Here is a 72,089-nt window from a genome sequence, read left to right as displayed (position 1 = left end):
GCCAATTTGGAACAGAGTCCATGCAGCAGCATCTCTTGTGGACCGTGATAATAATGCTGTTGTGAGGATCACTTGGAGGAGGGCAAACTATACACTTTATTAAATTATCTACATCTAAATCAAATCTGAGCTACCTACAATATATGTTTTTTAACTAAGTGTAATGAATTGCCTCTTAGATCAGCCTTTAAATGTCCCATAAATTTGGATATGTTGTGTATTCATTTTCATTCAATACTAGAAAGTCTTTAATTTCTTTCTTAATTTCTGTCTTGACTCATTTTTTCATTCAGTAGAGGGTTGTTCACGTTCCATGAATTTTTAAACTTTCTGTTGTTTCTGCTGTTTTTGATATCCAGCTTTAATCTGTAGTGGTCAGATAGGGTATATGGTGCTATTTCGTTTTTCTTGTATATGTTGAAACTTGCCTTGTGTCCAAGTATGTGAAAAAGTTAGGAGAAAGTTCGGTGAGGTACAGAGAAAAAAATATATTCTTTAATGTTTTTGTGAAATGTTCAGTAAATATGTTATGTCCATTTGGTTTATAACATCTGTTGGCTCCAGCATTTCTCTGTTCAGTTCTTGTTTGTATGACCTGTCTACTGGTAAGAGTGGAGTATTGAAGTCTTCCATATCCATGTGTGAAGGTCACTTTGTGATTTAAGCTGTGGTAGTTTATTTATGAGTGTGGGTGCCCTTGTGTTTGGTACAAAGATGTTAAGAATTGCAATGTCCTCTTGTTGGATCTTTCCCTTGATGAACATGTAGTATCTTTTCCCATCTTTTCAGATTAGTTTTGGCTTGAAGTCCATTTTATCAGATATTAACTAGGCTATACCAGCTGGCTTCTTAGGTCCATTTGCCTGGATTATCTTTTCCATCATTTTATGCTGAAGTGATGTCTAACCTTGATGTTGAGGTGTATTTATTAAATACAGCAGAAGAATGGACCCTATTTTTGTATCTATTCTGTTAGTCTGTATCTTTTTATTGGGGAATTGAGACTACTGTTGTTGACAGGTATCAATGAGCAGTTATTATTGATTGCTGTTATTTTGCTGTTGTGTGTCTGTGTGTGTCTGTGCATGTGTGCGTGCGTGCGTGCGTGCGTGCGTGCGTGCGTGCGTGTGTGTGTTTCCCCCTTTTTTTTAAATTTGCTGATTGGGGTTATTTATTCCTTGTGTTTTCTTCAGTGGTCCAGACAGTGTGGAAAGACTGGAGCAGGTAATCTGCTACAAAGCTGGAGAAGAAAGAGACTGGGGGATTAGATTTGGAAGAGAGGAGCGAGAGGTGAAAAATTCTGTAGTTAAAGTACCTGCTTCCATTGTTGGAGGTGCCTTCAGCTTCCCAGAGTGGAGAACTGGAGTTGGGGGGCTGGGATAATGGAATGAGAGGAGGTAAGAAAATTTGGAAGAGAAGATCTATGTGATCCACTAGAGGTCAGACCATTTGTCATAATTTTTAAATAGTCTAAACAAAACTTCTTGGGTTTAAGTATTTCTTTGTTGTTGTTTTGGATTAGGTTTTGTTCCGTTTTGTTTCGTGTTTGTTTCTTTGTTTGATTGTTTGTTTGTTTTGAGACAAAGTCTCACTACATATCTTTGGCAGGAGTAGAATTTGCTATACAGAACAAACTGGCCTCTGCCTAGAGTCCTGGGATTCAAGGCATGAGCCACCACAGCATTTTTTTTTCCAATCTTAGCTTTATTTTTACTTTCTTAACTGTATCAGCTTTTGGGAAAATGTCCCAGACACGTCCAGGATTTAGAACCATCACAGGCTGCCATATGTGAAAGTCCCCTTCCTCACCCTTTCTCTGGCTCCTTTAGATAAGTTGTCATTTTGTCACAAATGTTTGTCGATTTGATAAGTTCATTATTGTGTTGAAATTGGAACGTTGTTTGGCCAGTTTGCCTTAAAGTTGTTATCAATTGAACAGTTTTTTTTTATTGTTTTGTTTTTTGTATGGCAATGGTGGTCATACTGTGTGCGTCTGTTTATGTGTGTGTTTGTATGTGTGTGTACACAGGCATCTACATGCCTTTGTGGATGTGTGTCTTAATTAGTTGGTTGGTTAGCTTGATATGGGATCTTAATATGACATCCTGGTTGGCCTGGGACTCACTATGTAGAAGAAGCTGGTTTCAGACTCACAGAGATCTATCTACTTGTTTCTGTCTCCCAGTTGCTGGAATTAAAGGAATGCATCATTAGGCTCAGAGGCCAGATAGAGTGTTAACTTGTGTAGAATATGCAATATTCTTGGCACTGTGCTAAATTATATTCTATCTGGATATAAAATTCAGATAGTTGATTTTAACAAATTCCTTCTGATACAACATTCCCCCAAATCTATAGTCAAACTTTCCCCTTAAGTTGATCTCATGTTGAGCCACCAAGTAGTAGATAACACAACAAACACACATCCCACTGGAACTATCTTCCAGGTATATCACTATAGAGAGAGGTAGTTACTTTAAAATATCTCATTCTGTCACAAAATACAATTTCATAGTTGAAATTCCAGAGGGAACGGAGATTTTAGGTAATTTCTCTCTCTCTCTCTCTCTCTCTCTCTCTCTCTCTCTCTCTCTCTCTCTCTCTCTCTCTCTTCCTCTCTTTCTCCTTTTTTCTTTCTTAACATATTGGCATAATAGTATGTTAAGTTAAATAAAACCATCAGTTTCAAAAAATCAAGTCAAACTAAATTTAACAGAAGTTAATATTTGTGTCTCTGCTCATACAGAACGCACTATAACTTTCTTTGGCACACCCAGGCCACCCTCAGTTCCTCTTCCTCAATTCCTTTCTGCTATGTCACCAAGCCGTCAATGTTCAAGTCACTTCAAATCACTAATCTATGCCCATACTAATTTCATTCTTTCTCCCTAGTTTTGTCCCTGGGGTTCTATTTATCTGATACAGCTTTCATTTTTCCCCCTTCATCTTGTATTTTCCTTCTTGCAAAACTATCAAACTTGTCATTCTCAGGATCAGCCGGTCTTGCATTCATCCTCTGAGCCATTGCCAGAATCACCTTCCACAAACAAAACAAAGCATGGTCAATTTATCCCTTCCAATGGCTTTCAAAGTCTTGCTCATGTTCCAAAAGACCAAAAACACCTCAGCAAGGTAACAAAGCCCTACCCCAAAGGAACACTTTAAGGTTTCCAGCACCAACTTCTCACTTCCCCTCAGTGTTTTCCCACAAATTGAGACAGCTTTTCAAGATCTCCATCCTCTTTCATGCCTTCTGATGAGCTTCCCTCTCTCCAGGTGCAACACAAACATTGCCTCATTGTCGAAGAATTCTGCACTTTTTCTTGCCAGGTGCCATTAGCAAAAAGACAATGGGTAGAAATATTAAGCAGACTAGTTTCTATTTTAGAGGTCACCAGGAGACAGGGAAAATACAACATTAATTGAGTTGGAAGATAATGGCTAAAAATGTTTGGAGGGAGGCTGACAAGATGTCTCAACGTAAAGGTGATTAATGCCAAGCCTCACAACCTGATTTTGATCCCCAGAAGCCAAGTGATGGAAGGTGAACTCTGACTCCTGCAAGCTGTCCCCTGAGCTCAGTACATGCACGGCACTATAGCATGGTTACCACATACAGATAAGTAAATAAATAATATAAATATTACTTTAAATTTTATAAGTGTTTGGATGAGTAACAGAGTTTAAGAAACAATTTCTTGCTTAGAAGTATGCCCATTTGTTAGAGAGAGTAGAATGTTGGGAATGAGGCTAGAACTATCTAGAAAATCAGATGGCATTGAGCAATCAAGATTGTTATATACGTAGCCTCCAATCCTGCACTGTTTTACTCATTTATAAAATAAGATTGTATCCACCACAGAGAGGGGTTTTGAGGGCTTCATATGCCCATAGCAGTAACACTCAACAGACAGCTCTTGTCATGCTCATTGTTAGTGATGTGTTCAACTGTCCTGTATGCAAAGGAAGAAACTTACCCAAAAACTGGCCATGCAGGAAGTCAGGGAAATATAAAAGGTACCTAGTCTCCTCTCGGAAGAGACTTGTAGACATTCTCAGTAGGTTGTCTTTTCCTCCACAAACTCCCAAATTTAAAAAATCTTGCAAAAATAAGCCTTCACTTTGTCAGTCCTTCCTGGCCATTGCCATTTAAGACAGGTATCAAGATTGAATGCAATATAGGTGGCTTTAACCAAATGCCACCTGGAGTTTTGTATGCTAACTACTCCAACAAGATGCTACCTGGATTTCTGTGTGGCACCTCGGGTGCTATTGTATACTACATGTTCTCATATTCTCACCTGAACTTCTGGATAAAATTGTTTAAGACCATTTAAGCTGGAACTGTTTTGATTGGTGCTCAGTGAAGACAGATGCATTGCTTTCTAACCTGTACTCAGCTCTTCCTCCTTCACTGGCAGCGTGAACATGAAAACAGCCCAGTGGTCTATGAAAAGCTGCCTCACCTTCCAGCTAAACAATGCTTCCCTTTAAGAAGCATCAGAGCACCAAAATTACCTTAGGAGACCTGACCCAACTTGTTCCTCCATTGTAGAGTAAGATTAAAGTGGTTTGGGGCTTGTATTATTTTTTTACCTACTCCACCTTCCAACCCCCCCCCCTTAATCCTCTATCCGGCTGATTCACGACAGCTGTTAAATAACTAGACATTTAGGTAAAGGCAGACTGAACCTATAAATCAGTGCATGTGATATAATAACCAGCTCTCTGAGGAACAGCCTGCTCATGCCGTCTTGATTTGCTTTTTTTATGCTGACTTCAGCTCCAGCATTTGTATGAAGGGATTTAAAGCAATTGTAAATACTTATCTCTGGGATGGCATTGTCAACATGGAAATACATACAAATCAGTAAGCTTCCAGTACATTCATAGAGTTGGGGATTGGGCTTTCTGAGAACATATGTATCCTCCAAGCCTGTTAAAAAAAAAACCCTACTACTCCCCAAGGAAATAATTATTAGGACTATCTTGGCTGTGAATGACAGAAACCATTATCAGCTGGTTTCAGAATCAGAAGATACGAAATATTGCAGGGAACCCATTTGCAGAGATTCTGTGGTACTTATGGCACTGGAGTCTGGAAAGACATCGAGAATCTCTGCCCTTCATCTCTTTCTCAGTCTACCCATTCCTTCTTCCTGCTTTCTATTAATTGGTTCCCTTCATGTAGCAGACATTTCTGGTTTAGCACATCCATTTTCCTTTTATCTAAGGACACCTCGGGATCACATCTTCTATTAATATAAATATATAGCCAGGATGATGAAGCCCACGAGACCTTGAAGGAAGTTGGCTGGAAACGAAAACTCAGTTCCAAACAGTGCAATCTCTACCAGGAAGTTACTCCTCCTTCAGCATCTACTAGGAAGCTCCTCCCCCTTCAGCACCTACCACGAAGCTCCTCCTCTTTCAACATCAGGAAGGTCCTTCAGCATTTACCACGAAGCTCCTCCCCCTTCAGCACCTACCATGAAGCTCCTCCTCTTTCAACATCAGGAAGCTCCTCCCCCTTCAGCATCTACCATGAAGCTCCTCCTCTTTCAACATCAGAAAGCTCCTCCCCCTTCAGCATGCACTTGATGCGAATGCGAAGTCAAATGCTATCCTAATTTTTTTTGGGGGGGTGCAGTGAACTTTATTGATGGTATTCAAGAGAGTAGGGAGGGCTCCCGAGGCCCCTCCTGTTATTATGGGGGTCTGGGATGGAAATTGTGAGGGAGATACTCAGTGTTGGGGGCCTCAGAGTTGGGATAGGGCCTCTCTCTTGCTCTCAGTGTCCTTGCTGGGGTGGGTGGTCCAGGGTTTCTTACTCCTTGGAGGCCATGTAGGCCATGAGGTCCACCACCCTGTTGCTGTAGCCATATTCATTGTCATACCAGGAAATGAGCTTGACAAAGTTGTCATTGAGAGCAATGCCAGCCCCAGCATCGAAGGTGGAAGAGTGGGAGTTGCTGTTGAAGTCGCAGGAGACAACCTGGTCCTCAGTGTAGCCCAAGATGCCCTTCAGTGGGCCCTCAGATGCCTGCTTCACCACCTTCTTGATGTCATCATACTTGGCAGGTTTCTCCAGGCGGCACGTCAGATCCACGACGGACACATTGGGGGTAGGAACGCGGAAGGCCATGCCAGTGAGCTTCCCGTTCAGCTCTGGGATGACCTTGCCCACAGCCTTGGCAGCACCAGTGGATGCAGGGATGATGTTCTGGGCAGCCCCACGACCATCACGCCACAGCTTTCCAGAGGGGCCATCCACAGTCTTCTGGGTGGCAGTGATGGCATGGACTGTGGTCATGAGCCCTTCCACAATGCCAAAGTTGTCATGGATGACCTTGGCCAGGGGGGCTAAGCAGTTGGTGGTGCAGGATGCATTGCTGACAATCTTGAGTGAGTTGTCATATTTCTCATGGTTCACACCCATCACAAACATGGGGGCATCGGCAGAAGGGGTGGAGATGATGACCCTTTTGGCTCCACCCTTCAAGTGGGCCCCGGCCTTCTCCATGGTGGTGAAGACACCAGTAGACTCCACGACATACTCAGCACCGGCCTCACCCCATTTGATGTTAGCGGGGTCTCGCTCCTGGAAGATGGTGATGGGCTTCCCATTGATGACAAGCTTCCCATTCTCGGCCTTGACTGTGCCGTTGAATTTGCCGTGGGTGGAGTCATACTGGAACATGTAGACCATGTAGTTGAGGTCAATGAAGGGGTCGTTGATGGCAACAATCTCCACTTTGCCTTGTGGAGAGCAGATGGCAGCCCTGGTGACCAGGCGCCCAATACGGCCAAATCCGTTCACACCGACCTTCACCATTTTGTCTACGGGACGAGGCTGGCACTGCACAAGAAGATGCGGCTGTCTCTGAAAACAGGGAGGAGCAGAGAGACGCTATCCTAATTCATATCCCCTTAAAGCTATTAAAAATTAATGTTTCTCTTTAGAGTGATTGTGGTTAGTTAGCACTGTAAAGTATCTATTTTATTACATTAATTGATCTCTTTTCTTAATGTTATGAAATCAGATGGACTCTTGACCCTATCGTTGAAAGGAGCAGTTGTGATGAGGAAGGCAGGTCGTAATGATCAAAACGTCCACTAAAGGGTTTACCATGTGAACATGCAGTTGTTAGAACATAATTAAGTTTGAGGTTGTTTCAACTACTGCTAACTCAGTGAGCATCTTCACCCACAAACGCTCTCATTCAGCGTGAGCCCCTTCTCTTGGAGAGAGAGCTTTAGATGAACTTATTTCCAAAGTCTTTGCAAGTGTAGTATGCTCTCCTTAATGTGTCCTACTCTAGCTACAAAACAACTATTACACAATGAAAAGGGATTTTCCTGAATCATTTCTGCAAGTTAATATCCTAATGCCAAAAATGTCAACAGCTATTTTGGGATTCTGAGTTACCCTGCTTAGTATACTAACATCCTGGGGGGGGGGGGGGGAGAAGGATACTGCTTTAAAGTTAATTCTATGTTTTGTTTTGTTTTGTTTGCAGGAACATACCAATGGCTTTCTCTTCCAATCTTTTTAAATGTTCCACAATTTCTGGGATTACTGTAATCCAAGATTATACTATACATTAGGTATTTAAGGCTGTAGATGTCAAAGTCAGATCATATAAATTCAGGCCTTTATTCTACCAGTTTTTATCTGAAAGCTAATATTTAGAATAAATATAATTATAATAAAGGGTTTTCAAACACTACACATGATTCAAGCACCTACAACTTCAATAAATAAATGTGATATTTTAAAAGTATATGTCTTTAAGCCCTTAAAATCTACAAACCAAATTTTATTAAAACTACTGTCATTCAGATCCCAGTCTAAAACCTGGAACATAATATTTACCTAATAAATATTTTTAGATGAGAAAATAAATGACAATACAGTCCTACATGGGACACTGATGTGTTTTACAAAGAGCCAAGTCGTATATTTCTCATTTAAAATTCGTTCAATAGATTGCTGTGTATTAAGATTATCTGTTGTTTTAAATCCTCTTTGTATAGCCCTAAGGGATGCCTATTGTTTTATCCAACAATTATGAGCATATGGCTGTAGATAGCATTACTTGGGAGCTGGTAAGCTCTTTAAACATTGTTTGTAGATGCCTGGGTCGGACTCAAACTTGCTAAGCTAGAATCTTGGATACTTTTAATAAGCCACAAGGAATCAGCCAGGGTAGCAGCCTCTACTGTGACCTAGCTGTTCAATGTGACCTAGTGTTTTCAGTGATGTCTCAAGCACATGTTTGCTTCAGTGTGTATGAAGCAAAATGAGTTATGTGCAGTACTAGTCAGGCTTCTCCAGAGAAACAGAACCAACAAGATTTGTTATTTTAAGGACTTGGCTCACACAACTGGGGAGGCTTGAGGAATTCAAAACTCTGCAGGACAGGCTAGACACCTGGGAAGAGGTATCTGCTGGCGGAATCTTTTTGTCTTCTGGAGAGATCAATCTTTTCTACTATGGCTTCCAACTGACTGAGTGATGTCTACTCCCAACAGGAAGGGTAAATTTACTCAAAGTCTACCAATGTAAATATTAGACTCATCTTTCAAAAAATCACCCCCCCCCAAAATCCACTGTAATATTTGTCCAAAAGTTTGAGTAACTGACCTAGCCAAACTGAAACATAGAATTAACTCTCACAGACACACGGGGCCCCATTTTTGTCAGTAGGATCCACTCACGCCCCAGCAGGCATTCCTTTCTGATAGTCTCCTTTCAGAATGCAAAGCTGAGGTGAGAGAGTTAAAAGTCCCGCAGCCCAGCTCTCACAAGAGCCCCGGGTGGATTCTGCATGGCTGCCTCTATCTGCAGGGTTCTCTTATTTCACATTTACTTGCCTGTGAATGTCTCTTAGAAAACCTTAGAGACCCTGTCAAATGAATGTACACACTCATCCATTCTTATGGGAATTACATCCAGGAAATCTAGATTAATCCCAAGTCAAAACTGCCAATGTAACCAACAGATTCTCTCCTGGTTGTAGACACAATAACCATGTCAACACCACACAACTGCACTTTTCAAAGACCCTGCCTCTGAAATTTCCAATTTGTCAGAGTTCTCAGGGAGAAGTTTGCAGAACATTTTCATGGATACATGAATTGCTATGTTAGATTTTGGTTTGTTTTTTTTTTTAATCCTTGTACAAGGCTGATTATAGTGGCTCTTACTTGTAACCCCACCACTTAGAAGGGTGGGCTGGGAGTTCAAGACCTTCCTCAGTTATATCTTGAGTTCCAGGACACTGTTTCAACCCCTGTCCACCCTGGCACAAGTGTGCCTGTGGGCACACACACCTGTACAACCTTGCCTATGATTCCAAAACCAAAATTATTTTCAGGAAATATTACTGTAACAGCATTAGCTTCTAGTTTGTCTGGATTGCATGTCGAGGTGGCCAGCCTCAGAGTTATTGGAAAAGCACTAAATTCACTGAGCTCCAAGCATTGTTAAATACATTTTGTTTAAGACACCTGTAAAAACAGGTCAGTGGCCAACATGACTTTCACAATAAAAGCTCTAACTTACATATTCCTTAGAATGAAGTGAAGTTTAAAGCAGAGATTTATGGTTAATCTCAAATGTCAAATGTTACTGAACATTTTTATATTTAATACACAGATATTCTCTCTTTCTCTCTCTCTCTCTCTCTCTCTCTCTCTCTCTCTCTCTCTCTCTCTCTCTCTCTCTCTCTCTCTCTACCTATCTCTCCCTTCCTCCCTCCCTCCCTCCCTGTCTCCCTCTCTCTGAATGAATTTTAGTTTGGCTTCATCTTGTAAAGTTTTAAATGTATCTTTGTATAATAGCTTCTAGCTCACACATTCATATGCTGAACCATACAGCACCATTGTAATTGGGCTAAATTACCAATAGCATACTATTAATAATACCACTTCTTAAAAGGATAATTACTGACTCCTGAATTAATAATACTGTGCACTCCCAACTGCTGCTCAGGCTGAAGATGCACATAAACACCTGTTCCAGATTCCATGCGTCACTCTTTCTGTTAATTCAGTGACAATGAAACTCTGCTTTAAAGAATCTAGCTACATCTCTTTTCACCAGCAAAATTGTTGGGCTATATCTTTCAATCAAAACGAATTCAATTTGGGTGTATTTTCAAAGCTGGCATTAAACTTTTTGTTGCACGAGGAGCAATTTTGATAGATTAGGAAACTTGATTCCCCAAAGATCACTGGAAACCGTCTGACTATAAATATAAAACTCCCCCATTCCCACACTGTCTGGGAGCCAGTTCAGCCCACAGACCCACGAAACTAAAGCTTTCAAGCCGTGTGTTGAGATTACCTACAAGGTACACGGTGAGATATTTATTTCCTGCCAAGAATGAAGCCAGCATCTCTGGTTTGGGAGAGAATGGCTTCTTGCTCCCTGAATTGGTTTTAGAATTGCATCCTTGGCTGCACAAACTTTAGCCAAAGGGCCTTCAACAATCTGCCAGGTAAGCTAAAGAATTAAGCCAGAAAGCAGTGGAGAGTGAAATAAATCTCAACCAGATAGACTACATTTGCCAGAGTTGTGGAAAGCAATAGAAAAGAAAAGATCTTTGGAGTATTTTTGCAAGGAAAAAACAGTAATAGTTAATATTTACTTTGCACTTTCCAGTGAACTGAAGAACTAGATTGCTTCTCAATTGTTCTGAATGTTTCTCCAGATCTAGACATGAGTCCCTGCAGAGATCGCCTTGGGGAGGCTCAGTTTTATTTAGACAATATTATTTAACCAAAGCAATGCACATATTTTTAATAAATTGAAGTGACGTTACTTTCCTTCCGTTGCAGTCTGGTGTCCCTAAGTGGAGAGAAGACATCACATTAAATTTCTTGTGAGAAACGACTAAGCCCTTGATAACCTAAATGTGGAGCATATGGTAGTTATTAGAAAGCCAGCAGAGGGAATAGAAATAAAGGGGACTTGTTTGCTTCATGTTATGAGAACTCATCAAGATATTACATGGCATTCATCAGTTTTCAGTTACTATGGCAAAGCACCTAAGACAATCAACTTAGAAAAAGAAACCGTTTATTTGTCTAATTCTTTCAGAAGTTATACTGTTCGGTTACTTCTTCTTGTTGCTCTCTGCGTGTTGTGACACAGTATATTTTGATGTGGTTTTATAATACAGAGGCCTGTTCTTTTCAGGGTGGCAGGGATCAAAAATAAAAAACCAGACCAGGGTCAAATATTCTTTCCAAAGACAATCCCAAAATAACCAAACTTTGCAATTAGGCCCTACACAGACATTTCACCACTTCCTAATGGTGCTGTAGACTGGGAACCAGACATTGACTACATGAATATTTTGGGGACATTCAAGGGCCAAGCTGGGTCTTCCACTGACACCCATTAATATACAATCCATGCATATTCCAAATTTTAAAAGAGAATTTCAGAATCTAGGACTTGGCTCAAGTTGTTATAAAATCACATCCACGTGGCAACCCATTAAGTATACATGACATGATCTCCAATGGTCATCATTTGTAGGGCTTGCCTCCCTCACTAGGCTTGTTCCACTGACATTTGTGCCTCATCCTTCCTGGGCCAATCCATGCACAAATGTATGCACTGCACTCAGGAAATCTCTGGCCAGTCCCACTGGGATTTTATGGGTTTTTTCCACACCGTTGTGCCACTATAGGAGAAAAAGAGAGTTGAACACTGATTTAAAACAAACAGACAACAAAATGTGCTCACACTGTCTTTGACATCTTGAGGATAAAAGTTCTTTCTGTAAAGAACCTCTGAGGGGAAATACTGTATCTGCTTTCTTGGGTTCCCTTTCCAGAGAAAACCAGGGGCTTTGTTACTTCTGAGGACTCAAAATTCATACCAAGGCTAAAGGCTTCCAGCCCACAAAGAAAGCAGTAATGCTAGAAAAGCTGCTAGTTTTTCTTCTGGTGCCTTCTTACCTACCTGTCAGCCGCTGGCCTCAGGCAGATTGTGCAACCTTCCTGGACCTTCCTGCCTCATCTGGAAATAAGGATAATGATGTTGCCTGAAGCCTGGGCCCTGTTCCAGGCTGTCCCTTAAGATTCCTTCCAACTCTGAGATGCGCGATTTCATAATCCCGTCCGAATTAGCAGTTACCACTTTGCATTATTCATCGCTGACTTTTCTCCGGTCCTCTCCAGTCTGCAGTCTACTTGAAACTATACACGCACACCTCCCCTTTATGACATTTCCAGTAAAATTTTAAGAGAGAAATGTGCTTTCCGCATACGTTCCACATAGTTGTTTTTAAGGTAATTAACCTGTCACTGTCAAAACACCCTGTATGTATTAATTATCCAGTTAAGTGGGTGCAGTTGAGAAGAACGGGTATGTCTAGAGAGCCGTACTTAGGAAATGTAATAGTAGCCACTTAATCTAACTACCCACTGACCTCATCTAGAATGCATGGGAATGAAATGGAGTAGTAGAATTGAGCCTGGAAGGTTTCTCTCTCCTGCTGTGGGAACAGCTCAGCAGATATCATTAGTAACATCCTCTGCAGAATTCAGGAGCTATTGTGCCAACTGGGTGGATAACACTCTGCCTGGGCCTGAGATCCCATGCTTATAATCCCAACACTTTCGAGGCAGAAACAGGAGGAGCAGGAGCTCAAGGCCAGCCTCAGCCACATAGTAAGTAAAGCCAACTTGGCCTATGAGCAATCCAAGTAAGTACATATCAAAATTGGCCTGTTTTCGCCCACACTGGCTATTAATTAGACCTAAAACACTGCACACTGTTCTTATGGCCTCTAACATTTTCCAAACTAGGACCAGGTTTGGGTTTTTTTGTTTTTCATTTTTGTTTGTTTGTTTGTTTGTTTGTTTGTTTAGACAAGAATGAGACTAGTTTAAGTAACCTCTCATACTCTAGAGAATTCTTGTTAACCTCTGAAAGATATATGCAAGCAGTTCCCTGTTTCTAGGCTTGTAAAAGACTTTGTTATGTTTGCATCTTGCCATACAGATGATTGGCCAAATGACATATTCGAATCACAAGCATTAGAAGCACACATCCTCACATGACTCCTGCCTTACCAGGTATCAAACACTAGGCACATATCTTAAGTTTCCTTGTCTACAATGATGTTAAAATATCCTACATGGAAGAATGCTAAGGATCAAAGGAAATGAGGCATATAAGTCATATGTCTGTGAATTCTTTTAATAAAAAAGTATTACTCTGTGTTTCCTATATGACTGACATAAGTGCTTAAAATATCAGAGGACCACCTAGTCAAGCTCTTAGCTTCACTGAGATGACCTTCCAGTGGCCAGTCACAGCCTCTGTCTCACAGGAGTTGCCCATTGGTTGATAATTACGTATTGTCATTATTAAATTCATTTTATTTTATGTTTGATTTTCTGCTTCTTTGCTGAGTTGGGGATTGAACCAACAGTCATGTGCATGTCAGCCAAGAGTTGTATCACTGAGCTACATTCCTAGGCCTTTAAACGTATAGTATTTTAATCCAAAAGTAAATGTTAACTCTTAAACACCACTAAAGCAGTTGAATGGCCCAGTAACAGAAATACTGTCTGTGGTGACATTTCTCACACCTACATACAGCTTTTCTGAACTTAGTTCTTAGACCAAAGTGAAAATCCTGAAATGCAGACAACAGAATGTATGTTCCATCAGAAAGAAGAATTTAAAAATGAGGCTTAAAATATAAGTGCTTTGAAACTGTCGAGAAGAGTAGAACAGGGCGATGTTTAAGAAGATGGATCCTCTAGTCATTTGAGTAAGCTTGAAACCAGACTCTACACTTACCAGTGCAATAACATTGGAACTTCCTTGTCTTTGATAACATGCCTCTCTCTGCTTCCTAGTCTGCCCAGGTGAGAGCAAAGAGCCTCACACCCTCGTCCCCACAGCCACAAGCCTTCCCGTTACACCTTCTCTTCCATAATGGACCTTACCCTCAAACTGTGAACTAAACAAAGTCCTTTCTTCCTTCCATTCTCCATCCTTCTGTCCTTCCTTCCTTCCTTCCTTCCTTTCATCCTCCCTCCCTTCCCTAAGTGGCTCTTGTCAGAGCTTTTGTCTCAGCAGGCAGAAACGTAACTGCTATAAATATTTTCTACCTCAAAGACCTCTGTGTATATTAAGTGAATTATTTCAGGCCTGGAGAGATGGTTCCGTATTTATTAGCACTGGCTGTTCTTCCAGAGGACCTAGGTTCACTTTCCAACACCCACATGGATGCTTACAACTGTCTACAACTCCAGTTCCAAAGGATCCAATGTACATACATACATGCTGGTAAAACACCAATGCACATAAAATAAAAACAAATAAAAAAATTTTTAAATTTAGTGAATTAATCCACATAATCTCTCATAACACTTCCTAGTAAATAAGTAAGTGTTAAATTATATCATTACTCTTGTTATTGTTGATATTAAAGAGAGGTCATGATTCTCATCACTAACATGTGGAGAGATATGTGACACTAATTAGTCATAACAAAACACCCACCTCCAGGGGATACAGAAGTAACGATTCAGATCCCTGTGTGTGTTACACTTGGTTGCTAGCTATATTCTCAAAATTGTGTTCCATAGGATGTTAAAACGATCCACAAAAAAGAGAGTTTTCCAACCCATAAATCTTGGAAGTTATTCTTTTTGTATTTAATATATATATACTCACAAGCCAGGTCAGCTTCAAACAATGGAATTCTCAGACTTATCTTACTAGTCTCAAAAATTTAGTCCTAATGGAAATTTGCAAAACAGTTGTACCATTCTCGGTTTGCTCTCCTGAAGCAGAGAGGTCTAGGGTGTAGTGGGTCATCACATCCCTTCCATAGTCTCCTCAAAGGCCTCAGACTTGGTAACAACATCACTCATGGAGAGAGCCTCTTTAACAGAACTTCTCAACCTGTGGGTCACGGCCCCTTCAGCAAACCTCTATCTCCAAACTATTTACATTATGATTCATAGCAGTAGCAAAATTGTAGTTATGGAGTAGCAACAAAAATAATTTTATGGTTGGGGGTCACCAGAACATGAGGAATGGTATGAAAGGGTCACGGCGTTAGGAAGGTGGAGAGCCACTACTCTAGACAGTGGAAACTGACATGTTGCAGATCAGGACAATGTATTATTTTTGTAAGTTCTGTTCCTAGATTGTAGTGAGGGAAAACGCTAGGGCAAAAAAAAAAAATCCGAAAGTCCGTCATCAGTGTGGGTGTTGTCGGGACAACAGCACAACACATAAAGGAACCACTCTTTCAAATCCAAAATGCTGTTATGTGAGTTACCAAAGAAGTCACATAAATTATTGACCAATGAGGTGAGTCTTTGATTTTACATCTTTATCATTTCACTTTTATGTTGCTGATTAGACAAAAATATCATCTGCTTACACGTCAAAACTAGCTGTAGGACTTGTAGGTTAGATGACGCACAGAGACTGTGGATAATGGAAGTGTCATTGGTTCTGGGAGTTTGGAGTCTTAGTTATAATTCTCCCCAAATTATCTCATCCAGAATGGATTTGAGAAATATGTTTTGAAAATATGTCACTGTATCACCAATGTCTAGAAATGTATCAATCATCCTCTTACACTGTGGCACACACCTCGCATCTAACAAGAATAGCACAGCCTGCCATTCCAGGGACCACTCCTAACTTCTGCATTGTAACTCTTTCTAGAAAAAAATGTTTAACAGTAATTTTCCTAACATAAACTTTCAACTTTTATTGTTTTATTAATATAACATAAAAATAGCTATATTCTCTCAATACATCCTAGACACAAGTTTCATATCTACAGAAAATTAAATTCATGACATACATTACCTGATCAGGTGGTTTCAAAAGTGTGTTGTGTAGGCTTGTAAAGGCATTTTAGTGAAGGAAGTGGGAGCTGACTGCAAAACTTCATAAAAACCTGCAACAGGTTAGCCAAATGGTGATTACCAAGAGCATTGAGGAACATAACACTTTCCTAACGCATGTGTTCAAGGAAATGATTCTATAAAATATCCTTTGGGGTCAGTGCTCCGGGAAACATGCTTAGGTCACTAATACCATCCATGGTGCACAAGGTAAAGATCTTACAAAACAGCACTAACTTTCTGAGAACCCTTCAGTCACACAGACATGGGCGAGCACAGGCAGGCAGGACATACATGAGAGATGAGATCCCAGAAGGTATTTTACTCACACCAGGGTTTTGTAGTACCATTACATGGACCAACATTCTGCAAGTCAGTAAGTGTAAGTAGTGCTGTGGTCTGTAACTTGGTCACTGGGGCTTTGCACCGTGATCCTTGCACTTTTATTAAGACAGGAGATAAAAGTGAGGCAACAACACATCCCAGAATGATCCGAGGTCATAGTTTCCAAGAGTTTGTTGTTCTTCCCTGATAGCACTTTCTTTTTCTTTCAGATCAGATTTATTTATTTTTATTTAGGAAAATAAAATCACTGTTGACAGAAGGTTCAAGAAATTTAGCATTAAAAAAAAAAAAAACAAGAAGACATCCAATAAAAAGCAAAGCAATCCTAAGCTACAGGGGTATGTTCAAAGGTCTTGAGATTGCTAACATGCCAGAGGAAAGAAAGTATGAAGCTAAAAGCGACCAAGCTGCTAGTGAACCACAGGATCCAGTGATTTAGGGAGGATGGGATGCGGAGATACTGGGGTGAGGCGAGGAACTCGGTGTTTCAAGGCCCACTGAGGTCCTGAGTAGAGAAGAGATAAGAACAGAGGAAACATCAGTTGGAAGGAAGGCTGCGGTAGGCATGCCCAGAAAGAGATAATTATGTCAGAGGCTAAGGAAATGGGCAGGGCTATGTGGAGCTTATGAGGTAAACTATAACAGGATTCTGTTGATGTAAAGACAGAGGTGACCATTCACCAAACAGAGATAACAATGAAGAAAGCACTAGAGTTGTCTATGAACCAATACCATGCATAAATCTGCAGATGTGGTCATTGTGGATATATTTCTTAAGTTAGCATTCTGCATGTCACAAATGCAAAACGTGTGTTTTATGTGTCTGTACGTCTCCTGTTCTATTATTAATGTTACCACTAAACACCAACAGAAAATATAATTACAGAGATTCAATTAGTTGAATAGAAGACAATCTTTATTGCTTCAACATATCAGAAATTTCTGATCTTTAGCTCATGTGTATTATATGCCTTTCCTAGATTTATGTATATTTTAATACATTAAAGAAAAACTAAGAGTTTAAAGTTGTCTGAAAGAAACAAACACAAATTGTGACCCAGAGATAGATTAATTTTTCTGTCTTTTTAAACGCATTCTGTGGTTTTGTTTCATGCTTCCAGATTGCTTTGAGCTTCTTTTAAAATCTTTTTCTTAACAGTTGGTTTTTTTTAAAAAAAATAACGCTCTGTGTGCTAATACCTACAATTATAACAGCTGGTGTTTGTATGAAGTGACAGGGCTGAGCTAAACATTGATTATCGCTGTTCCTCTGGGGTTTGTGAAGACAAATCTTTCAGGAAAGCACTGAGCCTCAGAAGGTACCCACTTGAACTGAGGCCTTTGTCTCATGGAGCTGAAGTACTTGTCTTGGGACCAAAACCACCAACCTGGGAGAGTGCACCCAACAGCAAAGCATTGCAAGACATAAACCACAGACAAGCTCTAGGTGCTGGCTAAGCTGGAAAAAATCTCAGGAGCTTACATATCAGAACTCTGATACATTGTTAGTATTGAAAAATATCAAAAGTAAATTCCTACTTCTTGTATTCAAGAAAGGATATCAAAGAGATATTAGTTTGTTTTTAAATGACATCTCACATTGAAGAGCTATATTTTTATTTGACCAAATTATGTTTTATCCCTATTTTGTTTTGTATGGGATTTATTACTTTATTTATATAAAATGATAAAGAAAAACTAACGAAATTTTACTTGCTCCTCTCTGTGTTTATGGAAACCCACTCCACATGTGGGGAAACGTTATTGACTGATGAAAACAATGGCTCCTTACACAGAATGACTCTGAACTTAAAAGTTCAGCCTCTTGAACCTGTGGCTCCATAGGCCATAGGGCCATAAGAAGAGTGTTACATTATCCCGCTACATGGACTATTTATTAATCCACCTTCTAATGACTTCTTTTTTCTCCTTTTCTAAAATTGGTTATTTTATTTATTTACATTTCAAATGTTGTTTCCCTTCCGGGTTTCCCTTCCAAAGCCCTCCCATCCCACCCTCCCCACCTTTGCCTCTATGCGGGAGCTCCTCTACCCACTCACCCACTCCCACCTTACCACTCTAGCATCCCCCTACGCTGGAGCATCAAGTCTCCACAGGAGACCACTGATGCCAGATAAGGCCATCCTCTGCTACATATGCAGCTGGAGTCATGGACCCACCCATGTATATTCTTTGGTTGGTGGTTTAGTCCCTGAGAGCTCTGGGAGGTCTGATTTGTTGATCTTCCTAAGTATGATCAAAATTTAATGTACAAATTTCTCAAAAAAAATATTTATGAACCACCCGAAATAATAGTTTTCAAGAAAAATAAAACACTTAAAATTATAAGTATAATTCTCTCGCTTTTATGAAGTGCTGGAGTGCATGAAGGGATGGGTCCTGCAGGAGATGCAGGATCCCATGACACAGACAAGAACAAGATATGGAAAGGATTCTCAGTGAGGATGCAGTATTGATGGTGTAGCAAAAGCCAGAGGTCTCAAAGTAGACCAATGACTCATTGCAAGTTAAGTTGTTTGGACGAAAAGCTATACTATGACACACCATGATACACCACAACTTCCACTGTGAGATGGTTTACTTTGTTTTGGAGGAGGGTTGCAAGGGTGCATATGGAGGAGTGGGGAGATGAGTGGGATTGGGTATATGATGTGAAATTCACAAAGAGTCAATAAAAAGGTGTTTTTTAATTAAAATTCAAGAAGTCATTTAAATACCATAAACAAGAGAGTACTGGAGTTACTGCCTTGATTATATAGTTCAACAGAAAGTATTCAGACTAGAGTCCTACAAAACAGAAGAAAAAAACACAAAGAACAAACAAAAGGGGATTCAGGGGAAAGGTCTCACAATGTGTGCCTAAGTTTCCTTTAGACGAGAACATCGACCCAAACATTTCCAGACGAATGAAAGACGCTGATGAAAGCTCTTTACATAGATGTAAAGAACTCTTTGTACTCCAAGCAGGATAACTACAGAGCAATCTCGCCATGCTTATACACGTTACAATAAAACTACTAAAAGCCAGAAACAAAGAGAACATCCCAGGAGCACTTAGAGGAAGAAGACACATTATCTTCAAAAGGATCAACAGCTGTTTTCTCACAGTTTTCAACGGAAATGTTAGAAACCAGAAGAGAATGGACTGAAATCTTAGAATGCTAAACCAGAATCGCTGCCAACTTAGAATTCTTCGTCTGGGGAAAACAGACTTCTAAAACAAGAATGAAATTACTATGTTCAAAGAAATAAAAAGAATTTTGTCATGGTGAGTGAAATAATTCATGGACTTATTGAAGCAGAAGGGAAATTGTCCCAGAAAGGCAGTTAGTTATTCCAGGAGATATTATTGACACGTATACACACACACACACACACACACACACACACACATATGGTCATATTCCCTGTGTTTGGTTTTGATGGATATGAACTCAAGATTTTGGAAGGACAGCACAGGCACAGAATACTTCCTAAGAAGTCTGTAACTCTATCATCAGCTTTCTCATCCTCAAGGGTTCTTGGTCCAGACAATCACACCACACATAGTTTCTTCCACCTTCTTCCTTCTATACTCAAAATATTTGTTGATCGTTTTCTCTGATTTTCAAGGCAAACAACCCTCTCTCCCTCACCTACCAAACTCCATGTAGCCAATGATTTTGGGTCCAAGTTCCAATACATTTTCCATTTGAAACCTTTCCTATATATAGGCTACCACCATATCTGACACTTTGCCAGATGAAACTGCAGGACCTTTTCTTTAAAAAATGATTATTATCCTCCTAGGAAATTTGGGGTTCCTCTAAACTTTTCTCTTATTCAACACTACTTACCTTTCCATAGCCTCTGAACTGATGGGCCAGAGAGAATGGGGGTGGGTCATGGAGACAGAAGGATGAGGAGGGAGCTTTTATGGCTATGGTTAAAAATAGATATTGCTGGTTTTTCATCTATTTAATTCCTAACCCAGTCTGACCAGGCCCATCTCTCTCATCTCTACTTTTTTCTCATTTTGTTTACAAATGTGGCACCATCAAATAATTCAAGAGAGACATATTCAACCAAGTAAAATCTCTCAATGGCTATTTTGTCCTAAGTTAGGAAGGTACAATTAAGGGGGGGGGGAAATAGTTGATGGAATTGGGATTTTATGAGAAGAGATAGGAAATGGAAAGTGCTCTTTAAGAAAGTTAGCTGGCTTATAATTTTCTGAGAAAAGAGTCAGGAAGTGCATGCAAATTCATGAAATCAGTGTTGCTCTGCGTGGATATTTTTGTGGCTCAAGGGAGAGGTCTGAAAGTATATAGTATAATGAAGACAGTTGTTCTTTTGTATAATGAACTGGTTCACACTCAAAAAATGAACTGTATTAAAAAATAATTTATGTTCAGTCATGTATAGGTAAAAGCTGGCAGGAACACCAGCAGCTTAGAAACGGACCACTGTCTGAGCCACCATACATGAAACAACCTCAACCAAGCACATATGTTCCTGACATGTTTTATAACTAAATATTCAAGCAGATATCTAGGCATGCAAAAATTGACCACTGGTGATTTTTTATTTGTGAATTGGTGGCATTTAGAAAGCCCTAATGATGTATGTACATTAAGTGAGTTTTTCATAACACTTCGAAGCAAAATTTGACTCTACAATATACGCAATTACATTCTTTGAAAAGACACACTTACACACCTACCTAATACCCGTTATCCATTTTTCCTAGTATTCCTGATTTTATTGGGAATATCAGCGTCTCAACTGAAAATAAGACAAAGCACAAATTTGTTCTCAGTTTTAGGATGAGATTTTGACTGTTTCATTTTAGACTCTCCAACACGCTCAGAAGCTTGACACATCCATCCACTCACTTGCCTCTTCCAGCACACAACCTTTACGTTGTAGAGAAGCCCTGAACGCAGGGCCTCAGGGAAGCCAAAGGAGCTGGCTTTAGGGCAGATTCGTGCTTTTCCTTGTGTTACTGTCATTTTCAGACATTCTCAAGAAACTAAATTATAGTGAGGTTAAGAGACTGGAACTGTCTCTTCCGGCCGGACCAGCACCGGGGTAGCTAGAGCACAGGGTCTGCTGACACCCGCCAGCTACCCACGACACCCGCCACAGGATTTTGAGACTTCTGGTGAGTGGAACACAGCTTCTGCTCCAGTCCAATCACGCGGGACCTGAGACTGCTTTGGTTGGGGAGGCAGAAATCCGGCCTGAGTAGGGCCACAAGCCTCTTCAAGTCAGAACAGCACCAGGGTAGCTAGGGCGCGCAGGGTCGGCTGACACTCGCCAGCTACCCACGACCCCCGCCACAGGATCTTAAGACTTCTGGTGAGTGGAACACAGCTTCTGCTCCAATCCAATTGCGCGTGGGACCTGAGACTGCATTAGTTAGGGAAGCAGAAAACCGGCCTGAGTAGGGCCACAGGCCTCTTCCGGCCGGACCAGCACCTGGGTAGCTAGAGCGCAGGGTCGGCTGACACCCGCCAGCTACCCACGACACCCGCCACAGGATTTTGAGACTTCGGGTGAGTGGAACACAGAGTCTGCTCCAATCTTTAAACAGTGACAACGATAACACCTAACCCCAGAGATTACCAGATGGCGAAAGGTAAACATAATAATCCTACTAACAGAAACAAAGACCACTCACCATCATCAGAACCCAGCACTCCCACTTCGCCCAGTTCAGGGCACCCCAACACACCGGAAAAGCTAGACACGGATCTAAAATCATATCTCATGATGATGGTAGAGGACATCAAGAAGGACTTAAATAATTCACTTAAAGAAATACAGGAGAACACTGCTAAACAAGTAGAAGACATTAAAGAGGAAACACAAAAATCCCTTGAAGAATTGCAGGAAAACACAACCAAACAGGTGATGGAATTGAATAAAACCATCCAAGACCTAAAAAGGGAAGTAGACACAATAAAGAAAACCCAAAGTGAGGCAACGCTGGAGATAGAAACCCTAGGAAAGAAATCTGGAACCAGAGATGCGAGCATCAGCAACAGAATACAAGAGATGGAAGAGAGAATCTCAGGTGCAGAAGATTCCATAGAGAACGTCAGCACAACAATCAAAGAAAATGGAAAATGCAAAAAAATCCTAATTCAAAACATCCAAGAAATACAGGACACAATGAGAAGACCAAACCTACGGATAATAGGAGTGGATGAGAATGAAGATTTTCAACTCAAAGGACCAGCAAACATCTTCAACAAAATTATAGAAGAAAACTTCCCAAATCTAAAGAAAGAGATGCCCATGAACATACAAGAAGCCTACAGAACTCCAAATAGACTGGACCAGAAAAGAAATACCTCCCAACACATAATAATCAGAACAACAAATGCACTAAATAAAGATAGAATACTAAAAGCAGTAAGAGAAAAAGGCCAAGTAACATATAAAGGCAAGCCTATCAGAATTACACCAGATTTTTCACCAGAGACTGTGAAAGCCAGAAGATCCTGGACAGATGTTATACAGACACTAAAAGAACACAAATTCCAGCCCAGGCTACTATACCCAGCTAAACTCTCAATTAACATAGATGGAGAAACCAAAGTATTCCACGACAAAACCAAATTCACACATTATTTCTCCACGAATCCAGCCCTTCAAAGGATAATAACAGGAAAAAAACAATACAAGGACAGGAACCACGCCCTAGAAACAACAAGAAGGTAATCCCTCAACAAACCTAAAAGCAGACAGCCACAAGAACAAAATGCCAACTTTAACAACAAAAATAACAGGAAACAACAATTACTTTTCCTTAATATCTCTTAATATCAATGGACTCATATCCCAGATAAAAAGACATAGACTAACAAACTGGCTACACAAACAAGACCCAACATTTTGCTGCTTACAGGAAACTCATCTCAGAGAAAAAGATAGACACTACCTCAGAATGAAAGGCTGGAAAACAATTTTCCAAGCAAATGGTATGAAGAAACAAGCTGGAGTAGCCATTCTAATATCTGATAAGATTGACTTCCAACCCAAAGTCATCAAAAAAGACAGGGAGGGACACTTCATACTCATCAAAGGTAAAATCCTCCAAGAGGAACTATCAATCCTGAATATCTATGCTCCAAATACAAAGGCAGCCACATTCATTAAAGAAACTTTAGTAAATCTCAAAGCACACATTGCACCTCACACAATAATAGTGGGAGACTTCAACACACTACTTTCACCAATGGACAGATCATGGAAACAGAAACTAAACAGGGACACAGTGAAACTAACAGAAGTTATGAATCAAATGGATCTGGCAGATATCTACAGAACATTCTATCCTAAAACAAAAGGATATACCTTCTTCTCAGCACCTCATGGTACTTTCTCCAAAATTGACCACATAATTGGTCACAAAACAGGCCTCAACAGATACAATAATATTGAAATTGTCCCATGCATCCTATCAGATCACCATGGACTAAGGCTGATCTTCAATAACAAAATAAATAATAGAAAGCCAACATTCACGTGGAAACCGAATAACACTCTTCTCAATGCAACCTTGCTCAAGGAAGGAATAAAGAAAGAAATTAAGGACTTTTTAGAGTTCAATGAAAATGAAGCCACAACATACCCAAACTTATGGGATGCAATGAAAACATTTCTAAGAGGAAAACTCATAGCTCTGAGTGCCTCCAAAAAGAAACTAGAGAGAGCACACATTAGCAGCTTGACAACACACCTAAAAGCACTAGAACAAAAGGAAGCAAATTCACCCAAGAGGAGTAGAAGGCAGGAAATAATCAAACTCAGGGGCGAAATCAACCAAGTGGAAACAAGAAGAACTATTCAAAGAATCAACCAATCAAGGAGCTGGTTCTTTGAGAAAATCAATAAGATAGATAAACCCTTAGCCAGACTCACTAGAGGGCACAGGGAAAGCATCCTAATTAACAAAATCAGAAATGAAAAAGGAGACATAACAACAGATCCTGAAGACATCCAAAACACCATCAGATCCTTCTACCAAAGGCTATACTCAACAAAACTGGAGAACCTGGATGAAATGGAGAAGTTCCTAGACAGATACCAGGTACCAAAGTTGAATCAAGATCAGGTTAATGATCTAAACAGCCCTATATCCCCCAAAGAAATAGAAGCAGTCATTAATAGTCTCCCAACCAAAAAAAGCCCAGGACCAGATGGGTTTAGTGCAGAGTTCTATCAGATCTTCAAAGAAGATCTAATCCCAGTTCTTCACAAACTATTCCACAAAATAGAAACAGAAGGTACTCTACCCAACTCATTCTATGAAGCCACAATTACTCTGATACCTAAACCACAAAAAGACCCAACAAAGATAGAAAACTTCAGACCAATATCCCTTATGAATATTGATGCAAAAATCCTCAATAAAGTTCTTGCTAACCGAATCCAAGAACACATCAAAACAATCATCCAACCTGACCAAGTAGGTTTCATCCCAGGGATGCAGGGATGGATCAATATACGGAAATCCATCAACATAATCCAGTATATAAACAAACTCAGACAAAAACCACATGGTCATCTCATTAGATGCGGAAAAAGCATTTGACAAGATCCAACACCCATTCATGATAAAAGTCTTGGAAAGATCAGGAATTCAAGGCCCATACCTAAACATGATAAAAGCAATCTACAACAAACCAGTAGCCAACATCAAAGTAAATGGTGAGAAGCTTAAAGCAATCCCTCTAAAATCAGGGACTAGACAAGGCTGTCCACTTTCTCCATACCTATTCAACATTGTACTGGAAGTCCTAGCCAGAGCAATTCGACAACAAAAGGAGATCAAAGGGATACAAATTGGAAAAGATGAAGTCAAAATATCACTTTTTGCAGATGATATGATAGTATATATAAGTGACCCTAAAAATTCCACCAGAGAACTCCTAAACCTGATAAACAGCTTCGGTGAAGTAGCTGGATATAAAATTAACTCAAACAAATCAATGGCCTTTCTCTACACAAAGAATAAACAGGCTGAGAAAGAAATTAGGGAAACAACACCCTTCTCAATAGTCACAAATAATATAAAATATCTTGGTGTGACTCTAACTAAGGAAGTGAAAGATCTGTATAATAAAAACTTCAAGTCTCTGAAGAAAGAAATTATAGAAGATCTCAGAAGATGGAAAGATCTCCCATGCTCATGGATTGGCAGGATCAACATTGTAAAAATGGCTATCTTGCCAAAAGCAATCTACAGATTCAATGCAATCCCCATCAAAATTCCAACTCAATTCTTCAACGAATTAGAAAGTGCAATCTGCAAATTCATCTGGAATAACAAAAAACCTAGGATAGCAAAAACTCTTCTCAAGGATAAAAGAACCTCTGTTGGAATCACCATGCCGGACCTAAAGCTTTACTACAGAGCAATTGTGATTAAAACTGCGTGGTACTGGTATAGTGACAGACAAATAGACCAATGGAATAGAATTGAAGACCCAGAAATCAACCCACACACCTACGGTCACTTGATCTTCGACAAGGGAGCTAAAAACATCCAGTGGAAGAAAGACAGCATTTTCAACAAATGGTGCTGGCACAACTGGTTGTTAACATGTAGAAGAATGCAAATCGATCCATTCCTATCTCCTTGTACTAAGGTCAAGTCTAAGTGGATCAAGGAACTTCACATAAAACCAGAGACACTGAAACTTATAGAGGAGAAAGTGGGGAAAAGCCTTGAAGATATGGACACAGGGGAAAAATTCTTGAATAGAACAGCAATGGCTTGTGCTGTAAGATTGAGAATTGACAAGTGGGACCTCATGAAACTGCAAAGCTTCTGCAAGGCAAAAGACACCATCAATAAGACAAAAAAAACACCAACAGATTGGGAAAGGATCTTTACCTATCCTAAATCAGATAAGGGACTAATATCCAATATATATAAAGAACTCAAGAAGTTGGACTCCAGAAAGTCAAATAACCCCATTAAAAAATGGGGCTCAGAACTGAACAAAGAATTCTCACCTGAAGAATACCGAATGGCAGAGAAGCACCTGAAAAAATGTTCAACATCCTTAATCATCAGGGAAATGCAAATCAAAACAACCCTGAGATTCCACCTCACACCAGTCAGAATGGCTAAGATCAAAAATTCAGGTGACAGCAGATGCTGGCGAGGATATGGAGAAAGAGGAACACTCCTCCATTGTTGGTGGGATTGCAAGCTTGTACAACCACTCTGGAAATCAGTCTGGCGGTTCCTCAGAAAATTGGACATAGTACTACTGGAGGATCCAGCAATACCTCTCATGGGCATATATCCAGAAGATGTCCCAACCGGTAAAAAGGACACATGCTCCACTATGTTCATAGCAGCCCTATTTATAATAGCCAGAAGCTGGAAAGAACCCAGATGTCCCTCAACAGAGGAATGGATACAGAAATTATGGTACATTTACACAATGGAGTACTACTCAGCTACTAAAAAGAATGAATTTATGAAATTCCTAGCCAAATGGATGGACCTGGAGGGCATCATCTTGAGTGAGGTAACACAATCACAAAGGAACTCACACAATATGTATTCACTGATAAGTGGATATTAGCCCAAAACTTAGGATACCCAAGATATAAGATACAATTTGCTAAACGCATGAAACTCAAGAAGAATGAAGACCAAAATGTGGACAGTGTGCCCCTTCTTAGAATTGGGAACAAAACACCCATGGAAGGAGTTACAGAGACAAAGTTTGGAGCTATGATGAAAGGATGGACCATTTAGAGACTGCCGTATCCAGGGATCCATCCCATAATCAGCTTCTAAAAGCGGACACCATTGCATACACTAGCAAGATTTTGCTGAAAGGACCCAAATATAACTGTCTCTTGTGAGACTATGCAGGGGCCTAGCAAACACAGGAGTGGATGCTCACAGTCAGCTATTGGATGTATCACAGGGCTCCCAATGGAGAAGCTAGAGAAAGTACCCAAGGAGCTAAAGGGATCTGCAACCCTATAGTTGGAACAACATGATGAACTAACCAGAACCCCGGAGCTCTTGTCTCTAGCTGCATATGTATCGAAAGATGGCCTAGTCGGCCATCAATGGAAAGAGAGGCCCATTGGACATACAAACTTTGTATGCCCCAATATAGGGGAATGCCAGGGCCAAAAGAATGGGAATGGGTGGGTAGGGAAGTGGGGGGCACTATGGGGGACTTTTGGGATAGCATTGGAAATGTAATTGAGGAAAATATGTAATAAAAAATATTAAAAATTATTTAAAAAAAAGAGAGACTGGAACTGTTCCTGATGGCCATGCCTGTTCCAGAGATGACACAGCTGTGAGTAATATTATTGTTATACATTTCTCCAAAGAAACACGCCAGGGCACCACAAGCTAATTCCTCACGTGCACAGATATGCATATTTCTTGGAAGTACTTGTTGCAGTTTCAAACATCACAGAGCAGATATTCAAATAAGACAGGTTTTTTTCTTTTCTCTCTTTTTTTTTTACTTTGAGATGGGGTGTCACCATATAGCCCTGAGTGGCCTAAAGTTCACTATGTAGATCAGGCTGGCCTTATACTCAGAGATTTTCCTGCCTCTGCTTCCTAAGTAGGGATTAAGTTAGCCCTGCTAACGTGCTTAAAATCTTTCTGTTTAATTTTACTTACTGACCAAGGGATAGAAGTATTTCTTGACTCTTTCACTTTGGACCTACATCAGGGACAAATGCAATGGCAGAGAGAGTATTGCGAAATAAAACTGCTCACTTTCTGGTGGCCAAGAAGCAAGCAGAGAGACAAAAGGTGTCCAGGAACCAGATATATCTTACAGGGAAAATTCCTGTGGTTTATATCTTCCAACTAGATTCAGTCTCTTCATGGACCATTCCCTATGGAAACCTCCATCAATTACACTACTGTTGCCCTGACTCAACCATCATTCTTGAGCACCATGGCTGGAAACCAAGCCTTTTGTGAGGACACTTCATATCCACACCATCACAGAGCGTGCCTGATTTTACCTCATCTGTTTCTTCTATCTGTTCTAACTGTTCCTTCCCCTCAATTTCATAACAACCAGATTTAATGCTTTAACCCTCTAGAGTGACCAGTACAGATGTCTCCGGTGTTAACACCCATGGCCATACGCAACATGTAATCAGCAGCTATTTGTTCAAGGACAAGTTCTACACGGACACTTCGTCTTCCAGTTTCCTTCCTAGTGTTTCCACCGTGCTTGGCTCAACATGATGAGACATGACATAATGGGTGTCAGAAGTCAGGAGAAATCTCAGGGAAATTTGTGAAGGGAAACAAAACACAAAAGCCTCCTGCCAGATACTTCGTTGCAGATTTGCTGGAAATTCTGAGCTACCATCATGGGCTTTGGTAGTCAAAGCAAACTTTGAATAGTGCTAAGAAACTTTGACATGTGCAAATTGGCAGCCTGTGTTGCTTTCTGATTCAGCGCAGTTTCTTAAGCTGCCTGGCATGTTGATGAGGGGTTAGTAGGCACAGCATCTCGTGTCTCTTTTTTTAAAAAGCAAAGATCCTCTTTTGTGATTGTGACAATTTACAATGGGATCAAAAAAGCGCTTACCACAGCTGGGATCACAAGGATGGGGCAAGACTAGAGATGACATAATAGTGCAGGTGTTTGCATGAGTCTAACACACGCACTCCCCCCACCCACCCACCCCTTGGAAAACCACTGTCCTGCTTTATTCCCACTCCGTTGCATTTCTTGTTGACATCCGTGGATCTGAATTAGGAGCTCGGTGTTTAATGTGACCTCTGTGACATCAGTGACCAGTTATTTGTTTACTGAAACACTATTTCTCCTAGGAGGAATTTAACTCAAGCCACCAATGTTTTAAACTTGCAATCTTTCATGGTCCTCACTGAAGCCAAACATCAGCTCTCAGGACTGCTGCAGAGAGGGCAGAAGGGTTCTGGGAGACTAGCACAGTGCCTGAGGAGCAGTGTTTCTTAACCTTTGGGTCATGGCCCCACTGTGACACTCTACTTCCAAAAATATTTAAACTATGATTCATAGCAACAGCAAAAGTATGAAGTAGCAATGAAACAGATTTTATGGCTGAGAGTTACCACAACATGAGGAGCTGCATTAAAGGGTCACAGCATTAGGAAGGTTCAAAACCACAGCTCTGTAGTATGTTCTCAGTATCTTCTCTCCTGTTCTGGAACACCATGATGAATATTTCCATATTGTGTTTGGCCAACCTTCTTGGCTAGCCTGGGGGGGGGTGGAGGAGAAGGATGCAGAGACAGTGGTTCTAATCTCTGGTTTTAGTCCAAATTAAAATTATATTCACTTGAGGAGTCTCAAGGACAATCATAAGTAACTCTTTTCTGGAAAACATGAACTTCACATTTGTTGAAAGGTACAATATAAACCAGCACTATTCTAGGCTCGGTAAATGCAGCAATGAACATATTTTTAAAAATCACTATGTCTTGAAATCAGGAGAAATACCTGAAATATATGAATTATACCATAAGAACAATAAAGAAGTAGGATGATGGACATCAGCAAGGGAGGCAGGGGTCAGTTTTAAATAGCATCTCTATAAAAAAGAAGTCAACATTTTAGCAAGAACCCGAGGAAGGCAAAGTCGAGGGTCCTATGGAGAAGACGGATAGCCAATGTGTAGAGAGCACAAGGTGAGTTCACAGAGAGTGGGGATCCTTGGAAGAGAACATTGTGAGCCATTATTCGCTATCTTTTATTCTGCATAATGATGGAAACCCACTGAAGGATGTTTAGCAGATACAGGACCAGTTTTCAATCTTGTGTTTTATGACAGACATGCTGTTGGAATCACTGTAGTTATGTTTTGTTTTTGACTGCAGAGCAACAACCCAGAAGTAGAACCTCTATACAAGAGGTCATTGCAGTGGTCTAAATGAGTGGCTTGGAATCTTGAGAATCAGCAAGAAATGGTTAGCTTCCTAGTAGATGCTTGAGCTAATGCTGCCAGCATTTGCTGGTGGGAAAAACAAGACAATCAAGTGTGGTCCCAGAGTTTTGAGATGGAGGAACTGGAAGGCTGGAATGTGATGTGTACAAGGAAATACACAGCAAAGAGCCCAAAGCTGGCACCAGGTGGATTTATGCTTATGCAGCACGCAAAACAAAACTGTAATGTGACCATTTTCTTCTATCGTTCATAAGTCAGCAGAACTTGGCCTTTGGGTGTGTGTGTCATTAAAAGAACATGGTCTGCACACATTCAAGTTTCATAACAGTACCTAACTATCCTTGGCTCACGAGCTGAGAGTTGACATCACCCTGTCTGTGATTCAGTTTGCAAGGAAAATGCTCCTGAGTCGGCTGCACCTCAGGACAATGTGGGGGGCTTTATCTAATCTAAAATCAACAGCCCCTGGTGGGGAGATGCACACTCGGGTGTGAGAGCAGAGATGAAAGAACACGGCAGGAAGTTTTGAAATTGAGGACAAATGTCAAAAGAAGTTTGATCTGTTGTAAAATTTTAGTCACAAGGTCTTTTCTTTGCGAATCTATCATTTCTCTTCGTTCCTTATTTGGGAATCTCTTATTTCTTTTATTCCTTCCTTATTTTTCTTAACATTGTTTTGCTCCCAACACATAGGCAAGGAAGTAAAAGTTAGTTCTATAAACAGAGCAAATATGATAAAATATATGTTATCCATTCCACCATAATAATTAGACTATACTAACCACTAAAAGGCCCTCAAGGCATAATTCTAATTTTAAGAAATAACAAATCTATAATAAAATCTATGGTAAAGCAAGAAGTTGCTGTTTTCCTCTGCTGTTTGCAGGCCCTAAATTAACCTCATGCCTGAGATCTGACATGGCAGCTTTAAAATTGTATGAAAGAAGGTTAAAAATGGGAGAAAACCCAGGCTTCCGGAGCAAGTCACATTCAAAAAGGTGTCTGAGGCAAAATGATGAAGATACTATAAGCTGTTCTATCTGCAGAGGGTCATGTTACTCAATGGTAATGGACAGTAAATCCTATAGGCTTGTTATAAAACTCAGACTCATGAAAATAGATAAAGCAGCAATTTAAAGACTAAAGACTTGATGGGAAGAATTATTCCATCAGTATGTTCAGTATATATATATATATATATATATATATATATATATATATATATATATATATATATAATAGTTGATATTGGCACCTTTCTTGGATGATTTTGTTTTCCATGTTTTCTACTTGCTTTTCAGATAGAGTCTCAGACTGGCCTAAAACTCACCATCTTCCTGTTTCAGCTTTCCTGGTGTTCCTATTACAGTTACCCATACTCCCACCCAACACTGCCAGCCACATTTTAAAGGAAATAGTACTTCAAAATTGGCTCATGTTAAAATAAATAAATAAATAAATGTTTTATTCTGTAATACATAAGGCCTGCCTTGTAAGAACAAACAGATGAACACTCTTCCACTTCTCCTGTGAGCTTTCCATCTACTTTCACGGCCCATACTGTACTATGTGTTTCATAAACATGATCTGTCTGCAGTTCCTTTGCTAGCTCTAATTCGGATCAGAAAAGTGTAATGACTGCATTTTTCCCAGCCCTAGGGTTTTTAACAACATCACAAAATGACATCTTAAAGAAAATAATCCAATAATAATAATAATGCCATAATATTCCATGCAAGAGAAACTACTGAAATCAAAACATCACTCTCCCTTAACCAAAGAAAAAGTGCAGTGGGTATTGTGTTCTCAGTGAACCTGCCTCTGTCCTTCCACAAACAGAATTGCCTACTTGCCTCATTGACTAAAATGGTTAAAGCCTTCCTTTCAAACTGATCAGAATTCCTCCCCAGTAACTTCCTAGGAAGGGAAACCTCAGACACAGACATATTCAGATAGCTATGAGGGCTATAGGAGGGAATATGAGAATTTTGACAAAAGGTGGTCATCTACAAGGTCAGGTTAGGGACCTGAAACAGATCCCTCCCTCACACCCCTCAGAAGGAATCAACTCTACCAGCACTTTGATCCCAGAGTCCCAGCCTCCAGAAATAAATAAATAAATAAATAAATAAATAAATAAATAAATAAATAAATACAAAATAGAAAATTGGGTTGTTTAACCTACTCAGTTTGTGATGCTTTGGAATGAAAACCTTAGCAGATTATTACAGTTTGGCTACTTACTGCATCCAGCTCAGTGGATATGTAGCAGTTACCACAGTCCATCTTTAAGAAATTTCATCTTAGAAGCCCTGTATCCTTTAGCTCTTTAAGCCCTGTATCCTTTAGTCCATCTTTAAGAAATTTCATCTTAGAAGCCCTGTATCCTTTAGCTCTCAACATTGAATCAGAACCTTCTCCAGTGTACTCCTCTACTGTATTGTCTTCATAGATTGGCCCTTCATGGACATTTCATATCAACGGAATCATATAATGCGTAGTAGTCTGTAGTTATCTCCTTCACTTATCTTGTGTTCAAGATTCATCACTGTTGTGAAATATTTGAAGAAAGTATTCCTTATTATGTCGATTATCTTGTCCATTTATCAACTGATAGATATTATTTCCATCTTTAGATAGTTGTGAATTATGTCACCAAATGAGGTCATGCAGATAAGCTTCTTTTGAAGTGAAGACCATGTTTTATTGATCAGAGTAATGAAAATGCCACACAGTTTCTGTGAGATGATTTCTGGAAGGTTTCTACCTCTTTTACTTTCCCAGGGGCCCCTCCATCATTCTAATCTTAAAGAAGTTATACTCTATTTGACAGTCTGACTCACGGTCTATTTGTTCAATAACAGCATATCACCAAGATGACTGAAGAATGCACGGAGACATTTGTGGGAGAAGAAACGTGTCGCTAAGATCCACTGTGAAGTAAGATGAAGTAGGAAAAATATGTGGATGAGTGGGTAGGTGACTGGGTGTGAAAGGGTGTGTACTCAGAAAAAAATAAAAGAATCCCCTAGGTGTACGGAAAGGTTGGCCAAAGACCATTAAATTTAAAAGCAATGGTTGAAGCGCTGCCAGGCAGAGAGGAATGTGAGTTAGGTACAGCACACCTGGCCCATTAGCTCATCGGGCTGCTCCTCAGTCTTCACATAAAACATTGTTTATAAGAATTCCATTTAACCATTAGTTGTAATGTGAGCCCATAAAGCAAGAAGGTAGAAAAGTCATGGGAATCTCGATTTCTGCCAAATTTAATCGTTGAGAGTCTGAAAGAAGAAATTTATGAGTACCCTGATGGAACAAGTCACCACATCATGATTTTTGACTAAGACTTTCTCAATTCTTGACATGGCTCTGCTTTCTTAAATGACAGCATTCTCACAGTAACGTTATCCAGGTAGGAGAGGACATTGTGTCTCTGCACCAACTTTGTGAGAAAAATGGGTCAAACTGTTGGTTCAGCAACTTACTATGCATTAGGTGTCACGTCAGGTGCTAGAGATGCTGTTGAGAAATAAGATAGACAGTGTCCCAGACTAAAATTACTTGCTGATTTGTGGATTACAGAATTGTTCCTGACACCTCAACTGGAAATTCCAGCTCCGATAGAATCTGTTCAGACACCTGTGTGTGCCAGAAACGTTAGGCACAGAAAGTCCAAGAAAGATCATACTCTATGGTATTTGATTCCAAAGAGCTAATGATCTATGCTCTGCATGTTTTCTGCATAAGAGACTATGCATATACAGTGTAAACAATGGCAGATTTTAGAATAGTGCGATTCAATTTAGGAGCACACACAGTTTTCAAGTGCAGTTGGTGATTGTACAAAGGAAGGAGTTGGGAGATTTCACAGAAAAGTGGGGCTTGCAAAGATCTTGGAGGAGTTTGAGGACTTGGATAGAGAGTGCAGTAAGAGAACTGTAAATGGAGAGAGCAGATTGAGGCATGGAAGCGGGGTTCAGTAGAACAGTGTGAACCTAGGCCCTGAGTTGACTTTTCCCACCCTGCTCCCCCTTCCTGAGAGGAAAGCATCAGACCTGTTCAACTTTAATGGAAAACTAAGACCAGTATGTCACTTCTCTTTGAACACCTGGAAGGTTTCAAAGCACATCAAAGCAGGTACAGGTTTCTAAGGCTTACCACACATTGATCTTGGATGTCAGTCAAGGTAGAAGAAAGATTTAATGGGCAAATAATATTGATTGACAGGATCCCACCACATCAACACAAAGTGGGAATTAAAGCTTAAAAAATACTTGTTTCTTCTTTATTTTGTAGGGGGATCACAAGAGTGGGGAGCAGATATGAAAGGACTGGGAAATTAGTGTGATCAGGGCACATGATGTGAGATTCACAGAGAATCAATAGAAATATTATGTTTGGTCCTGTGGAGGCTCCATGACACCAGCAGAGGGGAATGTTAGGACAGTGAGGTGGGAGTGGGTGGATGGGTGGTTGGGGGAGTAAGCACCCTCATAGAAGCAGGGGGGATGGGATAGGGGGTTGTGGAGGGGAAACTGAGAAAGGGGATAGCATTTGAAATGTATATATATAAAAGAACCAATAAAAAAGAAAGGGAATACAAATGGAAAGAAAGAGAGAGAAAGGAAGGAAGGAAGGAAGGAAGGAAGGAAGGAAGGAAGGAAGGAAGGAAGAAGGGAGGGAGGGAGGGAGGGAGAGAGGAAGGAAGGAAGGAAGGAGGGAGGGAGGGAGTGAGGGAGGAAGGAAGGAAGGAAGGAAGGAAGGAAGGAAGGAAGGAAGGAAGGAAGAAGGGAGGGAGAAAGGGAGGGAGGGAGGGAGGAAGGAAGGAGGAGGGAGGGAGGGAGGGAGGGAGGGAGGGAGGGAGGGAGGGAGGAAGGAAGGAAGGAAGGAAGGAAGGAAGGAAGGAAGGAAGGAAGGAAGGAAGGAAGGAAGGAAGGAAAAGAAGAACAACATGGGCCCAGCAAGTAGTGGATAAAAGCCCTTGCTGCTATCCCTGATGTTCAGGCCAAACCTGATAACCTGAGTTGGATCCCCAGAGTGGACATGATAAAAACAACCAACTCCTCCCGCTAGTAGTCTTCTAAAGACATCGCACTTACACATGCATGGATGCATGCGCACAGATCATCTTCATGCACATTATGGCACTCACATGCTTGTGTGTGTGTGTGTGTGTGTGTGTATGCTACATAAAAAAAAAAGTCAAATAACATTTCAAAGAAGTGTAGTATGTCCTTTAGCAAATTGTGTTTTCTTGTACTTATGGGTCCTAGTTTTTATATACTTACATTCAATCATTTGTGCACATAAAAAGAAAAGTGAACCTGTTCTGGGATGGATGGGGGCGAAAGTGGCAACAAAAGGGACTGAAGAGGAGCATACTCAAAGTGCAGCACATACCTGCATGAAAATGGCCTTATAGTAAGATAAGTGTCACAAGGGACAACAGGTCATCCTCCAATATTCAGGAGTGATTGGGTCAAGGGTGTAGTTAACATGCTCTTACTGTGGCTCTGTGTAGGTTGGCCTGATGCATGTCAAGGACAAACTGTACTGAACTTAATGGAGACAGCACAGCACAGGGATAAGCTCTGAAGTAAATGAACAAACAAAAACGTTCAGTCACTTTGGCCTTCCCTCGGTCCCCGCCCATTTCCCTTTTACTTCCCCTGCCCTGGACTTGAGGGTATAAATGGCAGGTTTGGTTTTAGCACATCTGTTCCTGAGCTCACTTCCCTGGAACCTGGTCTAAGAGAACACCTAACAATTACTCACTGCTGGCTCTAAATGTTATATCTCACCAGTTTCTCAGAACAGCCTAATGATACAGATGCCCCCATTTCTTTCATAACGTGAAGAAATGGGGCACAGGCGTTCTAGGCATGATTGACAAGTCCTACAGATAGAAATGGCTAAGTCTAGAATTTTAGCATTGAAGGTCTTACTCCAGAGTGAGTCTGTCTTGCTTTGTTTCTGCAGTTACATTTGAATATCAAGTATGCTCCTAAGTTTAATGCTTATCTATGGTGTAATTCCATTGGTAGGAATGTGCTGATGAGCTAGACATATTATAATAAATGTGTCTTTTATTAGAAGTTTAAATTAAGTAAAGGAAGGTCAGCTAGAGATGGTAACTTTAGAGGAAGAATTTGAAAACTGAGTTTCTATCTGGCTCCTAAATTCAGTCAGCTCTTTAAATTTGGAAGACAGCTATGCTAATCACTATACCATCACCAAAGCTAGTCATTTAAATTGAGATAAATGTGAACACTCTGTGCTCTGGTTTTTCTAGCTAGAAAATTAATGAGCAATTTTGGAAGATCCAAACAAACCATATTTAGAAAAATTCTTTTCTTCCAGAAAATTTTAATGGATGTATATATAGTAATTTTATCTATTTACAGGATATGTGACACCTCACAGAAATATAGACTTAATTATGGGTGTTTCTTATGTTACCTAAGATATTTTTCATTTCTTCTTATAGAGAGCATTCAAAATCCTCTGTACTAGTTATCTGGAAATATTATTCAAATGTTATTAATTATAGTCATCTTACTCTGCTTTAGGACATTAGAAGTTTTTCTTCTTTCTTTGCCATATCCTGGTACCCAATGGGCATCTTCTCTCCATCCCTACTCTCCAGAACATTTCCCAGATTCTGCTAAATACTATCCTATGCTTCCATGAAGTCGAAACACATAATCGAGTACATTGATGTTTCTGTGTCTGATATTTCACTTAACACAATGCTTTAAGAAAGTATTTCAAAATATTGAATGGCCGTCACAGTCTCTATAAACTGCTGTTAATAACAAAGAATTTGCTAACTTTATTTATTAAATTTTTAGCAGTTTTTACATCACTAATAAAGGATGCAGGAGTCTTGAAGGCCATGAAATGTAAGTCAACATGAGCTTGCAGCTCAACAACAAAAATAAACAAAGGAAAAGCTACAAAGCAAGCAGGTCTAAGCAAACAGGACTACACAACACAGAGGTTTAGGATAGCCAACAAGAAGGAAGAGACTCCACCCACTGGTGTTTGTCCAGGATCCACAAGTTGAAAAATCAGCCAATTGTCCGGATGTCACTGCAACTGAACAGAGATAAATTTCTGCATTGGTTTGCACAAAGATGTAAACAGCATCTTCAGCAATATTCTAGCAATTCATGTATATTTTTCTCACAACAGCCAGATGACAACATATTAGTTTACGATTATATAAAATGACCCTTGAAACCACTCTCTGTGAAGCAATCTACGCCATTCCTACTCAACTTGAGTCAGCTTTTAGAAGGTCTAATTAAATCAATAATGCACAACCTAACACTAAGGATAACAATAGTAAGATGCTAATAATAACAGTAGTAAAATGGTAAAAACTAATCCTTCCTTTGTTCAAGCCATTGAACAAATACTCCACGAGACAGCCACAGAAGACAGAAGAGAATGAAGATCATAAAAATCCCTGATCTGCTGGGCTTTCATTCTGGGCAAAGAAGATTCAAAGCAACAAGATGTCTGGTAGTGATAACTACTACAAAGCAAATAAATAAAACAGGAAGGTAGGATTTTTTTAAAAAGCAATACTAAAATTACAAGTCACTAAGGTAGCAGTGTGCAGCCTCATACAACAAGCATTCCACAGCACATACATGAATTATTTAAAGGCTAACATGAAGAAGCATTTCTTTTTTTTTTTTTTCTGTGAGAGGCTTTCAATGAAAAGGTCTAGGTAAACTCTATGAACGTTGGTGAACGTACATCATAGACAGTACAATCAGCCAGGAAAACTTCATTTGAAGCTACTACAGTATGGGAGAGAGGTCAGAGTGCAGCCCAATCCAAATGGATTACAACAAAAGACCTTTGAGGGCTGCGATGAACAGCTGGAAGAGTTCCAGAGGTTGTGGCTGGAGGGGTGGCGTTGGTGAGGCTAAAGCGCACTGAGTTTGCAAATGCTTGTCTCTGTGATTAAGTCATCTGTGTGTTTAATTGCTACCCAGTTAGTCTCCTCGTTCCCAGAGAGGAGGGAGTGAGGGGAACACTACACTCTGCATGGTTTCATTTCAAAAGGATGGTGCTCGGGTCCTCATGAGAGGTCCTAGGATGAGAATATTTTTTTAAGATTGACATATCAGAAATGCACAGAAGGAATGTACAGTTATGGGTGTTCATATTCTAAGAAAATGGGGCTTTGGATCAGAAAACAATTTGCCAAATTTGTAAAGCCGAGGGAACCTGAAGACCCTGGTGCTCAGTGTGTACACACCTCACACACAGTCACTCACAATTTATTCTCAAAGTGCCACATGCTTCTTTACTGTGCCACACTTACCTGCCAGAACAGGAGCCATAAGCATTTTGTAGTATGTTTTTAAATATGTGAAAGTCACTCTACATCACAGATGACACCAGATAACAAATTACTTATAGAATATAGGCAGGCCAACATGTACACTGTAGATATTCAATACATTTCTGTTTGTTGATTCTTGAAGATTGTTTGATTACATAAGTTATTTCTTCTTGAAATACCAAAATGTGGTTATTAAACTATTCCTTGTTTTTAAAACACACACACACACACACACACACACACACACACACACACACACACACACACTTGGAGCATATTTTAGAATGTTTCAGATATTCCCAGAGCCTCCAAAACAGCCAGAGAGGAAACTTCATTGTGTTTACACAGGCTATATCTCAGCCTTTAAGCTTCCACCAGGTGGAAGATCCATTCAATTCAAACACAGTTATTCCTCCACCATACAAGGGAAATTTTTAATAATGTTCCCTGGCTCTTACATGAAAGATGTACCCATCAGGGCCATCTAAGAGTAAGCCAGACCAGTCATTCTGGATAGCACAGAGACCAACAGAGTGATGGCCTGTCCCTTTCTTTAAATACACTTCGTAAAGACCATAATAAAATCCTTCAGTGACCAAAGGTTTTTGTCATTAATGAAACCAACATACAAAGAATTGACCATCTTAGTGAAGGTCAATTGGTGATAGTAAGGGTCATACAGATGAAAAATTTGGGGACGTGGATTTTTAAATGAAAAGAAAACAAAATACCACCGAACAAGATACTACTAAACGTCATTTATTAATCCACCAATTAGAAAGAAAGAGTAAAACTTTTAAAGAAATTCTAAAAGTTTTTACTTGAAATTTGTAAAAGTCATTGTGCTTAAGATAGTGGGAACTCGGGTTTCACTCCAATGCATACCTTCAGTTATTTCAGTAAGTCCTCGATTTTGTTCATAAACCCAGAGATAAAAGATCATTCTGGGTATTTAAGTTGGGAAACCAGGTCTAAGACATTCCCAGATGTCATCATAAACTCGTGGCAGAGAAGATAATCAGGGACATTCAGGGTGGCTCCCATAATGTAACCTGGATTACCTGCCATCTATTTCCTCTGTACCTACACTAAATGTGTTAAGGCATTATCTCCTGGGAAACACATAAGTAATGTTTAAGGACCCTTGGTAGTGCTTGTAGCAAACAGAACTCTCTAAGCTAGCCACTGAAGAACACGGTACATTTTATAAACAGAGATCAAGATTAAACCTAAAGGATTTATCTAAATCTTGACTGTAAGATGACTCTCTTAAAACCAGACCTCATGCCCTTCTACCGACTTCACTTGGAAGAATCAGAAGCCCTGAGGCATAGGAACTCCTGGTGTGCCTAGGCATAGGAACTCCTGGTGTGCCTAGGCACAGTCAGTGTGGTCCTCTAGCCTTTTGTGAGAATGGAGAGATAGGAAGCACTAAGCCCCTCCCCTTTCTTTCCCTGTTTTCATCCCACTCACTTCCATCCATGGATACCACATGACTGAGATAATTATGTGCAAAGGAAAAGGGTACGTATTGATATATGAGCTTCTGTATCTTGTGTATCCAGCTTGGTTGACCATTTCAACAGGGACAGTCCACATATGGAGAATACATCAGGTGGGATAATCTCTATTCTCTTGGCATTCTAGAAGTTGTTAAATAAGAAGGTATCATATGTCTCTTTAGTTTGCAACTTCCTTCTTTAGAGGAAAAGAGTCAGCTGCAAGTAGCATGAAATTGTTTAAGTGCAGGTCAATTTGTGTCTCACCAAGAGATGTTTTGTTTGGGATGTGGCAAGGGTTGGGGGTGGTCTGTTTGTTTCTTTCTGTTTTAGTTCTTCCAATGTTTTCTACTCCTGACAATCCCATGAGTCATTGGCACCTTGTTAATTTCAGTAGACGACCATTTTAACTGAGAAACTTCGGGAAACTGGCAACTGTGTGATGCCATTGAACCTGAAAAAAACTATCACAGAGGCTCCAGGGAGAGGGCAAAATCTCTCTCAAATGGCAGAGGGGAGCATTCTGTACTGATTCGCCTATTAGTTTTTACCGTGGTTCCTCATTCCATCCCCTTGAAAAATAAACTGTATGATACAGCATGATTTTTAATCTCAACAAGAAAACGTTGTACTTGAAAAATTAAGTAGAAAATGATGCCCCTAACTTCAAGGAAGAGAAGAAAATAATTAAACCATAGTTAGTAGGCTGACCCTAACCCTGAAGGACTCTGAGCTTGTAAATGAAACATATTGTTTCCTTTATTTTGAGCTTCTCCTTTCATGAGAAAAACTCTTAAAGATACACAGGAAGAGTTCTTCATGGCCTGAGGCTCTTACACTGCTAATGGCTTTTGACAGTGTGTTGCAGCTTAGTTAATCCAATTGAATTTGATTATTCGTGGCACTAACAAGATAAACAGGTTGACAGAGGGAATTTTTTTCAGTCACTGGCTCATATTAATGTCTGAAAATTCAGTTGTCCAGAAAAGGAGATGGGTGGGAGAGAAGCCAATGTGATGGCATTTTAAGTCAGGCTATTCTTGTAATTGCAATTTGACTGTGAATAAAGGATTGACTATGAGACTATTAACATTATTCATCTAAAAAGGAGAATAAAAAATGGTAAAGTGCACACTTCCCATCAAACCTTAGTCCTGGGTTGCATTATTAAGCAGATCTGGCTCACTGGTCTACTTATGTGCATGCACGCGCGCGCGCGCACACGCGCACACACACACACACACACACAGCAGCAGCAGCAGCAGTAACTATAGAACACCTTGGTGTTTCCGGAATATAACCATTTTCTTTCTTTTCCCATACCACTGCATGTTATCATTTCTGTGTTGTTTGCCTCTGGTCTAACAAACTTCTTAATTCTCAAAAAGGAGCAAAGATTGTTTCTGCTCAATGATATCCTCTAGGTTTTCCTCAGTATTCTTCGGAATCTGTACACCCTCTTAGTCCATGTCCCCCATTTTTTTCTGCACATCCACACCCCTGGGATCTAACATGGCCCTGCCTATCCAGTGGGACTCCATACGAAAAGAGGCATTGGTGGCAGAGGATGAGGCTGAGTTTTCATTGTTTGAACACAGTCTAAAACCTCAGCAGCTTCCTACAACAAAACCCCATCAAAAATCCCACTGTGGCCATCCTTGATTCCAGCCCCAATCACCGCTCTGCTTTTTGTTTGTTTGATTTTGTTTGGTCAAGGCAGGATTGGGACACTGGCCTTGAACTCACTATGTAGCCCAGGCTGAACTCAAACTTTCACCAATCCTTCTGCTTCGGTCCCAAAGGGGTTGGGATTATGGACCTGAGCCACCGTACTGAGCTTGTGAGAGTTGTTAATACTCTTGTCTGCCTCTGAAGCCAGCTGGAGCTGTCATCATTAGCCTTCAGTCACCCTGCCCCTCTTCCTCTTTGCAGCCATCACACATGGTAGGTGATCAATAAATATTTGTTTAAAAAAAACAAGAGGATGAGTGGATAACTCAACATCCAAATGAGAAATTAGAGGAAGAGGTGATCAAAATACATGTACAAAACTCTCAATGAACTAATAGTATAAAAGAATAAATGCTGAAATTGTTTTTGAAATTCAAAAACATGCATTTATGCAAGAGGTTAAAAAATATCACAGGAGCATGTTCTGCAATGAGTGCTTGTCTTACCTGGTAAGATAATGGCTGTGCATATTCATTCTCTCTCTCTCTCTCTCTCTCTCTCTCTCTGACTTTCTCTATTGATCTCTCTCTTGCTCTCCTTTCCCCTCTCTTCTTTTCCTTTCCTCATTCCTCTCTTCCTCCCTTATTACATAATTAGTCTATGCTTTTCATTATTGATATTTGTTTTGATTAATTTGTATTGATTTGTTATAACAATAACAGTAATATTTATACCATTTTGCCACAAGAATCACTAAACATGTTTCCATATAATTTCATGACACCACCCTGAAGCATCAATAGCTTGTGTTTATAACCTACTATGGGTTTTCTATTGCTAAGGAAACCCTAGTCACTATTTCTGTGAGTCTGGGCAGACATAATCCCCAAGGAAGCTGTAGTGGACAGAACTGTGCCTTCCCCCATATACACCTCAACACCTATTTCATGTTTTGAATGACTAGCACTCATGTGATGGTATTTAGAAGGCTTGGGAGTTAGATAAGATCATGAGAGTAGTGCCCTCATAATCAGATTATTGTCCCTATATAAAGAATTAGAGAATGTGTGGTCAAGCTATCCCCTCCACCATATGAATACGGGTCAAGAAAACTAGCTTTTACAAGTAAGAAAGAGACTCTCACCAGAACCCACACATGATGGTACTTCAATTTCAACTCCCAACCTCCAGCCTGAGAAAAGCACATTTCTGATGTCTCTGTCACCCAGGCTATAATATAGTGTAATATCAATCTAAGCAAACTGGTAGAGAGATTTCATTTGTTGATGTTTGGCATAAAATACTGCCCTTGATCACCTAAACAGAATGGCTATGCTGCCAAGATCTAATTTTATTTTCTCTGTACTTCAAGGTATAGATTTCTAGTCTAACATTCATTGGTGAATTTCAAGGGCTGTCTATCAGAATTGCATGCATTTTTTCTGACAAGAGAATTCACCACCATTAACAACTCTCAAAAAGAATCTGTGATCCAAACATAATTTTAAACACGCTGTTCTGTCAGATTTCCTTTTGGGGGCCTAGGTTCATAAGCCAAGTAGGCATCTTGGGATTCTGCACATTTCATAGGTAATGGATGTCAATAAATGAAGCATAAATAGAAGGGGAAGGGAAGAGAAGGGAAGGATGAAAGGCGATGAGGAGGCAAAGAAAGCATTGGGGAAACCAGTGGCCAATAAAATGCTTGGAATCAATGTGTTCATTACTTTCCTCTTTCTGTAATAAAACACCATGACCAAGGCAACTTATGGGAGAAACAATTTTATTTTGGTTTAAGGACCCAGAGAGTTGGGGTCCATAACGGCAGGGTCAGTGTGGCAACAGGTAGCACACACAGTGGCTGGAGACTGATGCTGACAGCTCACATCAGATACTCTAGCACAGAGAGCAGAAGTGGGAAGAGCATGAGACTTTGGAACCTCAAAGCCCATCCCGGGTGACATACTTCTCCACCAAGGCCACACCTTTAAAGCCTCCTAATAATGCAACCAATGGGGGATGACGAATTCAAATATTTAAGACTGTGGGAGACGTTCTCATTCAAACCACCATGTTCAGCTTTGAGGTGCTTAGCACTGAGTGACAGGGAGCTCATCTTAGAAAAGCACATTTGAACATTCAGGTGACCTGCTCCTCTCCCCTTTACTCATAACATTAACTCCTGAGTTTAACAATCCAACAGAGTACACTCATTTATCAAAGAACTCAGTTCTTCAGTCTCCAACTCTGAAAATTTATTTATTCCCTAGGGTAGTGAGGCTAGAAATTAGCCTATGCACCTATTAATAAAAATAAAAGTATCTGAAAGACAAGTGAAATAGTCTATCAATTTTAGACTTCAGAAATAAGTAGACAAGTCCCTTCTGGTCCACGCCAGCACCAGGGTTCCTTGCCCACAGAGTCTCTGGGCCCCCTCAAGGACCCCCACAGGATCTCCCATGGGATCTTAAGATCTCTGGTGAGTGGAACACAGCATCTGATCCAATCAAATTGCGCGGGACCTGAGACTGCATTAATTAGGGAAGCAGAAAACCCGGCCTGATCAGGGTCACAAGTCCCTTCCGGTCCATGCCAGCACCAGGGTTCCTTGAGTGCGGAGTTTCTGGACACCCCCGAGGTCCCCACAGGACCCTCCACAGGATCTTAAGACCTCTGGTGAGTGGAACACAACTTCTGCCAGGAGGCAGGTTCGAACACCAGATATCTGGGCACCTTCCCTGCAAAAGGAGAGCTTGCCTGCAGAGAGTACTCTGACCCCTGAAAACTAAGGACAGAGCTAGTCTCCCAGGTCTGCTGATAGAGGCTAACATAATCACCTGAGGAACAAACTCTAACCAAAGACAACTATAACAACTAGTTCCAGAGATTACCACATGGCAAAAGGCAAATGTAAGAATCCTACTAACCAGCCGGGCGTGGTGGCACACGCCTTTAATCCCAGCACTCGGGAGGCAGAGGCAGGTGGATTTCTGAGTTCGAGACCAGACTGGTCTACAGAGTGAGTTCCAGGACAGCCAGGGCTACACAGAGAAACCCTGTCTCGAAAAACCAAAAAAAAAAAAAAAAAAAAAAGAATCCTACTAACAGAAATCAAGACCACTCACCATCATCAGAACGCAGCACTCCTACCCCACCTAGTCCTGGGCACCCCAACACACCCGAAAAGCTAGACCCTGATTTAAAAGCATATCTCATGATGATGGTAGAGAACATCAAGAAGGACTTTAATAACTCACTTAAAGAAATACAGGAGAACACAGCTAAACAGGTAGAAGACCATAAAGAGGAAACACAAAAGTCCCTTAAAGAATTGCAGGAAAACATGACCAAACAGGTGATGGAAATGAATAAAACCATCCAAGACCTAAAAAGGGAAGTAAACACAATAAAGAAAACCCAAAGTGAGGCAACGCTGGAGATAGAAACCCTAGGAAAGAAATCTGGAACCATAGATGATAACATCAGCAACAGAATACAAGAGATGGAAGAGAGAATCTCAGGTGCAGAAGATTCCATAGAGAACATCGGCACAAAAATAAAAGAAAATACAAAACGCAAAAAGATCCTAACTCAAAACATCCAGGAAATCCAGGACACAATGAGAAGACCAAACCTACGGATAATAGGAGTTGATGAGATGGAAGATTTTCAACTTAAAGGGCCAGCAAATATCTTCAACAAAATTATACAAGAAAACTTCCCAAACCTAAATAATGACATGCCAATGAACATACAAGAAGCTTACAGAACTCCAAATAGACTGGACCAGAAAAGAAATTCCTCCCGACACATAATAATCAGAACAACAAATGCACTAAATAAAGAGAGAATATTAAAAGCAGTAAGGGAGAAAGGTCAAGTAACATATAAAGGCAGGCGTATCAGAATTACACCAGACTTTTCACCAGAGACTATGAAAGCCAGAAGAGCCTGGACAGATGTTATACAGACACTAAGAGAACACAAATTCCAGCCCAGGCTACTATACTCAGCCAAACTCTCAATTACCATACATGGAGAAACCAAAGTATTCCACGACAAAACCAAATTCACATAATATCTTTCCACGAATCCAGCCCATCAAAGGATAATAACAGAAAAAAACCAATACAGGGAAGGAAATCACACCCTAGAAAAAGCAAGAAAGTAATCCCTCAACAAACGAAAAAGAAGACAGCCACAAGAACAGAATGCCAACTCTAACAACAAAAATAAAAGGAAACAACAATTACTTTTCCTTAATATCTCTTAATATCAATGGACTCAATTCCTCAATAAAAAGACATAGACTAACAGACTGGCTACACAAACAGGACCCAACATTCTGCTGCTTACAGGAAACCCATCTCGGGGAAAAAGACAGACACTACCTCAGAGTAAAAGGCTGGAAAACAATTTTCCAAGCAAATGGTCTGAAAAAACAAGCTGGAGTAGCCATTCTAATACCGAATAAAATCGACTTCCAACCCAAAGTTATCAAAAAAGACAAGGAGGGACACTTCATACTCATCAAAGGTAGAATCCTCCAAGAGGAACTCTCAATTCTGAATATCTATGCTCCAAATGCAAGGGCAGCCACATTCATTAAAGACATTTTAGTAATGCTCAAAGCACACATGCACCTTGCCACAGACCCTCTGGGCCCCTCTGTCTGCGTGGAACAGGTCTCTAGTCGCAGGTGGGCAAAGCGTCGGATGAATTGACAGACAGATGCACACAGGAGAGGTTGTGTGGTATCTGAATGTATTTTGTCAAATCGAGCATCAGACTTTTTATACAGAAGACAATTCTTGGAATTCAGTACTGCCCCTGGTATTAGAATATCACTTTGAGTAAAAGTTAGGTCAATACCCTTCACAGGAATCTACCATCACCAAGGAAGAAAGAAGTTTCTGACCATAGGAGAAACCAGAATAGATACTTAGAACTATAGCTGAGTTACACCACTATACAGGAATTTACAATAGTTTAGGAAGTAGATCAGGCTGTGGTTTTAGAGTATTGCATTATTCATGAGATGGTTAGCTAGAAGGGAACTCCCTAGTTAGAACCATGGCTTGGGTGTGAAAGCCCTTGCCCTAGGAGTGAAAAGATCTCACACCTGGCTTCTAAGACTATAGCTGACCTTGGATAGGGCTGACTTTGTCTCAGTTATTTTATTGCCAGTTCCTGCCAGTCTTTGCGTTTTCATTCCTCTGTTCTGTGTAAGAGTCATTAATTATCCTTTGCCTCGTGAGTAGCTCTCAAGCCTCAGCCTGTCAAACTGACTCCTCCAGAGAGCATGGCAGCACCTCACACAATGATAGTGGGAGACTTCAACACACCACTTTCATCAATGGACAGATCATAGAAACAGAAACTAAACAGGGACACAGTGAAACTTACAGAAGTGATGAAACAAATGGACTTAACAGATATCTACAGAACATTTTATCTTACAACAAAAGGATATACCTTCTTCTCAGCACCTCACGGGACCTTCTCCAAAATTGACCATATATTTGGTCACAAAACAGGCCTCAACAGATACAAAAATATTGAAATTGTCCCATGCATCCGATCAGACCACCACAGACTAAGGCTGATCTTCAATAACAACATAAATACTGGAAAGCCAACATTCATGTGGAAACTGAACAACACTCTTCTCAATGATAGCTTGGGGACTGAGTAGGGCCACAGGCCTCATCCGGCTGGATCAGCACCGGGGTAGCTGGAGCGCAGGGACGGCTGACACCCGCCAGCTACCCACGACCCCCGCCACAGGATTTTGAGACTGCTGGTGAGTGGAACACAGCTTCTGCTCCAGTCCAATCACGTGGGACCTGAGACTGCTTTGGTTGGGGAGAGAGAAATCCGGCCTACATAGGGCCACAAGCCTCTTCCGGTCAGAAAAGCACCGGGGCAGCTAGGGCGCAGGGTCGGCTGACACTCGCCAGAAACCCACAACACCCGCCACAGGATCTTAAGACTTCTGGTGAGTGGAACACAGCTTCTGCTCCAATCCAATTGCACGCGGGACCTGAGACTGCATTAGTTAGGGAAGCAGAAACCGGCCTGAGTAGGGCCACAGGCCTCATCCAGCCGGAACAGCACCGGGGTACCGCCAGCTACCCACGACCCCCTCAACAGGATTTTGAGACTGCTGGTGAGTGGAACACAGCTTCTGCTCCAATCTTTAAACAGTGACAACGACAACAACTAACCCCAGAGATTACCAGATGGCGAAAGGTAAACGTAATAATCTTACTAACAGAAACCAAGACCACTCACCATCATCAGAACCCAGCACTCCCACTTCGCCCAGTCCAGGGCACCCCAACACACCGGAAAAGCTAGACACGGATCTAAAAGCATATCTTGTGATGATGGTAGAGGACTTCAAGAAGGACTTTAATAACACACTTAAAGAAATACAAAGGAACACTGGTAAACAGGTAGAAGACAGTAAAGACGAAGCACAAAAAACCGTTAAAGAAATACAGGAGAACACTGCTAAAGAGTTACAAATCATTAAAGAAAAACAGGATAACCTAATCAAACAGGTAGAAGTCCTTAAAGAAAAACAGGAAAACACATCCAAACAGATGATGGAAATGAACAAAACCATACTAGACCTAAAACGGGAAGTAGACACAATAAAGAAAACCCAAAATGAGGCAACACTGGAGATAGAAACCCTAGGAAAGAAATCTGGAACCATAGATACCAGCATCAGCAACAGAATACAAGAGATGGAAGAGAGAATCTCAGGTGCAGAAGACTCCATAGAGAACATCGGCACAACAATCAAGGAAAATGTAAAATGCAAAAAGATCCTAACTCAAAACATCCAAGAAATCCAGGACACAATGAGAAGACCAAACCTACGGATAATAGGAGTGGATGAGAATGAAGATTTTCAACTCAAAGGACCAGCAAACATCTTCAACAAAATTATAGAAGAAAACTTCCCAAATCTAAAGAAAGAGATGCCCATGAACATACAAGAAGCCTACAGAACTCCAAATAGACTGGACCAGAAAAGAAATACCTCCCGACACATAATAATCAGAACAACAAATGCTCTAAATAAAGATAGAGTACTAAAAGCAGTAAGAGAAAAAGGCCAAGTAACATATAAAGGCAAGCCTATCAGAATTACACCAGATTTTTTACCAGAGACTATGAAAGCCAGAAGATCCTGGACAGAAGTTATACAGACACTAAAAGAACACAAATTCCAGCCCAGGCTACTATACCCAGCCAAACTCTCAATTAACATAGATGGAGAAACCAAAGTATTCCACGACAAAACCAAATTCACACATTATCTCTCCACGAATCCAGCCCTTCAAAGGATAATAACAGAAAAAAACCAATACAAGGACAGGAACCATGCCCTAGAAACAACAAGAAGGTAATCCTTCAACAAACCTAAAAGAAGACAGCCACAAGAACAGAATGCCAACATTAACAACAAAAATAACAGGAAACAACAATTACTTTTCCTTAATATCTCTTAATATCAATGGACTCAACTCCCCGATAAAAAGACATAGACTAACAAACTGGCTACACAAAAAAGACCCAACATTTTGCTGCTTACAGGAAACTCATCTCAGAGAAAAAGATAGACACTACCTCAGAATGAAAGGCTGGAAAACAATTTTCCAAGCAAATGGTATGAAGAAACAAGCTGGAGTAGCCATTCTAATATCTGATAAGATTGACTTCCAACCCAAAGTCATTAAAAAAGACAGGGAGGGACACTTCATACTCATCAAAGGTAAAATCCTTCAAGAGGAAATATCAATCCTGAATATCTATGCTCCAAATACAAAGGCAGCCACATTCATTAAAGAAACTTTAGTAAATCTCAAAGCACAAATTGCACCTCATACAATAATAGTGGGAGACTTCAACACACCACTTTCACCAATGGACAGATCATGGAAACAGAAACTAAACAGGGACACAGTGAAACTAACAGAAGTTATGAATCAAATGGATCTGGCAGTTATCTACAGAACATTCTATCCTAAAACAAAAGGATATACCTTCTTCTCAGCACCTCATGGTACTTTCTCCAAAATTGACCACATAATTGGTCACAAAACAGGCCTCAACAGATACAAAAATATTGAAATTGTCCCAAGCATCCTATCAGATCAGCATGGACTAAGGCTGATCTTCAATAACAAAATAAATAATAGAAAGCCAACCTACACGTAGAAACTGAACAACACTCTTCTCAATGATACCTTGGTCAAAGAAGGAATAAAGAAAGAAATTAAGGACTTTTTAGAGTTCGATGAAAATGAAGCCACAACATACCCAAACTTATGGGACGCAATGAAAGCATTTCTAAGAGGAAAACTCATAGCTCTGAGTGCCTCCAAAAGGAAACTAGAGAGAGCACACATTAGCAGCTTGACAACATACCTAAAAGCACTAGAACAAAAGGAAGCAAATTCACCCAAGAGGAGTAGAAGGCAGGAAATAATCAAACTCAGGGGCGAAATCAACCAAGTGGAAACAAGAAGAACTATTCAAAGAATCAACCAATCAAGGAGCTTGTTCTTTGAGAAAGTCAACAAGATAGATAAACCCTTAGCCAGACTCACTAGAGGGCACAGGGAAAGCATCCTAATTAACAAAATCAGAAATGAAAAAGGAGACATAACAACAGATCCTGAAGACATCCAAAACACCATCAGATCCTTCTACCCAAGGCTATACTCAACAAAACTGGAGAACCTGGATGAAATGGAGAAGTTCCTAGATAGATACCAGGTACCAAAGTTGAATCAAGATCAGGTTAATGATCTAAACAGCCCTATATCCCCCAAAGAAATAGAAGCAGTCATTAATAGTCTCCCAACTACAAAAAGCCCAGGACCAGATGGGTTTAGTGCAGAGTTCTATCAGACCTTCAAAGAAGATCTAATCCCAGTTCTTCACAAACTATTCCACAAAATAGAAACAGAAGGTACTCTACCCAACTCATTCTATGAAGCCACAATTACTCTGATACCTAAACCACAAAAAGACCCAACAAAGATAGAAAACTTCAGACCAATATCCCTTATGAATATTGATGCAAAAATCCTCAATAAAGTTCTTGCTAACCGAATCCAAGAACACATCAAAACAATCACCCATCCTGACCAAGTAGGTTTCATCCCAGGGATGCAGGGATGGTTCAATATACGGAAATCCATCAACGTAATCCACTATATAAACAAACTCAAAGACAAAAACCACATGGTCATCTCGTTAGATGCGGAAAAAGCATTTGACAAGATCCAACACCCATTCATGATAAAAGTCTTGGAAAGATCAGGAATTCAAGGCCCATACCTAAACATGATAAAAGCAATCTACAGCAAACCAGTAGCCAACATCAAAGTAAATGGTGAGAAGCTTGAAGCAATCCCTCTAAAATCAGGGACTAGACAAGGCTGTCCACTTTCTCCATACCTATTCAACATTGTACTTGAAGTCCTAGCCAGAGCAATTCGACAACAAAAGGAGATCAAAGGGATACAAATTGGAAAAGATGAAGTCAAAATATCACTTTTTGCAGATGATATGATAGTATATATAAGTGACCCTAAAAATTCCACCAGAGAACTCCTAAGCCTGATAAACAGCTTCGGTGAAGTAGCTGGATATAAAATTAACTCAAACAAATCAATGGCCTTTCTCTACACAAAGAATAAACAGGCTGAGAAAGAAATTAGGGAAACAACACCCTTCTCAATAGTCACAAATAATATAAAATATCTTGGCGTGACTCTAACTAAGGAAGTGAAAGATCTGTATAATAAAAACTTCAAGTCTCTGAAGAAAGAAATTGTAGAAGATCTCAAAAGATGGAAAGATCTCCCATGCTCATGGATTGGCAGGATCAACATTGTAAAAATGGCTATCTTACCAAAAGCAATCTACAGATTCAATGCAATCCCCATCAAAATTCCAAATCAATTCTTCAACGAATTAGAAAGTGCAATCTGCAAATTCATCTGGAATAACAAAAAACCTAGGATAGCAAAAACTCTTCTCAAGGATAAAAGAACCTCTGGTGGAATCACCATGCCGGACCTAAAGCTCTACTACAGAGCAATTGTGATAAAAACTGCATGGTACTGGTATAGTGACAGACAAATAGACCAATGGATTAGAATTGAAGACCCAGAAATGAACCCACACACCTACGGTCACTTGATCTTCGACAAGAGAGCTAAAAACATCCAGTGGAAGAAAGACAGCATTTTCAACAAATGGTGCTGGCACAACTGGTTGTTAACATGTAGAAGAATGCGAATCGATCCATTCCTATCTCCTTGTACTAAGGTCAAGTCTACGTGGATCAAGGAACTCCACATAAAACCAGAGACACTGAAACTTATACAGGAGAAAGTGGGGAAAAGCCTTGAAGATATGGGCACAGGGGAAAAATTCCTGAATAGAACAGTAATGGCTTGTGCTGTAAGATCGAGAATTGACAAGTGGGACCTCATGAAACTGCAAAGCTTCTGCAAGGCTAAAGACACCATCAATAAGACAAAAAAACCACCAACAGATTGGGAAAGGATCTTCACCTATCCTAAATCAGATAAGGGACTAATATCCAATATATATAAAGAACTCAAGAAGGTGGACTCCAGAAAGTCAAATAACCCCATTAAAAAATGGGGCTCAGAACTGAACAAAGAATTCTCACCTGAGGAATACCGAATGGCAGAGAAGCACCTGAAAAAATGTTCAACATCCTTAATCATCAGGGAAATGCAACTCAAAACAACCCTGAGATTCAACCTCACACCAGTCAGAATGGCTAAGATCAAAAATTCAGGTGACAGCAGATGCTGGCGAGGATGTGGAGAAAGAGGAACACTCCTCCATTGTTGGTGGGATTGCAAGCTTGTACAACCACTCTGGAAATCAGTCTGGCGGTTCCTCAGGAAATTGGACATAGTACTACCGGAGGATTCAGCAATACCTCTCCTGGGCATATATCCAGAAGATGTCCCAACCGGTAAAAAGGACACATGCTCCACTATGTTCATAGCAGCCCTATTTATAATAGCCAGAAGCTGGAAAGAACCCAGATGTCCCTCAACAGAGGAACAATGGAGTACTACTCAGCTATTAAAAAGAATGAATTTATGAAATTCCTAGCCAAATGGATGGACCTGGAGGTCATCATGTTGAGTGAAATAACACAATCACAAAAGAACTCACACAATATGTATTCACTGATAAGTGGATATTAGCCCAAAACTTAGGATACCCAAGATATAAGATACAATTTGATAAACGCATGAAACTCAAGAAGAATGAAGACCAAAGTGTGGACACTGTGCACCTTCTTAGAATTGGGAACAAAACACCCAGGGAAGGAGTTACAGAGACAAAGTTCGTAGCTGTGATGAAAGGATGGACCATTTAGAGACTGCCATATCCAGGGATCCATCCCATAATCAGCTTCTAAACGCTGACACCATTGCATACACTAGCAAGATTTTGCTGAAAGGACCCAAATATAGCTGTCTCTTGTGAGACGATGCCGGGGCCTAGCAAACACAGGAGTGGATGTTCACAGTCAGCTATTGGATGTATCACAGGGCTCCCAATGGAGAAGCTAGAGAAAGTACCCAAGGAGCTAAAGGGATCTGCAACCCTATTGTTGGAACAACATGATGTACTAACCAGAACCCCGGAGCTCTTGTCTCTAGCTGCATATGTATCAAAAGATGGCCTAGTCGGCCATCAATGGAAAGAGAGGCCCATTGGACTTGCAAACTTTATATGCCCCAATATAGGGGAATGCCAGGGCCAAAAGAATGGGAATGGGTGGGTAGGGAAGTGGGGGGCGCTATGGGGGACTTTTGGGATAGCATTGGAAATGTAATTGAGGAAAATATGTAATATAAATATTAAAAATCAAAAAAAATTCAGGTGACAGCAGATGCTGGCGATGATGTGGAGAAAGAGGAACACTCCTCCATTGTTGGTGGGATTGCAAGCTTGTACAACCACTCTGGAAATCAGTCTGGCGGTTCCTCAGAAAATTGGACATAGTACTCCCGGAGGATCCAGCAATACCTCTCCTGGGCATATATCCAGAAGATGTCCCAACCGGTAAGAACGACACATGCTCCACTATGTTCATAGCAGCCTTATTTATAATAGCCAGAAGCTGGAAAGAACCCAGATGTCCCTCAACAGAGGAATGGATACAGAAATTATGGTACATTTACACAATGGAGTACTACTCAGCTATTAAAAAGAATGAATTTATGAAATTCCTAGCCAAATGGATGGGCCTGGAGGGCATCATCTTGAGTGAAGTAACACAATCACAAAAGAACTCACACAATATGTATTCACTGATAAGTGGATATTAGCCCAAAACTTAGGATACCCAAGATATAAGATACAATTTGATAAACGCATGAAACTCAAGAAGAATGAAGACCAAAGTGTGGACACTGTGCACCTTCTTAGAATTGGGAACAAAACACCCAGGGAAGGAGTTACAGAGACAAAGTTCGTAGCTGTGATGAAAGGATGGACCATTTAGAGACTGCCATATCCAGGGATCCATCCCATAATCAGCTTCTAAATGCTGACACCATTGCATACACTAGCAAGATTTTGCTGAAAGGACCCAAATATAGCTGTCTCTTGTGAGACGATGCCGGGGCCTAGCAAACACAGGAGTGGATGTTCACAGTCAGCTATTGGATGTATCACAGGGCTCCCAATGGAGAAGCTAGAGAAAGTACCCAAGGAGCTAAAGGGATCTGCAACCCTATTGTTGGAACAACATGATGTACTAACCAGAACCCAGGAGCTCTTGTCTCTAGCTGCATATGTATCGAAAGATGACCTAGTCGGCCATCAATGGAAAGAGAGGCCCATTGGACTTGCAAACTTTATATGCCCCAATATAGGGGAATGCCAGGGCCAAAAGAATGGAAATGGGTCGGTAGGGAAGTGGGGGGCGCTATGGGGGACTTTTGGGATAGCATTGGAAATGTAATTGAGGAAAATATGTAATAAAAATATTAAAAATTAAAAAAAAATAAAATAAAATTTAAAAAAATGATAGCTTGGTCAAGGAAGGAATAAAGAAAGAAATTAAAGACTTTTTAGAGTTTAATGAAAATGAAGCCACAACATACCCAAACCTATGGGACACAATGGAAGCATTTCTAAGAGGGAAACTCATAGCTCTGAGTGCCTCCAAAAAGAAACTAGAGAGACCACATACTAGCAGCTTGACAACACATCTAAAATCTCTAGAAAAAAGGAAGAAAATTCACCCAAGAGGAGTAGACGGCAGGAAATAATCAAACTCAGGGGCAAAATCAAACAAGTGGAAACAAGAAGAACTATTCAAAGAATCAACCAAACAAGGACCTGGTTCTTTGAGAAAATCAACAAGATAGATAAACCCTTAGCTATACTCACTAGAGGGCACAGGGACAGCATCCTAATTAACAAAATCAGAAATGAAAAAGGAGACATAACAACAGATCCTGAAGAATTCCAAAACACCATCAGATCCTTCTGCAAAAGGCTATACTCAACAAAACTGGAAAACCTGGACAAAATGGACAAATTTCTAGACAGATACCAGATACCAAAGTTAAATCAGGATCAACGATCTAAACAGTCCCATATCCCCTAAAGAAATAGAAGCAGTCATTAATAGTCTCCCAGCCCAAAAAAAAAAAGCCCAGGACCAGATGGGTTTAGTGCAGAGTTCTATCAGACCTTCAAAGAAGATCTAATCCCAGTTCTTCACAAACTATTCCACAAAATAGAAAGAGAAGGTACTCTACCCAACTCATTCTATGAAGCCACAATTACTCTGATACCTAAACCACAGAAAGATCCAACAAAGATAGAGAACTTCAGACCAATTTCCCTTATGAATATCAATGCAAAAATACTCAATAAAATTCTCCCTAACCGAATCCTAAAACACATTAAAACAATCATCCATGCTGACCAAGTAGGTTTTATTCCAGGGATATGGGGATGGTTTAATGTACGGAAATCCATCAATGTAATCCAGTATATAAACAAACTCAAAGACAAAAACCACATGAGCATCTCCTTAGACTCAGAAAAAGCATTTGACAAGATCCAACACCCATTCATGATAAAAGTCTTGGAAAGATCAGGAATTCAAGGCCCATACCTAAACATGATAAAAGCAATCTACAGCAAACCAGTAGCCAACATCAAAGTAAATGGTGAGAAGCTTGAAGCAATCCTACTAAAATCAGGGACTACACAAGGCTGCCCACTTTCTCCCTACCTAGTCAATATTATACTTGAAGTCCTAGCCAGAGCATTTCAACAACAAAAGAAGATCAAGGGGATACAAATTGGAAAAGATAAAGTCAAAATATCACTTTTTGCAGATGATATGATAGTATATATAAGTGACCCTAAAAATTCCACCAGAGAACTCCTAAACCTGATGAACAGCTTCGGTGAAGTAGCTGGATATAAAATTAACTCAAACAAGTCAATGACCTTTCTCTACACAAAGGATAAACAGGCTGAGAAAGAAATTAGGGAAACAACACCCTTCTCAATAGTCACAAATAATATAAAATATCTTGGCGTGACTCTAACTAAGGAACTGAAAGATCTGTATGATAAGAACTTCAAGTCTCTGAAGAAAGAAGTTAAAGATCTCAGAAGATGGAAAGATCTCCCATGCTCATGGATTGGCAGGATCAACATTGTAAAAATGGCTATCTTGCCAAAAGCAATCTACAGATTCAATGCAAATCTCATCAAAATTCCAACTCAATTCTTCAACGAATTAGAAAGAGCAATCTGCAAATTCATCTGGAATAACAAAAAACCTAGGATAGCAAAAACTCTTCTCAAGGATAAAAGAACCTCTGGTGGAATCACCATGCCTGACCTAAAGCTTTACTACAGAGCAATTGTGATAAAAACTGCATGGTACTGGTATAGCAACAGACAAGTAGACCAATGGAATAGAATTGAAGACCCAGAAATGAACCCACACACCTATGGTCACTTGATCTTCGACAAGGGAGCTAAAACCATCCAGTGGAAGAAAGACAGCATTTTCAACAAATGGTGCTGGCACAACTGGCGGTTATCATGTAGAAGAATGCGAATTGATCCATTCCTATCTCCTTGTACTAAGGTCAAATCTAAGTGGATCAAGGAACTCCACATAAAACCAGAGACACTGAAACTTATAGAGGAGAAAGTGCGGAAAAGCCTCGAAGATATGGGCACAGGGGGAAAATTTCTGAATAGAACAGCAATGGCTTGTGCTATAAGATCAAGAATTGACAGATGGGACCTCATGAAACTGCAAAGCTTCTGCAAGGCAAAAACGCTGTCAATAAGACAAAAAGACCACCAACAGATTGGGAAAGGATCTTTACCTATCCTAAATCAGATAGGGGACTAATATCCAATATATATAAAGAACTCAAGAAGGTGGACTCCAGAAAATCAAATAACCCCATTAAAAAATGGGGCTCAGAGCTAAACAAAGAATTCTCACCTGAGGAATACTGAATGGCTGAGAAGCACCTGAAAAAGGTTCAGCATCCTTAATCATCAGAGAAATGCAAATCAAAACAACCCTGAGATTCCATCTCACACCTGTCAGAATGGCTAAGATCAAAAATTCAGGTGACAGCAGATGCTGGCGAGGATGTGGAGAAAGAGGAACACTCCTCCATTGTTGGTAGGATTGCAAGCTTGTACAACCACTCTGGAAATCAGTCTGGAGGTTCCTCAGAAAATTGGACATAGTACTAACGGAGGATCCGCAATACCTCTTCTGCGCATATATCCAGAAGATGTTCCAACTGGTAATAAGGACACATGCTCCACTATGTTCATAGCAGCCTTATTTATAATAGCCAGAAGCTGGAAAGAACCCAGATGCCCCTCAACAGAGGAATGGATACAAAAAATGTGGTACATTTACACAATGGAGTACTACTCAGCTATTAAAAGGAATGAATTTATGAAATTCCTAGGCAAATGTTTGGACCTGGAGGGCATCATCCTGAGTGAGGTAACACAATCACAAAAGAACTCAAATGATATGTACTCACTGATAATTGGATATTAGCCCAGAAACTTAGTATACCCGAGATATAAGATACAATTTGCAAAACACATGAAACTGAAGAAGAATGAAGACCTAAGTTTGGACACTTTGCCCCTTTTTAGAATTGGGAACAATCACCCATGGAAGGAGTTACAGAGACAAAGATCAGCCTCCAAATGCTGACACCATTGCATACATTAGCAAGGTTTTGCTGAAAGGACCCTGATATAGCTGTCGCTTATGAGACTATTCCCGTGCCTAGCAAACACATAAGTGGATGCTCAAAGTCAGCTATTGGATGGATCACAAGGCCCCCAATGGAGGAGTTAGAGAAAGTATCCAAGGAGCTAAAGAGATCTGCAATCCTGTAAGTGCAACAACATTATGAACTATCCAGTACCCCGGAGCTCTTGACTCTAGCTGCATATGTATCAAAAGATGGCCTAGTCGGCCATCACTGGAAAGAGAGGCCCATTGGACATGCAAACTTTATATGCCCTAGTACAGGGGAACGCCAGGGCCAAAAAGTGGGAATGGGTGGGTAGGGGAGTTGGGGGGAGGGTATGGGGAATTTTGGGATAGCATTGGAAATGTAATTGAGGAAAATACGTAATAAAAAAATATTCTGAAGGGGAAAAGAGAGTGTGTGGTTTGATGAGCGGGTGGGGGGGCAGGATGGGGGCTTTTTGGAGGGAGAACAAGGAAAGGGGATAACATTTGACGTGTAAATAAAGAAAATATCTAATTTTTTAAAAAAAAGAAATACCTAGATGTGTGAGTAGTGTGATAACTACATTTGCTACTTTCCTTTCCTGGGTCAAGATACCTGACAAAAAAACTGAAGGAAGGGTTTGTCTTAGCCCCCAGCTTAGGAAGCATCAACCATGACAGCAGAAGTGTGTTGGCAAGAGTTGCTCAAGACCTAGCATCAGGACCATGAAGTGGCTGCTCACACTGTGTCTGAAGCAGGAAACAGGAAGAGGAGAATGCTGTTACTGAACTTCTCCTCCTCTCTCTTAGTCAGTCTAGGTCCCCAACCCATAGAATGATGCCACCCACATCCAAGTTGAGTCTCCCTTCAAGATAACCCTCTCTGGAAACCCCTTCACAAACATACCTGGAGGTGTGTCTCCCAGGTGGTTCAAAATCTAGCCTAGTTGATGATTGACAATCACAATAACTGACTAGATTCTGATTTCTTCCAGACAACTGGAAATTTTGGGATTTAACTTTTGAGTTGTTTTAAGATTTTTTTTAACCATACAAATATTTGACAAAATTCAAATAATTTGGAAAATGGAACTGTAGCATGCTTTGATGTTAGTGGCAAATTCTTCCTCAGTGGCAATGTTTTTAAGCAGCAGCTTCAAAAGCAGAGATCTGTCAATACTAGTAGACTTACCTGTGTTCCGAATTTGTATTTCTGTATTTAACACTGCTTTGTGCTGATCATTCCTGGGAAAAGAGAATAGAGTGTGTTAGTAAATTTGGGAAATTGTTGCACAGATGATACTTGCATTTAACTCCAAGCTTCCAGAGGAGAGGTTCCAGCTTTGCTCTTCCCATTGCAGTTTCTACTTCTGCTCTGCATTGTCCTTAAATCCCCATTGAATGAAATATTGCTGTCATCCCACTTTTACAGGAGTAAACCCAAACCCTCTAGTCTTCTTGTCTGAATCACCATGAGTAACGCTGGGAACCATTGTGGCTGGGTCTTTAATTGGCTCACAGGCCTCAGGGGAAAGTGCCTGAAAGGTGCTGACTCACTGTCCAGTCGGTACAAAGGTCGTCTCATTCACATGTCCTGGGAAAACTTTCTCCGGGTTTTTATGTATCATTTAGATAAATTTAGATAACCAGGATAAGATATCAGAAAGTTCTCTTTTTCCACCAACACCAGGGGCATTTATTTAAGGGAAAACTGAGGATTCAAGTTAAACCCAAGGTTCTAATTCTCAATTCAATGACTCAAGTCTCTTGCAAAAATAGGAAATAGCTTGACTTCTTTATGAGATTTTAGAGCAGAGGGAACAATTTGTACAGATAGATGATAGATAGATAGATAGATAGATAGATAGATAGATAGATAGATAGATGATAGATAGATAGATAGATAGATAGATAGATAGATAGATAGATAGATGATAGATAGATAGATAGATAGATAGATAGATAGATAGATAGATAGATAGATAGATAGATTTGCTGAATATCAAACTAAAACTGGCTAAGACACTGTGCCCATTCCCATAGTGTGTACACTATGGAATCAAGGCACTAATCAAAGAAAGAACCACCAAGGTCAGTGTGTGTTTAACAGAGGAAATCCAGGGTGCTGTGGTGTCAAAGGAAACTCAGGACAGATCTGGATTAAGTGCTACCTAAAAGCTTCCCGGGGCTAACAAGATCGCTTAGCAGGTAAGAATGCTTGCCAAGCAAGCCTGACAACCTGAGTGTACTCGGACAGCCCAAATCCCCTGCTGAAAAAAGAGACCTAACTCCCAAAAGCTGCCCTCTGAACTCCACGCATACACTGTGGTGCACATGTGTCTGCACTCTTACATATTTTTATTGCTATAATAAAACACTGACCAAAAGAAAGTTAGAGAGAAAAGAGGGGTTTTCTTGTTTGTGTGTTTTGTTTGTTTTTTGTTTTTTGTTTTGTTTTTCTTAATCTTACAGTTTAAATTTCATCAAGGGAAACTAGTACAGGAAGTCATTCAGGGGCTTGAAGCAGAAACCTCAGGGGCATGGTCCTTACCTGTTTGTTGTCCACGGCTTGTTCAGCATTCTTATACAACCTAGGACAGCCTACCCTAGGGGTGGCACCAATTCCAATGAGCTGGGCCCTTCTTTTTCAGTCATCAGTGCAGAAAATGCCTCATAGGCCTACTTACAGACCAGTCTGAAGGAGGCAGTTCTTTAGTTCTGGCTCCCTCATCCCACGTGACTCTGATTAGTCTCAAGTTGACAGAACTAACCAGTGTACACACATGCACACACACATATACACACATCATCATCATCATCACACATTATTAATAAATACAATTTTAAAAATAAAAATAAAAGGTACCTGAAGGTTAGGGGAGATAATGGCTAATCTTGGTTATCAACTTACATCTGGAATCAGCTAAAATCCAAGCAACTGGGAATGCCTGTGAAGAAGTTTCTTGTGACCCACTCTAAATCTTGGCTATATATAGGCTTTTATATAGGCTTTCTTCAGGTAGCAGCCTATAGAAAAAGACACAGAAGAACAAAGCTTTTGCTTTTTAACTGCTTGCCTAACTCTTACTGAGAAGTTCATTTATCCTGCTGCTGAGGCATTCCTTCTCTGGTATTAGAACCTACTTCTTCAGGATCCCAATGTAGACTGAAGACCAACTGAGACACCCAGCCTAGGGGAATAAACAACTCCGGGATGCCTGTCTTTTCTTTTGGGGGGGGGCAGCCATTGTTAGTCTAGCTGGATCACAGCCAGCAAGGGACTAAATCTCATATACTTATGCTATCTGTTCTGTTTCTCTAAAGGATAAGACTAATGCAGAAGAGTTGAAATTAGCTGAAGGAGATTTAAATAAAACTCCTTTTATTTTCAGCATTCCAAAGCATTCACTTGTTCTTGCAAAGAGAACTAGTGTGAAAACAGAGAGACTAAAGAAACGCAGAGCTTCTCGACGTTGTGGTGAAATGTGTGTTCTAAAAGTTTGTATGGTGGAAAGTAAATCTCTGAATTCATAATTTGACAATATTAGAAAATGGAGATTTGGGGTGAATAACTACACACAATTATGACTGGAACCCTCTAACAGCACTAACGGTTTTATGAATGGGGAGAGAAACCCATGCTAGCATCTTGCTCGGGCTCAACATTTCACGTCTATGATGCAGTAAGACTGGCCTTGACAAACAAAAATACATTTGGACTTCCTAGCCTCCAGAACTGTGAGCTAGATAACCCTGTACCGCCGACAATTTATCCACTTGTGGGTAGTGAGGGTTAGTAACAGAAAACAGAGTAAGACTAAGACATCAGAACTCAGAGAGGAAAGGAGGTGTATGGAGCAAAGAAACTCTGAGTTAATGTATAAGGGGCAGACAAAGTCCTGATGTGTTGTTGAAGTGAGCATGGCTATGTTAGGGAACCGTGTGGAGTGACAAATCTACCCCTGGATGTGACTCAGAGGCATGGCAAAGCCTCCCTCTAATCCAGTGTTTCTCAACCTGTGGGTCATAACACCCACAGGGGTCACAGATCAGAGATTTACATTACAATTCATAGCAGTAGCAAAATTAAAGTTATGAAGTAGCAACAAAATAATTTTGTGGTTGGGGTTTGTCACATTATGAGGAACTGTATTAAAGGGTCATAGCATTAGGAAGGTTGAGACTCTAATTCAAATATGTGTGTTTATGAATGATTAACCAGGGTGTGCAAACCCTAGCAACAACAGCTACTACTCTTGGATAACTGATACCTGAGACCGCTAGTTCATAAAGACCTTTTCCCCCAACACATACTAACTCTGTCTCCTTGTTTAGCTGTATACCATGAAGCTACCTCCTTATTTGGCTGTATACAATAAACCTACCCCCTTGATTCAGATATATAAAATCAAGGCGTGTTCAGTCCTCCATCAGAGTGAGCACAAACAACCTTCCATCTTGCCTGTAAGAGTAGCAGCATCTACCCATTCTTCATTCCTTCATTCCCTTGTCTCCCTGTTATGCCAATTCCTTAAGATTGCCATGGAGAGCGTGACAAAGATGGAGTGTTGTGAGATGAATCTGAAACCCATCAGGTTATAGAAAAAAAATGGCTAGCCATGTTAAATTTGTAAACTCTGTCCTGATGAAAGCTGGAAGTCAATTAGACAACATCTTTCTTCTCCACTCCTCCTATTCTTCTCCTCCTTCTTTTCTTCTAGAAAATATGGCAATAAAAGCAATATGACCATGGAATCAGGGGCAAGTTAGGATGTAAGATCAGGAAATAGGTATGGATGGAAGTGAGGAAAACATCTCACATTGACCTCTGGTCTACATGAATACACACGAATATGCCCACTGGCCTCTGGTTTCCATGTATACACATGTATGTGCCCACATAGATGAAAGGGAGAAAAAAAGGAAGAGAAAATTGGATATGTGGGAATCTGGATAACCGCTTGAAAACATGGCTATTTGCTGAGCTCAGAGCTGGAATTCCAGAAACTTGAGACAGAGGGTTGTTTTGTTTTGTTTTGTTTTGTTTTGTTTTGTTTTGTTTTGTTTTGTTTTGTTTTCAGAAAAGAGAGAGGGAGAGAGACAGACACACAGACAGACTGACTGACAGAAAGAAGAGAGAGAGGGAGAGAACAAAACCCACTTACTTTCTGTTCAATAGACTTTTTATAACTCATCTGGTGCTGGAGACCATCTATTTTCAAGTTACCTTTAGCTGTAAGTGAAGCCTACAGTACTATTGGTACACTACAAATGGAAGTTTATAAATCAGTCCTCATAACAGGGTGAAATACCCTGGTTTATAAGGTGAATCCATGCAATCTCAGAGTTACTGAGTGCTAAAAAGAGAGGTGGGCGAGTTGGTGTCAAAGTGACACAGCACTGGCTGCTGCTGACTTCAGAGATGGGAGGAAGCCGCTCAGTGAGAACCTGGGCAACCTTGGGAGCTGGGAAATGAAAAAGGACCTTTCCCCCAGACTCCAAAACCCATGCAACCCACCAGCACCTTGATTCTAGGTCAACATCATGCCTCCAGCCTCAGCCCCAAAAGGCAAATGTGTGGTTTCAAGGAAGCCTGTGATTATTTCTTGTATACAAGGATGTAGTATTGCAGCCCTTAATTTCATGTACATTTTGAGTTCCAACAAGAGAGCTTAATTGCTTCCATGTGCAAATTCTTGATCATAGTGGGGTCTCATAAATTGGAGAGAAGCAATAAGATACAATGGTTCTGGTTTATTTTCTAAAAGTAAACTTTATTATTAATGTATATTAGCACATGTGGCACATGACATGGTATGGAATTCAGAGGGCATCTTGCAGAGTCGGTTCTCTCCCTTGCTTTATGTGAGTCCTAGGAATTGTAAGCAGGACTCTAGGCTTGTGTAGCTAGTCTCAATACCTGCTGAGGGATTTCAATGACTGTACTTCCTGTTTATATCATGATTTCCACTCCATCCACTCTCGTCTCACCAAATGGCTGTAGGGCACTGATAAAGTTGTACCTACCATATAACCTGTGACTGTAAAATCTAAAAAATATGGGGTTCCTTTTTGAGACTTCAACTCAGTCATAAGATGGATCTTTTACATAGCTGAAAAAGCAGAAGGATCCTCTCCAAGAACATATACTTTTCCATGTCAGAAGCCCAAGGACTCCGGGTGAATAAGTGGGACTTAGTATTGTGAAGTAATCTATGACCTAAACTGGGAATAACTGTGGACATCTCTAGCCAAGCCCTGTTAGAGCACCAGCCTGGGTGCCTACCCCACAGAGTCATTGTCTCTCTTGAAATAAACTTCCTCCTAGGAGCTATCATCTTTGTCTTCATGTAGCAGAGCTTCAGTACCAGTGCCAAGTTCCTTCAGGGTGACAGACACCCCACACCGGCGTATTTCATGATAAACTTCATATGTGTTTCATTAACTATTGTAGTAAATCCCACCTGAAAAACTATGAATAGTATCTTTCTGCAGTAATTCCTTCACTGGGCAAATGATCTAGACTGAGGCAAAAAAGTGCCTAAAGCAACTTCATTTTTAATCCTTTGTTCCAATGACTTTAATCTACAGATTACCTCATAAGCAAAATACACCAGTGTTTCTAATAAATCCTCAGTCTTATTTAGCTAAAGGTAGCATCCAGCAAGAGATGAAGTGAAATGAGGTCGATTAGCCACATGACAGCTACCTTTAGCAATTCACTAGCTTCACTTGTGAGGCAGTAGGGCTAAGAGCCAAGAGAGCCGCGGCTTTATCCTTTTGTCCCTTAGCTCATTTCCAGTGACAGGCAGCCTTTGGTGGGCCTCTGGGGTGGAGCTTACAAAGCTGGCTGGAGAAGCACACCTGCCCTGGCAGGGCTCCCCTCTACTTTTCACCCGGCAGCTCACCCTGGTCCAGCTAGTAAACACCCCCAAACATTCTGTCCCTCACACTCAGACCATGGATTCAGACCACTTCATCCTAGAACTTCAATTCTGACTTTCTCTACTGACTAACTCAGAAAGGAAAAAAAAGAACAGTGGTTTTGTTCTTCTTCTGCATGTCCCTTAAATTTTAGTGCATAGCATGTGTGTGTGTGTATGTGTGTGTGCATGTGTGTGTACATTAAAAGTCATTTATTCTTACACTATAGGTCTGTAGGTACATAGTTGACTAACCTGGACTCTCTTTTCAGGCTGTAGGTTAGCTGATCTTGGCTCCCTGTTCTAAGTTCATTCCAAATCTGTCCCACCTATGTTTATTCTAAGAAACAGCTATCCAGGACATGTTCTTATTCTGAAATCCTGGAACACAAGAGGACAAGAGGAATGTTCAAGAGCATTGCTGATCTTTTCTGTGTGACCAAGATCCTTACAATCCAAAACAAGTTACATGTTCAAGCCCAACACTGAAGAGGAGGGAAAATGTAGCTCACTAACAGGAGGGCCCTGCACAAAACAGCATGATGAACTGTATCACTAGCCAAAGAATGGGGACCCAACACCATAGCCTTGGCATTCAGGGCATGTGCTGCATTTTCTTGTGAGCCATGTTCTTGGAAGAGGAAAAAGCAGAAAAGGGGAGAAAATCAAAGTGCACTTGGGATAGCTTGGGGTAACTGAGTTCCCAGCAATAAATCCTAAGACAGCTCCAAATTCAGATAACATCAGCAGGCTTTACTTAGTAGTAAATTTCATTCTTGGTCTTTTAGTATAAGACAGCCACCTCATCTTCTCCAGCTGCTTTTCCCATGTCCCACCCACTTAGATAGTCTGCTACTGGCACCGAGATTAATGAAACCTTGCTAGATCTGGAGTTTGAACGACTTGACCTCCAACCCTAGATCTTTGAAGTAGTCATTGAGTAACTTTGAGCAAGCCTTTCATGATTCTGGGTCCAAGTTCTTGTTCCTCTTTAAATTATGATATCAGCTACAAAGTTCTTGGGAAGAAGATTAGCTATAACACATCAAACAGTGTGTATGGCACATAGAAGGGGTACAACATAGAGAAACTAATTTTCTTGGATTAGTACTTAGCATCTGCCCTGCTGTCCTTTCATCCAGGACTCTACTGCAATCAATGTCACAGACAGCCGTGATCCTCTGAGCTGTGACACTGGGGGATGTTGAGAATGAACCTGTAATGTAAGTTCTATCTGATGTGCTCTTTATGGATGAGATCTTAACTCTAAGAATGAGAGATAGTGCCCTTGCCTCAGATGCAACATGTTCTTCTGAGCCGTCCCCTGAGATCCCTTGTCCTGGGTCAGGTTGACTCAGTACTCTTTAACAGGAAGGAAAGAAAAACCACAAATGGCTCACCATATTAAATGCATTGTGCCTTTGGGCAAACGAGATGGTCCCGTGGGTAGGGGCGCTTGCCCCCAAGCCTGATGGTCTAAGCTCAATCACTGGGGCCCACATAGTAGAAGGACAAAACTGACTCCTGAAAGTTGTCCTTTGATGCCCACAAGAGTACTGCAACTTGTACATGTGGGAACACACTTTCTCTCTCTCTCTCTCCCTCTCTCACACACACACACACACACACACATACACACACACACTCTCTAAATAAATAAATAAATAAATAAATAAATAAATTTATAAGCAAACAAATAAATATGTAAAATGTAATAAACATTTTTAAAAATTTTTATTAGGTATTTTCCTCATTTACATTTCCAATGCTATCCCAAAAGTCCCCCATACCCTCCCCCCCCACACTCCCCTACCTACCCACTCCCACTTCTTGGCCCTGGTGTTTCTCTGTACTGAAGCATCTAAAGTTTGCAAGACCAATGGGCCTCTCTTTCTAATGATGGCCAACTAGGCCATCTTCTGATACATATGCAGTTAGAGACACGAGCTCTGGGGGGTACTGGTTAGTTCATCATGTTGTTCCAACTATAGGGTTGCAGATCCCTTTAACTCCTTGGGTACTCTCTCTAGCTCCTCCATTGGGGGCCCTGTGTTCCATCCAATAGCTGACTGTGAGCCTTCACTTCTGTGTTTGCCAGGCCCCGGCATAGTCTCACAAGAGACAGCTATATCAGGGTCCTTTCAGCAAAATCTTGCTAATGTATGCAATGGTGTCAGCGTTTGGAGGCTGATTATGGGATGGATCCCCGGGTATGTCAGTCTCTAGATGGTCCATCCTTTCGTCTCAGCTCCAAACTTTGTCTCTGTAACTCCTTCCATGGGTGTTTTGTTCCCAATTCTAAGAAGGTGCAAAGTGTCCACACTTTGGTCTTCGTTCTTCTTGAGTTTCATGTGTCACTCGATCTTAAGTAATAAACATTTTAAAACGAAGAACAGCTCTAAGGAAAGCCATTTCGAGCTGAGGTTACTGTTTATCCAATGGCGTGGAAAAGCCTGGGGTAGAAATGAGAAGCACCACTCAGCTGGGCCTGAACCTCAGTCAGGAGCCCCAGCATGACGGCTCCAGCAGGGCTTCCCCAGGCATTTCTGTGGGATACCATAAGCCTCTGATTTGATGATGTTCTACGATCTGCTACCTTCAATTTATTCTTTTACTTTTGCTTGCTACACTGAGTTTATAAACTTTCTCATTTGGAGCCAAAAGTACAGTTCCCTAAAGCTATTTCTCTGGACAGAGCATCAGGAGAGGACCATCTCATGGTCCATAAGCCCTTGGCTCTGTTTTTATTCCTCTTCCTACAGTATGTGGTATGTACAAGAGAAAACACAGATATGGACGCCAAAGAATATTTGCTGGGGACTATATGGCTGGTTCCTATGAGCTCAGTGGTTCTCAACCTTGCTAATGCTGTGAGCCTTTAACCCAACTCCTCACGTTGTGCTAATGCCCAACCATAAAATGATATTCATTGCTACTTCATAACTGCAATTTTCGGTTATGAATTATAATGTAAATACCTGTCTTGCAACAGTCTTAGGAGAACCCTGTGAAAGGGTTGTGAGACTCCCAAAGTGGTCACGACCCACACATAGTAGTGCATTCACTACAGAGAAATTCTGGCCCTAGCAGGGTGATTCAGGTCAGTGGTATTTAAAAGCTGGCAACATTCCTTTATTAGACAAAAGGAAGGTCCTCATCTCTATCCCAATTCATGTTGATTCCCACTGCAGTTTCCTAATGTACCTTGTCTTGGTTAGGGTTTCTATTGTGATAAAACACCATGACCAATGAACCATGGAGAGGAAAGGGTTGATCTGGCATATGCTTCTCTATCACGTGTTTATCAAAGAAGGAAGTCAGGACAGGAACATAAACAGGGCAGGAACCTGGAGGGAAAAGATGATGCAGAGGCTATGGAGGGGTGCTGTTTACTGGCTTGCTCATCATAGTTTGCTCAGCCTGTTTTCTTATAGAACCCCAGACCACCAGCCTAGGGATAGCATCACCCACAGTACATTGGGCCCTTCTTCATCAAACACTAATTTAAAAAAATGCCCTACAGGCTTGCCTACAACCCAATCGCATAGAGTTATTTTCTTTATTGAGGTTCTCTCCTCTCAAATGACTTTAGCTTGTCATAAGGCCAGCCTGCACATATGTCATAGTTTGAATTTGCTAGTTGATCGTTTAATTAACTATTTATGAAAAGGTCTCGTTCATTTCTTTTATGCAGTATAGCAGATATTCTAAAAATATTAGGCAGGTAAATTAATTTTTAAAACTATGAATAAACTCAAGTTTTAAACAACCCAAGGGCATTCCTAATTAAATACATACAAAGCTCCGTGAGTTTGCTTCTCAACTCAAAATGCATCCATTACTGTCTTACATCTCATCTTTAAGCTATTATTACAAATAATTGTTAGTCCAAGGTGCTACCACTTGAATTATAATAAAGTAGTCTCTGAGAGATCTATCATGCAATAGCTGAATTTCCCATTTTATATGCAGAATTTCAGTTAAGGTGAAGGACACTTCAATCTAAGCAGAGATACATTTGAATTTCTAAATGACAGATGTTCAAATGGAACACCCATTATTTCATAATATGATTTTAAAACAACTGGACTAAATTTTTTATTTGTTTGTTTTTGTTTATTGAGACAGGTGTAGCCCTGGCTGTCCTGAAACTAGCTCTGTAGACCAGGCTGGACTTGAACTCATAGAGATCTGCCTGTCTCCCAAGGGCTAGGATTAAAGGTATATGCCACTGCCACCTGGCTTGCACTAATATTTTTTTAATTCTAACAAAATGAAATAATTTCCCTTAGGCTCATTTTCTTTGTTGTACTTTCTTAAGAAGAAGAAGAATGATATTTGGCAAATTTTTTTTATCATAAAGTCACACTTTAGATTGAAAGTGAATTAACAGTTGAAGGACTGACAAGAATTGGCTAGACACAGACTGATGCATGTGTGCTTAGAGAGAGCACATGTTCTGATTTGTTGCTTGATAGAAGCTTGTGTATTGTACATAAACTCTATATTTTATACATAGTTTTTTATAACATGCAAACAATGCATAATCTAGTTTTAAACAAAGCATAAAATTTCAGAGGGCCTTTTTTGTAAAAAGGTTTCTGAGTAACATAATTTTATTCAAATTTTAGTAAAAACTATATATGAATATATTATGAAAAGAGGAAATTAGCAAAACTGAAGTGATGTTACATACTATAATAATATTGTTTATCTTCTGCCATTCAACAATACACATTATAGAGTGTCACTTGTTTCAATATTTATTTGCGTCCCTTTAATTACTGTACAGCATCTTACAGCATGCATTTACCTTGTCCTTTACTGTCAGATACTCAAGATGTTTTTTTAAAAAACCCTAGAACCGTATTAAAGACAGTGTAGGTAGCCGGGCATGGTGGCGCACACCTTTAATCCTAGCACTCGGGAGGCAGAGGCAGGCAGATTTCTGAGTTCCAAGCCGGCCTGGTCTACAAAGTGAGTTCCAGGACAGCCAGGGCTATACAGAGAAACCATGTCTCGAAAAAAAAAAAAAAAGACAGTGAAGGTGACAGGAGCTGGTGGCAGCTGAATTCTCCCAAAACCCGACTTGGAACTAAATAGCAATGCTGATTTCTCAAACCAAGCCAAATCATCAATAATCATACTATCGATGGGTTATTCCTTGACCAGGAAGAATGCCTGATTGAACCAGTCAGAATCATCAAAGAGCATTGTATTCGCAGGTGCTGTAGAATTTCTAGGGAGAGATGAAAATGGTTATTTGTCCCAGATAGTGTACCAATGACAGAACTAAGAAATGGCTCCCTCAAGTCTAATTCAGTGTGCTGGGACATTATGGATGTACTCACAGAAGCAGGGTTAAGGGGTTACTTACAGGATCAGCTCATAGAAGCCACATCTCTAATGGTCCCTCCAAAACTGGGGCTCAGTGCCAGAGGACAATCTCTTCTTCCCCCAGCAATTACTGGTGGATCTTGTAACTTTTATGAGCTTTGCAAGCCTTGTAACTTTCATTATCTTTCTGAGTCTTGAGCCTCTTCTCGCTCCTGACAAACCCACCAGGGAACATTTCAATTCACAGGAAACAGCTGCACAGCAGGGTAAAAGGGAAGGGCCTCTTACGGTCTAACATGTGCAGTAACATTCAGAGAAAGCTCAAGAAATCTACAGGTAGAACATGAATAGCAATGTCTCTTTCATGAACAATAAATTGGCATCAGGCCTCAGTATGTAAAAGGTCTTGCTGTACAAGCCTGTGGACCTGAGTTCCAACCCCCAGCCTCTATAAAAAAGCCAGGCATGGCTGTGTCTGCCTGTAACTCCTGAAGACAGATCTCAAGAGCTGAAAGTCTGGGAATGTCTTTGCTTTGAATTCTGTGGGATAAGGAAATGTGCCTTGTGAAGAACTAGAAGAGCATCATTCTGGGAAGAATAAATGACAAGTGCCAAGACCTAATCAGAGGCCAAACTTGGAGCATAAGAAGGAGCAAGCCCAGGCAGCTTGGCTAAGTGGACTGAATGGGGTGAATCACAGTTAGTTGAGGAGGGTTAATTGTTGTGATAAAACACCCACAACCAAGGGTCAATTTACAAAAGAAAGCATTTAATTTGGGACTCATGGTTCTAAGGAGTTAAGAGTTCATGACCATCGTGATAGGGGAACATAGCAGCAGGCAGGCATGTTACTGGAGCAGTGACTGAGCTCACATCTCAACCCACCAGCATAAGGCAAAAAGAGTTCATTGGGATTTTCATAAACTTTTAAAACCTTAATGTTGACTCCTAGTGATACACATCCTCCAACAAGGCCATACCTCCTAATCCTTCCCAAACAATTCCACCAACTGGGCATCTAAATATTTGACCCTATGGGTACCATTTTCATTCAAACCACCATAGTAAGTTTGGGTAAGGACTCTCCTCGTTCTTGGCTTCACAGCAAACCATTGTAGAGTATTAAGCCAAGTTGACTGAACACATTTATATTCTGAAAAATAACTCACCCATGTGTGGGAAATTCATTAGTAAGGCATAGGAAAACAGAAATAGGAAGGTCATCTAGAAAATCAATATCACTTCTCAGCCAGATATAATAATGACAAAAATGGCCTCGATAGGGGTGCACATTGTCTTTCCATCCTTGTACTCAAGACACAGGGGCAGAAGGATCTCTGTGAGTTTGAGAGCACCCAAGTCCACATAGCCTGCTCTAGGCCAGCGAGTGCTACATAGCAGAACTTGTCTAAACATAATGACATAAGTGGAGGTGGTAAGATATTTATACTCATGGAGGTAACATTTTGATGGCTGAGCTGTCAAGACTTATTGATGGAAAAGATGACAATTTTAAGAAAACAGAAAAATACTGAAGACCAGGGCTGTGGCTCAGAAGCAGCATAGCCGTTTAGCATGCACAAGGCTCTGGGTTCAATCCCAAGTTTAAAAGAAAAGAAGATGTGAAAGAAGCATGGGAGGGGAGAAAAAGAAACAGGAAGCGAGGGCAGACCTAGATATCTGAGTATTTGATTATGTAACTCTGAGCACAGTGATGCTGTGCGCTGGGTAGGGAA

General features: G+C 40.5%; 1 protein-coding gene and 1 long non-coding RNA gene across 3 annotated transcripts; both read right to left on the bottom strand.

Annotated features, from left to right (window-relative positions):
* Positions 1-5,706: 5,706 nt before the first annotated feature.
* LOC110292590 (glyceraldehyde-3-phosphate dehydrogenase) lies at positions 5,707-6,905 on the bottom strand. The gene has a single exon (XM_021160003.2). The coding sequence runs from the start codon at positions 6,833-6,835 to the stop codon at positions 5,828-5,830; it is 1,008 nt and encodes a 335-aa protein (XP_021015662.1). The 5' UTR covers positions 6,836-6,905; the 3' UTR covers positions 5,707-5,827.
* Positions 6,906-15,897: 8,992 nt separating this feature from the next.
* LOC110292185 (uncharacterized) lies at positions 15,898-59,622 on the bottom strand. Of its 2 annotated transcripts, none has more exons than XR_015047236.1 (3): positions 59,565-59,622; positions 59,286-59,338; positions 15,898-15,959 (listed from the first exon to the last, which is right to left on the bottom strand). It is a non-coding gene; the product is annotated as an uncharacterized LOC110292185 (long non-coding RNA). The 2 variants fall into 2 exon arrangements; XR_002377687.3 differs by lacking the exon at positions 15,898-15,959 and adding an exon at positions 37,194-37,308.
* Between the last annotated feature and the right edge of the window lie 12,467 nt (positions 59,623-72,089).

This window comes from Mus caroli, unplaced genomic scaffold (genome assembly GCF_978045245.1).
Source record: "Mus caroli unplaced genomic scaffold, Mus_caroli_1 scaffold_6, whole genome shotgun sequence".
NCBI classification, from domain to species: domain Eukaryota; kingdom Metazoa; phylum Chordata; class Mammalia; order Rodentia; family Muridae; genus Mus; species Mus caroli.
Note: the sequence above shows the minus strand (reverse complement) of the source record. Positions and strands in the feature narration are given on the sequence as shown.

Coding starts and splice junctions, on each gene's coding strand:
- LOC110292590 (XM_021160003.2), bottom strand. CDS start 6,835: ATGGTGAAGGTCGGTGTGAACGGATTTGGCCGTATTGGGCGCCTGGTC.